This window comes from Rosa chinensis, chromosome 6 (genome assembly GCF_002994745.2).
Source record: "Rosa chinensis cultivar Old Blush chromosome 6, RchiOBHm-V2, whole genome shotgun sequence".
Classification (NCBI taxonomy): Eukaryota; Viridiplantae; Streptophyta; class Magnoliopsida; order Rosales; family Rosaceae; genus Rosa; species Rosa chinensis.
Window position 1 is genome coordinate 4,696,577 of NC_037093.1, and position 62,183 is coordinate 4,758,759.

Consider the following 62,183-nt stretch of genomic DNA (forward strand, 5'->3'; position numbering starts at 1 on the left):
CTTTCTCTAGCCATATGACGATGCTCTTGATGGCTATGTTGAAGCCTATCAATTTCTCTTTTCACAAGCTCATTGCCATGTCTTTCAGCAGTGGCCATAGCTTCAACAAGCTGTTGAAAACTTATGATCCGTCTAGCATTTGCATGAGTCCGAAATAAATTAGAGGACCCATAGCATGGACGGGGAAGGTATTGAGGGTTTTCTCAATCAATTGGTCTTCTGTGATTGTTTTTCCATAGAGACGCATCGTTGTTTTGATGCGGTGGGCTTCCAAATAAAATTGCATGACAGTGTCAAATTCAAAGAAGCGAAGATCATTCCATTATGCTTCTAAATTCGGAAGTATGGAGTCACGAACATTGCCATATCGTTCGCAAAGCGCTTGCCAAAGCTTTATGGCGCTATCCTCATTTATGAACTTAAACTGTAGGTCACTATCAATGTGATGTTTCATGAAGGCAAGTGCCTTGGAATTATCTTTCTCAGTTTGAGGGTCTGGAGCTGTTTCTATAGGACAAAGCTCTTGGATTGTATGCAATAAATCTTGGGCAGTAAGATGGGTCTCAATGTCAATGGCCCAGTCTAAATATCCTTTGCCTGCAAAATCCAATGGAACAAAATCGAGTTTGTTCGTGTTTGACATCCTAAAAGATGAAACAAGAACAAGTTAGTTTCGGAGTCAATGCTTCCACAAAAACTAATAATAAGATTTCGGAGCTAAGCTACCAAGAAATCGATTTCCAAGAATTTTTGGATTAGACCGAAACAATGATGTTTATATGGTCATAAATAGATGCTTACGGACGCTCTTAGTCCGAAGTCTTACGAACGCTCTTAGTTTGTTAATAGCGAGAATCCCCACGATTCCACTTTTCAAGAATCAAACCCACGTTATAAGAAAGGTGGGATGTAGAAGAAGGGATGTTGCAAGTTCCCGAAGAAAAAGAAGAGGAAATTAAAGTACAGAAAGCGGGAACTTTAATTATAAAAACTTACTTGGTTAAATTTGAAGCAGATTCTCTTCTGAATAGCTTTCACTTCGATTGGTGTATAGGTCTCAAAATAACTCCGATAAAGCTGAAATTTGGAGATCAGATGGAAGAGACAAAGACAAACAACTTTGATGAAGAAAAGATTTTGATCTGAGGTTCCGAACTAGATATTTCGGGGCTTGCAAGCAGACAGACTTGCACAGAAAAGGAGAAGGATGTAGTTGGTGTGCGTTGGTGCTGCAGGGGCATCAAACGTGCAGTGGTGCTGCAGGGGCAGCAAGGATGCAGGGGTGCGTAGGTGCTGCAGGGGTAGGCGCGCAGGTGAGGCTAGCATGGGCTTGGAGCTGCGGTGATGAAGAAGATTTTCGGGTTTTTGATTTTTTGTTAGAACTCGTGCTGATTACATGTTTAAGTAAAAGAGAATTCGAGAGAGATTGAAGAGAGAATTGTAATCGTATTATTGAGAATAGGAGCCCTATATATAGGGATTACAAAGTATATATTCTAATGTTACAAGGAAAACTAATCCAAGTAGGATTAGGAATTCTAGAACCTTCTCTCCTATTACTACTCCTAGTTTGATTATGCACACACAAAACTGATTTTCCTTCAACAGTACTATCTTTTTTAATTAATAAATTATTTTAATTGCCAAAAAAAAAAAAAAACGTGGAGTCGTTGTGGTTAGCTCTAAGGAGAATGGGAAGTGCAGTAGTGCCTTGGCTGAACAAGTTAATGGTGCTCTGCATTTGTTCAATGACTTCTCATCAATTATTTCCATGTCAAAGATACAAAGCCCTGGAAATTCAGAGAAACCATCTAATTAAGCTGAAAAGCAAGAAGGGTTTCTGATGACAAAACGACATGGAAATTGCATTAGAGAGCTAGACTGCCGCACCCAAATTTTTCTTACTAGATTTTGTTCAGACCTTCCATTATTCTGACAAAAAATATAACTTGATACATCATTCATAAGCAAATTCACCCTAATAATGACGGTGAAAATCTCAATATTAGACTTTAGACTTGTACGGAAAGGTACAACTCTTAACCCAAATTCATTTTTACCAGAAGTCCAGAACCTTAAAGCTGCTTCAATGCATTGATGAATTATAGGTCCAGGAGAAGTATCTGCGCATGCTTTGATTCACGTTTTAACTGGAGTAGCTCTTTTACTAGTTTCGGAAAACTATCCGCATAAACAGGCTAGTCTGTTCAAATCAATTTTTTTTATAAAAAAAGCTCAATATATTGTTGTGTGGATGTGTGTGACCCGTGAACATCAAAACAAACTCCATCTGTTTGTTTACATCAAAACAAACCCCATCTGTTTGTTTGATATATATATATATATATATATATATATATATATATATATATATATATATACAGCCCGGCTACACTAAGGATGTCCTTAGTTTTTCTTAGGTACGAATTTCCGGTTTTCACCCACTTTCCGATCACATTTTCACATCTTAACCGTTCAGTTTTTAGGTCCTAATGTATAGATCACCTCTGCAAAATTTCAGCCAAATTGGTGATCATTAAGGCATCCAAAACTGCAAATTACAACAATATAAACGAACGGTTCCGGTTCGACAGATTCGGTTCGTTCGTGTAAATTGCAGTTTTGGACGCCTTAACGATTACCAAATTGGTTGAAATTTTGCAGAGGTGATCCATACATTAGGACCTAAAAACTGAACGGTTAAGATGTGAAAATGTGATCGGAAAGTGGGTGAAAACAGTAAATCCGTTCCATAAGAAAAACTAAGGACATCCTTAGTGTAGCCGGACTGTATATATATATATATATATATATATATATATATGGAGTCAATTTAAACCAAGATGGCTGAAGGCTAAAGAAGGAAGCACATCTTCTCATTCACACAGGCGTCAAGGTGTTAGTAGTTGTTCCTAATCATGATAAGGTCTAATTCAAATTTGTAAAGGAGCCAGCTATCATCTCCATCGTCTTCTGAAGTCAAATGCTAGGCTTATCTCTAGGGTGGAGAAACATATGAAAGACGAACTGCAAACATAAAGGAGTTGGCATGGTCAAAACGGTTGGATTTGATTTTGAATAACAAATGATTTCAAAATTCAAACCATAGCCATCTCATCTCTATCTCATCATATTTGTTTGCTCTATAAATAGAGCCTTAAACTAAACGAGGTAGGGGGGAAAAAAAGGGCAGCAGGAAAGACTAGAAAGCATAACAGAAAACAGGTGAAACTCTGCAGCTTTAAAGAGTAGAAGCCGTCAATATTGAGGCACTCAAGAGAGAGGAGAGTGGAAAAGGGAGAGTGTGCACGAGACTGGAGTTCTACTGCATTCCATCCTTAAAGCTTTCCAAGAGAAGCCACGGACGGAGAACCACGTTTCAGTAGAAAAAGCTCCATAAGTCACAAGTATACAATGATTATCTCCTAAAATTACTGAATTTCTGCTTTCATGGTGCAGACATTGTCAAGTGCTAAGATCCATGAAGCATGGCCAAAAATCTCTCTGGAGTGTCATTGTTGCTTCCATCCTCATAATCTCCTGCTAGTGACCAAGGTGATTACCACATCAGCAATCACGGAGAAGTCGAGTTGCTGCCCACACCTCCCTGACACAAATCAAAACCACAACGCCATTCTTGCCTCACTTTGCTTCTTGATGCCTATATGGCGGTGCGTCCTGCGTATAGGTGGCGAAAGCAAAGTGATCTTGATGGTACTGCTTTCCTGGTGAAGGACCGCTACGTCAACAAATGATGGTGCTCTCCTAGTGAATGATTGATGGTGGTGATTTTCTAAGCCTTGTTGAGTACCAACAAGGATTTTGCAGCAGCAAACAGTGTCAACAGAGCTTTAACAAAGACAAGCTCCATCAAACCTCTTGCCTGCACTCGCACCCGCACCATATACAGAGGCTCTGTCAAATGAACACAAACTGATGACGGGAAAAAGAAGACACAATTGATTACAAATACAATTGTTTCTGGTGCAAATTACTACTGCTGCTGACGAAGCCCGCACCTCTCCTTTCAGATGTGCCGCGCCCTGTTCATGAGTCGTTGATTACTACTGGAGCTTTGCCAAGGCCCTTGACGTACCTGCACACCACCGCAACAAAGCAGCTTTTCCTAGATTCCTTATGCATAGGAGTTCCAATTACATGTGCTGGTATCTAAACATTCACGGTAGCCGACAAGAAAAAGAAAACATTTTCTTAAAGCTTGATGAGGTGCCGACATAGAAAAGCAAAAGAAGAAGAGCTTGGCAGTAGGAAATTGGTCAACACACCTAGTCAAAAGTTTAATATGCATAAGTGTCGAAGTATGGGGCTACTGCAACTTTGTATGGGAACTAAAGACCAAAATATTTAAGATACATATATATTCAAGCCTTGTCAAAAGTTGCTGCAAAACTGCTTTGAAAATAAGAGAGGCCTTGAAGAATCAAAAGTTTAATTGTTTAATTAAGCTTTGTCTATTCTCTCACACACTTTGATTGTAAGGCGGTGGGACAAGGATTATGAAGACCAAATAAAGGCCATGATCATGCCTTCCTTTAAGAGGGATTAGCAGTGGGAACCATTCGGCACACATCAAAACAAAAAGTACAATTAAGCATACTTGTCAAACATGCAAATATGCAGCAAGTTTTTGTATGGGCTTCAAATTGGGTGCAGATATAAAGTCATGGGTGTCCAAAGCAGTTGCAAGCTTTTATGCTCAATGGAATCACCCATCTACAAACTTCAAAGCACTGAAAAGCCTACTCCAAATCTCTAAGGCCTGACCACAAAGCTCGGCATGACAAGGTGTCCAAATCAAATCAATGGACGTAACCAAATTTGGCGTCCAAAAGAGATGCATTTGGCAGGTTCAAAAAGAATGTATACACATCCGTTAAACAAAAAGTCGGTACAAAACTGAAAATTCAAATTCTATGAACTACAATGGTACGTTTGATCCCTTCACAGGGTATGTAGGCAGTCTAGCGACCCACTAGATGCAACCACAACTCCAAACAGAGTCCCTGACTCCACCAGTCAAAATCGGCCAGTCCCAAATGAATCAATAACTCCAGTCAAATTCTCTTAACACCTGAAAAAAATCAAATTCATTCCCAAGTCACACAAATAAAGTCCAAACCAAATTCAAGGGCTTTAAATCCTTTCCCAAACACAAAGTCAAAATAAATGGGTCATCTACCTATTTAAATCTCAAATGCCGGAACTACATGTGGTTTGATTCCGCAAAGGGTATGTAGGCAATCTATCTAGATGCAACTGCGTTCTAAACACAAAATCGAATCTCTGGTCCACTTAAACCAAATTCGTCCCAAACACTACTCTCATTCCAAAATAAGAGCCCTCAAATGAGTCATTCACTCATCGGAACTCTTGAACTATGAGTGGTTTGATCCCTCTCCAAGGGTACGTAGGCAACCCATTCAAATATCCAGGTGCAGCCGCAAAAACAAACAAACACACATCCCATCAATTGGTTTCTTCATAAATGGAATCAAATGGTGTTTCCTTGTAACAAGGGATTGTAATTAAGAGACACATTTTGTCTTGAATGAGTCGAACCCGTAATAATAAAAACTATATTCACTAAATGAATATGAGTGAAATTATGTTGGGTGACATTTATGCTCACTGTGTGCAATTTTCTCTCAACATAGTCTCAGGAAATCTACGAGGCGTGACATGCAGTCACTCTCTCAAGCATAGGTGAACCTAAAAGTAGAAATCTGATGAAATCTATTTCAGCCTTAACCCCAGAGATCTCAGTTATTTTCACAAGTCGCAGTTGAGAAAATGTGCAATTGTAGCTGTCAACTAAGTTCACTTAATTTCTGTATTGAAATACAGGACACTTTTTCACAAGGACAAAACAATGTTTTGTTTTTGTTTCTTTCAAGCCTCGGCCCCATGCATTCAAAAAACAATAAGTTCGGTAACGTGTTTACTGAAACACCGGGCCTCGGTAAAAGACTTTTTAAGTATTTATTGGGAACCACTGCAAGTGGCCAAGTGGTTTTTGCCTAGTTGGGTGTGCTGCCCAACCTAGGTTCAAACCCCGAAGCTGTCAAAGTGGCGAGGCACTGTGCTACAATGCACAGTTGGAGCATTTCACATGCGCCGAAGGGGTTTATATCTTAGGCCTCGGAAGCCTTTAGGTTCCCCTTGACAAAATCAAAAAAAAAAAAAAAATTTATTGGGGGTCCAGTACAAGTCTTATTGAGTTCGGGTCAACAAACTGATCCGTCCTGATAAGGGTGTAAAAAAATTAATTTTTCCAATCTTATAACCACACACACTAGGCACAATGCACGGTTGCACACTCAATAAACTGAAAATATATAATCTAGTAGGGAAGTAATGATACTATAAACTGAACAAAAGTTTTTTTTATTTGTCATATACTTGATAAGAATAAGTAGCAACCGTTTACAAGGATAAGCTATTAAGCTTGGATGATAACATATTAAAAAGGAATTGATAGTGAAAGATGACCAAGAGAACAACTTGATCCATTGATTGATCATGAATCAATCAGACTACTAGCTGCTCCCACTTTACTCCTCTTGCTTCTCTTGGTCAGTGCTCCGCCATCCAACACGTTGTCTCCATTGCTCGACCTATTTCGCTTATGACTTGGTTTCTTTTGCTCACAGGTTTGTTGCTCTGTAGTTTCAATCTGAGGTATTGGTGGGATGCTTCCTTTGTCTTCGGCTTCACTCTCTTCACCGGCATTGTAAGTTTCTTCAGCTTCTTCCTCTTCTTCATCATCTTCATCTTCCTCAGCGTCTTCCACTTCCTCTGCAACATCTTCCTCTTTCTGATGGAGTAATTCTATGGCGTTCTCAAGATTCTTATTAACCTTTTAGCAAACTCTTATGTCAATAACATGGGAAAAACATTTTGTGGGAACTAAACAGGAGAGGAATTAGGTAGATACTGAAAGCTAGGGTTTAGAGCTTAAAGAAAGAAGAAGAATGAGAGAGAAGAAATGAGAGAATTCTATATATTCTTGTGTTTCTGTTACAACCAACAAAACGAGTACAGTAGCAGCTATATATGTAGATGAATGAGCTAGCACTAGCACAGAAAAGCAACACGTGTAATACAGCTGTAGGTCACTAACTAATTAATCATGCACTTAACAGAATTAACCCTAATTAACCATCTACAAGTAATCATGTACGTTAACACCCCTCCTCAGCTTGATGATGGGAGGCAGACATCAAGCTGGAGCATAGGTAGAGATGTTGAGGTGAACAAAGCCCTTTTGTAAACAGATCAGCTAGTTGTTCATGAGAGGACACAAATTGTAAGCGAATAGAGCCAGCCTTGACTTTGTCCCTGGTGAAATGAACATCAACCTCAATATGCTTGAGCTTGGAATGATATACAGGATTAGTAGCAAGGGCAAGAGCTGAGGTATTGTCACAGTGAAGGGTTGGAATGCTAGCAAGAGGAATGTGTAAATCATGCAGCAAGTGCTGCAGCCATTGAAGCTTAGAGGTTGTGTCAGCCATACTTTGGTACTCAGCTTCAGTAGAAGAATGAGACACAGCTGTTTGCTTCTTACTACACCAAGAGATTGGTGAGCCATTGAGTAGAATAACAAACCCTGTGGTGGATTTCCTATCATTGGGGTCACCTACCCAGTCTGCATCACAATAAGCTTGAAGTGTGTACTGCGGTGAATGCAAAGAACCGCTCCTGAAATAGATGCCATGATTAAGAGTTCCCTTAACATAACGAAGAATCCTTCTAGTAGCCAAGAGATGAGCCTATGTTGGGGAATGAAGGAATTGACAAACAGAATTCACACTGTAGGCAATATCAGGTCTAGTGAAAGTAAGATATTGCAAACAGCCAACCAAGCTTCTGAAATAGGGAATATCATGAGAGGATAAAGGAGAGCTACCATCCTTATACAACTTGATCCCAGACTGACAAGGAGTAAGATGTGTATGACAATCATCCAAACCAGCCTTATGAATTAACTCAGTAGCATACTTATGTTGGGATAAAAAGAGACCATCAGGAGTATATGAGATTTCAAGACCAAGGAAAAAATGTAGCTTCCCCAAGTCTTTCATGTCAAACTCAGTCTGCAATGCTAACTTGAGTTCTGAAATAAGAGCTTCACTATTGCCAGTAAGAATAATATCATCCACATAGAGGAGCAGATAAGCTGTGGAACTACCAGATGTTTTAACAAATAAAGATGGATCAGCATAAGAACACTTAAAGCCTAAACTTGGGAGGAAATTGGTAAACCTTTCATTCCAGGCCCTAGGTGCCTGCTTTAATCCATATAAGGATTTATGTAGTTTGCATACAAGATGAGGTTGAGAAGCATCCTCAAAACCTCCAGGTTGAGTCATATAAACCTCCTCATTAAGAATGCCATGAAGAAAGGCATTTTTGACATCCATTTGGTGCAGAGTCCAACCAGATTGTGCTGCTAAGCTCAAAATCAACCTAACAGTAGTATGCTGCACTACAAGAGAGAAAGTTTCATCATAGTCCACTCCATACTCCTGACTAAAACCTCTGGCAACCAATCGAGCTTTGTGTCTTGCTATTGAACCATCAACATTTTTCTTTATTTTGAAGATCTATTTGCATGAAACAAGATTCTTATCTGGAGGTAATGAAACAAGAGACCAGGTCTGCTGCTTAACAAGGGCATCATACTCCTCCTGCATTGCATTTTTCCAAACTGGACATTACATAGCAAGTTTGTAATTCTGGGGTTCAGACGCAGAAGTATCATCACAAGATGTGTTATTCAGTATGGACAGGAAGCATTTCTTTTTCAATATCCCTCTCTTACTTCTGGTAAGCATAGTATGATTATTTGCTGTGGACTCAGAGAGACCTTGAACTGGATGTAAAATATTGGAACTAGAGAGTTGTGAAAGAGAACTAGGAGGAGCACGATCTAAAACAACTGAAATAGAACCATTCCCTGGCTGAGTATCAATAGTAACTGTACCAGTATCCTATCCAAAATTGATGGTAGTGTTGGACTCAGAATGAAATGCAGGAAGCATATGATGATCAGAGGGAATAGATGAAGAATTGTGCTCATCAGTTTCAATGTGATTAGAGGCAAATAAAGGACTAGGAACCTGAATATCAGTATCCTGAAACAGTGAAGTATTATGAAATTGATTATGTATTATGGGAGAGATTGGTACCTGATGAGTATTGGTATTGACAAGAACAGGTGCTGCAAGGTGCTGAGAGAACTGAGACTGAGTAATTGTTGAATAGGGACTGTGTGTTGAGGATGAAGTAGAAGTATTGTTCATATTGGCAAAGGGAAACTGATCTTCCTCAAAAAACACATATCTGGAGATAATGCACTTTTTACTTGTCAAATTATAGCATATGTAACCTTTGTATCCTGCTGCAAACCCAACGAATACACACTTTGCAGTTTTTGGTTGCAATTTATTGCTGTTGTATGGAGTCATAAGTGGAAAACAAGCACAACCAAATACTCTGACTAGCTCTAGTGATGGAACTTTATAGTAAAGTTTCTCAAATGGTGACTTCATATCCAGTGTTGTTGTAGGCATTCTGTTAATCAAATATACAGAAATAGCACAAGCATGATACCAGAAGATTGCTGGAAGATGAGAATCTTCTAAGAGAGTAACAGCTGTCTCTCTAATGTGCTTATTCTTCCTTTCTGAAATGCCATCCTGTTGTGGTGTGTAGGGACATGAAACCTGATGTGAGATGCCTTGTTTACATAGGAACTCTTTAAATTTATTTCTTGTATATTCTCCTCCTCCATCACTACGAAGACACTTAACATGAGTAGAGAATTGAGTCGCAACAAATGCACACAAAGCTTGAAAATAGCTAATAAGTACTTCAGATTTATTCTTCATTGGAAAAATCCAAGTATATCTAGTGCAATCATCTATGAACAATACAAAGAATTTGAAACCATCTAAAGAGAGATGAGGAGAAGGACCCCACACATCTGAATGAACAATCTCAAATGGAACTTGACTCCTGGATTGAGAGGTTGGAAAAGGCAGCTTATGAAATTTTCCAAGTAAGCAAGCTTCACAAACTGTAGAATTCTCCTTTGACACACTTGAGATGTTACATTTATTCAACATATGAGTAACTATTTCACTTGTTGGATGTCCTAGCCTTTTATGCCACAAGAAATGCTTAGTCATTCTTCCAACATAAGCTGAATTATTCTGAGGACTAGTTGATTTACTACTTGAACTATGAGATTTCTGAAGATGCAGTGGCAGATCAAATGGTATTGGATAGAGCCCTTGATTACTCAGTCCCTCGTATAGCACCTTTCCTAGCACCTTGTCCTGTATTATACACATAAACTCATCAAACCAAACAGAACAATTATTCTGTTTGCACAATTGATAGATAGAAAGTAAATGAGCAGCAAGTTCAGGTATAAGAAGAACATTGTTGAGTTTCAGTCTTCCCAGTTTTGTGTTACCAATGTGAGTGATATTTAAGAATTTACCATCACCAACTTGCACTGAATCTGTGGCAGTATATGGAGTAAGACTGTTGAGCAGCTGCACTTCACTAATCATGTGATTGGTGGCACCAGAATCAGCCAACCAATATTGAGGTGTGTTGCTGGAGGAAGCAAACATTGCCACTCCCTGCTGTTGAGTGTTCTGCGGAGTATTCTGAAACTGCTGGGATGCCTGATTATTCTGAAAAAGTTGAGCTAGCTGGGACTGCATGTTTGGAGTAGCTTGAAGTTGTGATGTTGACTGTTGGTGCTGGCTAGGAAAACCAAAGATGTAATAACATCTATCTGCAGTATGATTCGGTTTGCCACAATATTGACAACCAGTAGTGCTTAAGTTGCCTTGTAAATTCTGAAAGCTAGGCAATGTCCTACATGTTTTGGCTCCATGACCTGTTTTTCCACAAAGCTGACATGTGAAGTTAGAGCCTCCTCCATTTTGTCTGAAGTTGTTGAATCCTGCATTTCCTCCATTGAACTGATTATTGAATGGTATACCATTTCCTCTACTCATGCCATTTCCTCCATTGAAGTTGTTGTTTCCTCTGTAGCCTCCAGTGTTATTATTGAGTCTAGCAATGTGGTTTCCAAACTGTCCATTTGGTCTTGCAACATAGAAACCAGTCATGGATGGACTTGGATCAGTTATAGTGAATGGATTCAGTTGAGTAACATTTCCATATGGCATTGCAGGAATGGAGGCATAAGGAGCTTGTGAAGACAGGTGGATGTTATTGTTGGCTGGTGTAGTGAGTAATGGACCAAAGCCAGGAGGAAATCCAGGAGGAACTTGAGATTGTGCACTTGAAGAAGCACTTGAGGTAGAAGAACCAAGTGTGTTGCTAGGGACAGAACCAGAAGAAATGGTATTTTTGGCCATCATGGCAGTAAGGATTGAGGTTGATGAGGCTTGAGTCTCACTCTCAATATCAATCTCTGCAGCTTTAAGTAAAGTCTTGAGCTCACCAACAGAACAAGCAACAAACTGAGCCCTAATTACAGTCTTAATGGCAGCATACTCAGAAGGTAGTCCTCTCAACACTGTAACAACAATATCTTCATCATCAACAAACACTCCAACAGTTTCAAGTGCATCTCTAGCAGCCTTAATCTTGTCCATGTAAGTTTCAATATCATCATTTCCTTTCTTTAGATTCTGCAAATTAGACTTGAGTTGCAGAATATTTTGTCTATTAGGTGCTGCAAACTTGAGTTTCAGCCTATTCCACATGTCTTATGCAGACTTGCTTCCAACAGCGCATGACATGGCCACAGGACTAAGAGTTTGACCAATCATATTAACAATGCTTTGATCTTGTATTTTCCAGTTAGTATACTCAGCTGATACCACATTTCCAGAGCCATCAGATGCAGACACAAACTGAGTGGGGCATGGATTGGAGCCATCAACATATCCATATAGATTTTGACCTTTAAGGAAGGATTCTATACGAAACAGCCATGTAGGGTAGTTGGACTCATCAAGTAAGATATTTGGAAGATACACAGTAGTCTGAGTAGTAACAGTAGAGGCTTGAGTTGTAGAAGCAGTCATCTTGGTAAGAGAAGAAGTAGAGACTAAAATCGAGTGTATATTTGTGCAATACTAGTATATCTCAGGTTTTGAAACCTCACAAAGTATCAAAGAATCAACAATCTTCACAAATCTTCACAATTCTTTTAGAAAAGTCTAGGGTTTTGAAACCGCATAGGATTATATCAAATTATAACAACTTTAGCACCTTCAATTTCACAATTATGACTTCAATTTCACAATTATCGTTTGCAGATGAGTTCATACTAACAATATTTCAAGGACTAGAGTATCGAACCTCAGGAAGTATGAAATTTCTCACAACTATTCAATCAAGTAGCTAGGAACTTGCATAGATTCACAATCAAACTCTGAATATACAAAAATCGAAGCTTCACAGTCAAGAAATCACTCTGAAAATTTGTAGATCTAGATTTTCCTTCTTCAAGAACTCGAAGACTTATCTGAAATGTGCAGAAGACGAAACCGAGCACAGACGTAAGCAAGATTAGTAGACTTGAGAAACAGAAACAAGCATGAGCAAACCCAAGGTCGTGACCTGCGCGACTGATACCATGAAAGCTAGGGTTTAGAGCTTGAAGAAAGAAGAAGAATGAGAGAGAAGAAATGAGAGAATTATATATATTCTTGTGTTTCTGTTACAACCAACAAAACGAGTACAGTAGCAGCTATATATGTAGATGAATGAGCTAGCACTAGCACAGAAAAGCAACACGTGTAATACAACTATAGGTCACTAACTAATTAATCATGCACTTAACAGAATTAACACTAATTAACCCTAATTAACCATCTACAAGTAATCATGTACGTTAACAGATACAAGTCATCATCGCTTAAACCATAGTAAGGTAACAATTTATTAAAAAAATAATAATAATGGTAACACTCGGTAGACAAGTTATGCTCGCATAACAAACTAGCCTCAACAGTATGTCAGTATGTACATTTTGTCACCAGATTGAGGCTAAACTTAGATGTATCACAATGAAATCGATAATTTGGAAAATTTCATTTGAGTAATCTTAAACCTGAATCTAACCCAAAATATATGCTCATAGACAACACTTAAAGGCAGTAGAATTTGGCCAAAAATTGTGGATTTAAAGCAGCCTGCCATACATACCTGTGGATTTTGAAGAAAGTCAGCTATGTCATGTGGACACTTTGGGCATTTCATGACGTTCTTTTGTGCTCGCAATGTTCTTCCGCCTTGGCACGTCCTCTGTTTTATTAAACTTATACCAGCAAAGGTATCTTGCAGACAAGCTTTGCAGAAGTTATGACCACATGGTGTAGTAACTGGTTCAGTCATAATCTTCTGACATTTATCACACCTAAACCCTGCATATATATCACAGTTTATTCAGCATACACGCATCAATAGGCATGAAAATGGTAAATTAAAGGAAATTAAAAAAACGAAGAAGAATGAAACAAAGTATTATAGTTATTACATAAGTGGTAACAATAAAACTGCAGGACTTAAAACATAATTCAACAGAAAGCTAGGTATACCTTTGAGAACTTTTTCTTTCGCATTCTGTTCCTGCCGTCTAACTCTCCTAATTTTCTTCCCATCTGGTTCTCCCCTATCCACCAGTTGTCTGCTAAGTGGTCGAGGCTTTTTCCACATCCAGCACGCTTTTTCTGCCTGCAATGAAGAAACGACATGTTCAGTGAAATTCTTAACCCAATTCAAATGTAAATAGCTATATCAGAATAAAATAGCAATGAACAGTCTTACATCATAGTCCCAAGAAGGAGAACCCTTTGTATTTGTTATATCAATGGCACTGTTCAACTCTGCAATATCTGGCAGAGGCCTTGGACGGTCCCCATGATCATCACTGCAGATAAATTTTCCAAGAATTAAAAGTGCAGAGAGAGAGAGAGAGTGAGTGTTTCATCATAACATACCTCGTCCAAGGCGCAGGTTCGTTGTCACATCTTACAAAAAGATATCTGCAAACCTTAACCCTAAAAGAACAAAGCTCTGTCACTAAATATATTAAAAATCAAATCTAAGTCATAATTATATATAAATCTTTCTATTGCAATGATGAGTGACTCTTTACCTGTGTTCCATCTTTCCGCCAACATTTTTCAATCCTGTAAACCCCATCATATCGCAGTCCCACCTCCGTAGGCGCATACGAAGAGCGTGTCTCCTTGTGCGATCTGTCCAAAAGAATAACTGAGAGAGGAGAAAATGTTTGCTAAAATTTTTTAATGAATCAACCAGAAAACTTATGCACATTAGTGTCATAGTTCTTGAAAATTTTGTCTGGGAATGCGGACATTTTTTTTACAGCCATCAACTAAATATTTCAGATCAGTAGTTGAGTAAAAAAATGAAATTCCTCTTTTATTACCACTTTCAAGGAGAAACATGATAACTCAAGGCCAAGCAGCTTCTTGTCTCAGTTTAGCTGGTAGGTAACAAATTTTGCCACCACTAATGGCAGAATGACTAGAGTCAATCCTTAAGGGAGTATCTGAAATGATCAAAATAGCGAGGTCCAAATACAATTCCTACAAGTTTTTGGGTAAGAATTTATTTATTTTAATAATTTTTTTACTTATTCAGAAAAGCAGATCTGCCAGTTTTCATCCACAACTGGTCACTAGAAAGAGCTAGCGCGACCAACCGCCTTTTGGACTAAACAACAGAGGGTTTTGGCGACCGGCTGGTAGCACAAGAGAGAAGACAAGTCACATTTAATGCAGATAGCTAGTGTTAGTAGGTTTGCGACCAGTAGCAGCCTTGCTGGCAACCGGACACTTCGACTTGGCGGGATGAGGGCAAAACCAAAATATCAGTAACGGAAGTGATGCAAAACAACAATCACTTCCTATCCGTTTGTTTTAGGTCTTGTTTTGTTCACGAAATGAAATCACTTCCTTGGCCTTTTCCTATAGGGATGGAAAATTTTTCCATTAAAGTTTCTATTTCCCGTGTTTGGTAAAATTAGAAAATAACCAGAAAATCCATAATTATTGCAAAAAAGTAATTATATGTAGGGAAATAATAAATCTCAATAGAGGATTCACTTTCTTCCACTTTTTCCCTTCCTCTAAGAAACCTTGTGTTTACCAAACATAAAAAATGAGTATTTCAAAAAAAAAAAAAAAAAAAAAACATAAAAAATGAATACTTTCATTTCCTAATGCCTTTATCCACGAACTAAACGAGGTCTTATTTGTTTTAGGGTTTTTTACTTCAACAGTGTCTGAACTATTCGAGGACTTTTGAAATGATACCTGAACTCTCAAAGTGATCAAAGTGATACCTGGAGTCTATTTTTCTTATCAATGTCGTACCTCTGTCTATTTTCCGTCACAGTACCGTTAATTCGAGCACGTGTGATACATGTGAGGCTCTAAATGATGGTAAAAAGACTAATTTGCCCTAATTATAGGGCTATATCCGACATTTTACTTATCTTTAATAAAATTTATCTATTTACCTTTTTTGTCTTTTTCTTTTTTTTTGCCACCCACGTCCTTTCGTCTTCTTCCTCTACGCTCTCACCTCTGGTCTTCTTCCTCCAAAATTCTTTCCATAGATAGATCACAGACAGAACCAGATCAAATCACGGCCCAGTGAGGAATTGGAATGTTGGCGGTGCACCAATTTTCCCAGATATTTTCAAATTTTCGATTGGTGGATATACCAATTCACCTCCACCATTTTTTTATTCTTGTAAATTTCACAGCAATTTTTGGGAAATTTTGGTTCCTCTGATCACTTTTCGTACTGGGCTCCCTCAAAGGACATCACTGTTCAACCCCAAGTCCTTTCAAAACCCCAACACCGAAATTGACAATCTGATGGTATTACAACTAACCAGATTAGACCTTTGTTCAATCAATGCAAAACCCAAATCAACACCCAATCCAATTAATCAGATTTCATACCTCTCTTCTTTCTCTTTTCGTTATAATTCTCTCTTTTTAATCAAGCTGCATTATCTCAATTGAACAATTGGAGAGGAAGAAGAAAATGTTTGTAATTATGGAATTGTGGAGTGTCGTCATTGAACAGTGGATCTCATGCTATCGGTGCTCTCGACCACGAGAGTGATGGGTTTTGATATTTGCAGAATTGCAGGATACCAAGGCTAAGATCATTGGAAGATGAGCGATGGAAGATGAAAACCCAATGTTTTCTGGGTGGAAGAATTAAACATAATCTATTTACGAACTCATCTTTAACATGAACTCACTCACCGATCGTACTCCGATTTCTCATTCTCCGAGTTCAAAAACTCATCCACTCTGCTCCTTCCCTCCGGCGCCACCGACCCATTAATCTTGTAAATCACCTTATCATACTTTGCACAAAATCATCATCAAAATCAACACCAAAACAATCTAACTGAGGGTAACAAAAGACCAAAGCTTTTAACCCAAAACGCCATCGTACCAAGCGGAGAAGTAGCATCGAGCTCGTCGCAGCCGTTCTTGCTCGGAAGGAGCAGAAAGTTTCACTTTTCTCCTTGTCTTTGCCATGCGGCTGCATCTCATGAAACAGAGCCAGCTCTTCGTCTCTGTTGTTGGCATTTCCCGAAGCTTCTTTCTATTTCAGTCTAATCCAGTCCAAGCAAGCAATCAAAACAGAGGTAGGAGAAGAGGGCTCTTCTTAATTATTCGGTGAGCCAAAATTTCAGAAGGCCGGTAAGCTAATTTCACACCGGAACCACCTCGATCCTCACTGCTTTTCTTCTGCTCTTCCCCACCACCGTGAACGGACTTGACCCTCGAACTCGCGGCGGCGATGGCGACCTCGGGTTTGGGTTGGCGACGGCCCTCGGACTCAGCCCCCATCGCAGCTTCGACTTCTGTCTTTCAGTTTTTTTTTTTTAAGTGTATTAAGACAATTTTGCCCTTGAAAATCAAGTCACATGCGCGGCATGTGCTTCATTTTAACGGCATTGTGACAGAAAATGGACAGAGGTACGACGTTGATAAGAAAAATAGAGTCCAGGTATCATTTTGATCACTTTGAGAGTTTAGGTATCATTTCAAAAGTCCTCGAAGAGTTCAGACACTGTTAAAGTAAAAAACTCTTTGTTTTATGAGAGAGTATTCAGATTTTTTTTTTTTGGTGTCATTTTGGATTTTTATTATTATTCTTAATTGTTTTTTTTTTTAGGTCTGAATTATTCTTAATTGCTTAGAATTTGCAAAACTATCTCAAGCCCCTTATTTCTTTGAATCAATAAAAATAAGGTTTTATTTTCTGAACTATCTCTATCAACTCGGCTATTTCTATGAGAATAAACGCGGCATAAGTGCCCTACTTCCTTGAGTATTCTCGTTGAGAGAATCAACAAGCTAGGTTTAAGGTTTTGTCTTTTGGGTAAAATCTTTATGTGGTACCAGAACTATCACGAAATACACTTTTTGGTACCTACAAATTTTTATAGAGTCTAGCGGTTGATTAAACTAAATTAAAATAAGACCTAATTTCAGTTTACCCCCCTGAGGTTAGGGGTCGTCATTATGTTAGTCCCTCGAGTTTCAATTTAATCAGTAACACCCTTGTACTCTCCAAATTCATCAGCCGTGTCCAATTTCTACTATTCCGTCCAATTTGGACCTTTAAGTCTGACTTTTGAGGGCTAAAATGGTCATTTCAAGACAAAAAAAAAAAAAACAAAAACAAAAAAAAAAAATTTTGCATTTTTTTTCTGTTTTTTATTTTTCATTAAAAAAAATTTTCCATTTTTTTTATTTTCTTGTTTTTTTTTCTTTTTCTTCGCTTATTATTATTATTATTATTTATAATTTTGTCTTCAACCTATACACCACAAGTTATAATAGGTTTATAAAAACAAAAAAAAAACTCTAGGTGGTCAAAAAGCCGCTCGCTGGTCTACGATATTTGTGATATATCTCCGATAAAGCAAAGAATTTTAGGATATATCTATAAAATATAATAGGTTTATAAAGTGAAGAATTTTAGGATATATCCCCAATAAAGTGAAGAAATATCTATAAAATATGATTAAAAAAATAAATACATATATTTCTTCACTTTATTGAGGATATATCCTAAAATTCTTCGCTTTATCGGAGATGTTCCACAAATATTGTAGACCAGCGAGCGAAGAATTTTAGGATATATCTCCAATAAAGTGAAGAAATATCTGTATTTATTTTTTTAATCATATTTTACAAATATTTCTTCACTTTATTGGGGATATATCCTATTATTCTTCACTTTATATACATATTATATTTTATAGATATATTTTACAAATATATCCTAAAATTTTTCGCTTTATCGGAGATATATCACAAATATCGTAGACCAGCGAGTGACTTTTTAACCACCTAGAGTATTTTTTTTTTGTTTTTATAAACCTATTATAGGGTTTATTTGTAACCAGCCAGCAAAAAAATTTAGGATATATTTGTAAAATATATCTATAAAATATAATAGGTTTATAAAGTGAAGAATAATAGGATATATCCCCAAAAAGTGAAGAAATATTTGTAAAATATGATTAAAAAAATAAATACAGATATTTCTTGACTTTATTGGGGATATATCCTAAAATTCTTCGCTCGCTGGTCTAAGATATTTGTGGAACATCTCCGATAAAGAGAATAATTTTAGGATATATCCCCAATAAAGTGAAGAAATATATGTATTTATTTTTTTAATCATATTTTATAGATATTTCTTCACTTTATTGGGGATATATCCTAAAATTCTTCACGTTATAAACCTATTATATTTTACAGATATATCCTAAAATTCTTTGCTTTATCGGAGATATATCACAAATATCGTAGATCAGGGAGCGACTTTTTGACCACCTAGAGTTTTTTTTTTTTTTTTTATAAACCTATTATAACTTGTGGTGTATAGGTTGAAGACAAAATTATAAAAATAATAATAATAATAAGCAAAGAAAAAGAAAAAAAATGGAAAAAAAAATTTAATGAAAAAAAACACAGAAAAAAATGCAAAAAAGAATTTTTTTTTTTTTGTCTTGAAATGACCATTTTAGCCCTCAAAAGTCAGACTTAACGGTCCAAATTGGACGGAATAGTAGAAATTGGACACGGCTGATGAATTTGGAGAGTACAAGGGTGTTATTGATTAAATTGAAACTCGATGGACTAACATGATGGCGACCCCTAACCTCAGGGGGGTAAACTGAAATTAGTCCTTAAAATAAATTAAACTGGGTTAGTAAAAAAAACATAGAACTGAATTTAGTGAATATCTAGATTTACCTACTATCTCCATTGATTAATCCTATTAATTGTTCGAGAAAAAAGTTATCTCATTAGTTGACCCAAATTAATATATATGAAATTTTCATAAAAAAGAAACTAAACGAAACCAAGAGTACTTAAATTAATTGCCCCAAGTCGTTTAAAAAAAATAATAATAATTGCCCCAAGTATCCCGAGAACAATGAAGAATATATAAATTGGAGTTTTCTTTTTTTTATGTGTCAAATTTTTTTTTAATTATAGATATTCAATATATTAAATTTTATAATTTCTAAATATGAATGAAAGACTATTTTACCCTTACTATTTTACTCACATGAGTGTCACATGACCGCCACATAGTTATTTTTAACGGAATAATGGACGAAAGTACTATAAGGGCTAACGGAGGGACTGCATAGGTACTACTGGACTCTCTAAAAATTTGTAGGTACCAAAAAGTGCATTTCGTGATAATTCGGGTACTATATGAGGATTTTACCCTTTTCTTCTATCCGGTTATCTCCTTATTCGTAGTCATCTGAATGTAGAGAAACAATGAGAACTAGGGTTTCATATATTGTTCGTGTTTGACGTTTAACCCCCTTTCTGCAGCATCAAACAAGAACAGCATACACAAAAGGAATAAGTATTTTCATTCGATGGAGAGAGAGACAGAGCGCCAATTAAGAAAAGAAAATTCACCTCACTACTCGAACAGGATAACCATTTAGGCAACTTAGCCTGAGTGACTGATTAAGCTTTGTGAACGTCTGATCTTTACTGTGTTGCTTGTTGGTACGCTTGTTTCGACTCAAATCCTTGCCACCACTGTACAGTGCAGCCAAAGAATAAAGATTAGTAAACAAAAATGGTGAACTGAGAGGCCTTAGTTTTGAGACGATGATTCTGATACCTCCCGGTATAAATGAACCATTCACCGTGATCTTCATCGTCTATATACCCTCCTGAGAGAACCACTGATTGGGCGCCATACTTGCACTGCCCAGAAATCCCGGAAACCATAGGGCGATGAATTCCCCATTGTCTACATTCAATCCTATGCCCCCAAGTCTCCCCCACCGCCACACCCTTATTCTTCTCAGGATCATATTCGGCTGTTATGGGCCCAAAATGATCCGGAGCTGATGTCACAAAGATCCTTCCACTTGAGGCATTAGCTTTCCCAGGCTTCTTGGCTCGCTCGGTTGTAAATGCTTTGTCTGGACGGTCCTGGTTTCGAATGCGATGAGCCAACTGAGGTAGGTACTCCCCTGAGCCGCTGCGTTGTGATGCCTTGGCAATACGAATGCTTCCCACATGATTAGAGTTGATTCTCAGAGTGGAGGGGATCGATTGGCGGCAATTTGCACATGTAAGTTTACCCTGCGCCACCCATTTCTCAAAGCATTTGAGGCAGAAGTTGTGCCCGCAAGGTGTCTGAAACAAGAACACAGTGAATTAAATAACGTCAACACAATTATAAATGTACATTAATATTTTAGGGTTCAACTTCTTCACCCTATTCTTGATGCATAAAATTCTCACTCTCGGGTTCACCTTCCCCCTATTGTAATTTGACATTTCTCAGTTTGTACTATAGATCTAGCGCGCATCATTTAAAGATCCATCTCTAAACTTATCATTATGATCTATCAATTTATCACTAATAAAACAATAACAATCACACATTGGATTGATTGATATCTAAGAATTATATATGAATTCTATGCACAATTAGTTCCACTAATAAAAAATAAAAATAAAAAACATATGAAATGAAGAATCAAAACCAGAGTTACTACAATTTGATAGAAAAATTAATTAACACCAGCACTACAGGAAAACTACTCATTTACGACGCTAAATTTACGGCGTGCATTAAATGCATGCTGTAAATGATACTCATTCATGGCGTGAATTGAATGTGCGCCGTGAATCTTGCATTTTTAAATAATGAAACAAAGCGTACAGTGAGCACGCCGTGTTTGCTATTGTACAAATGTTTATTACAACGTGTTTGGAGTATTGCCGTCTTTGTGTAATCAAAACCGCTACGACATTTCGCCAAAAATTAAATCTCCTTCTCAGTCCCTCCCTCACTCTTATCTTTCTCTCTCCGTCAAAAGATTCGAGAAATCTCAAACCATTACCAGCTCCTCGCCAAAATCAAGTCACTCTCCGTCTCCGAGATCACACCCCCTCAGCTCTCCAGCCTCTCAATTGTCAAATCCGCCTCCACCTCCATCTCCTCCTTCGCCTCCACCTCCGCCTTCGCCTTCGACAGTGAGCCATCGGAGGCGGAGCTCCAGAAGTTCGGCGTCTACGATATCAGAGACTTTGTCAAGGGATTCACTTCTGAATTTTTTGATTCGGTTCTTCAAATGCGCACCATTTCGATGGAATAGTTAACTCTCTAATCCTTGATGCTCTGCACTTCGCTCCTCACAGCTCATCGGTCAGTAATCTAGGGTTTTCACTTTGAATTTTTCGTTTTGAATTTTTGAATTTGATCCCAACAATCGTTCAATTCAATCCATATGTATATGTTATTTGCTCGATTTGGATTTGTATATCAGTTTGATCTAATTCTTGTTAATTGGAGTAGATGGCATAGATGGCGTAGGATTTGATTAAATTTTCTGTTCTAGCTTTGTCTGTGATGGCGTAGATAGCCCCTATGTTCGCAAATTCAATCAAGGTACAAGAGTTTCTGTACTTCATTTATACGTATATATGTATATCAGTATATGTTTATACAAACAAATTAGCTGATCCTCAGTTTAGTATCTGTGTATATATAGTAACAGTTAGACTATTGAAATTGGATTATAGTGTGGTTCTTGAAGGACGAAGATAGATGTTAGACTATTTCATTTTTGTTAAGACTATTGAAATTACATAAGTACTTACATCAGCATTCGTTCAATTTGAGCACTATCACTGTACCAACTACCAAATCCTCCTATGCTTGTTGTGGTTCCAAAAAAATAATAATGTGAATATGATTGTGCCCATTGTTTTCAGAGGTCCAAACGGTGCTGCTGCTGGTGTTGGTGTCCAGCACTCTCAAGTAATTGCTCCTCGGGCCCTTTTCATTTAGCTACTCAACTACTTTTGTTAATTGGCATTTTCATATGTACCGTCTAGTTTATTCGTGGTCTATGCTTTCATCACAGCAATTTGAGGCACTACTTTCCTGTGAATGGGGAATGAATATTGACAATTGATGATATGCTTTTTTATCTATTGTTATGCAGCATGGTATGCTGCCGTCCTGGGTTGAAAGTTTTGACCCCTTATTCATTTGAAGATGCTCATGGACTGCTAAAAGCTGCCATTAGGGACCCTGATCGTGTTGTTTTTCTTGAAAATGAGTTGCTGTAAGTAACACACTGCAAGGGTTTTTGTTATTTTGTTATTTATGTTTGTGTGTTTGCTCCCAATTTTATGATTAGAAGTAAATTTCAAACGAAAATTGCTTCAGAAGTGACTAAATCGAAGTTCTAATGGAGTGATGATATTTATGTGCAATGATTGCTCAAGGAATCAATGCCGGAGATGTTGAAGCTTCAGGACGCAGGGATCTACATCTGGCAACTTCACCAAGAAGGTAAAGCAAACTTCACCTCCGAATTTTTGGAAGTGTAAATGTTCAAGTTGGATTTCCTTACATTGATTCTTGTTTGGTAGAACTTGACTGGAATTAAATGTTTCAAAGTCGATAAGATTTATAAAGCTGCTGAGAAGATAGTGATTAGTGCTCAAACTTGTCATAATCTGAAATCCATTGTCTTCATCAGGTACTTATTTTTAGTTTCATAATTTGCTCTATACTCTACAAAGCAATTCATTGGTGTGTGTGTGTCAATACAGCTTCTGGCACAATGACAAGTCTGCATTACAATTTTATTTTTTGCACAAGTATTGTGGCTAATGCAAGAGGCTCAAGCACCTGTTCGGTATTCCCACTGGTTCAATTTCTTCTTAATATCTAGATGTAGTTGAAATCCATGTACTTCTGAACTTACAAAAAAAAATTTTGAGATATACTCGGTATGCAGGAAAGGTTCACACAATAGTCTCTGTAGTGGTTTGATTGCAAAGAAGCAATATATTCGTTATAATAATGTCATAGATTCTCTTTTGTTTTAGTTTATTGTTCTTAATTTGGTTGTAAATTTGTATTTCCATTTGCACTATTTGTTACAATACTGATAACTGGAAGTTGATGTACAAGTAATCAAAGAGGTTTGTTGAGGCTAGAGTAAATGAAGCTAAGGTAATCTGCAATTGATGTGTGGATGGAATTCGCTGCTAAAATAGGTCTCTGCAAATTCTCAGTTCCCTTGTATTATATTATATCATTAATAGTCATTCACCCATCCGCAAACTTGTGTCACTTTTCTTTAAATTCACATTCACCAATGAGGATAAAGCACTCTTTTCTTTCTTGCAGGTGGTGTTGAATCCTTTGGGAAATTGAGAAGTTGAGATCTGAATTGCTGAAGCACTCCCTTATTATAGGCAGTTAAGTGACAGGTGTTGTACATCTGGATACAATTACTTCAGTGATACTAGAACTTAGACATCTAAGCTTGTCTCACCATCTCTAGTTGTTGTGTTCTTAAGTTTGATACTAGTTTCATAAATTCGTCGCAGGGTTTACTATTAGAAAATAAGCCTGAGGAAGCTGCTGCCATCAATCACATATTAAATCAGGTTCATTTGGTGATTTCATATTTTTTTTGTATGATTCCCGCCTAGAATGTTATTTCCAGTGTGATAAAGAAAAAGAAAAAAAATCATATCAAAGTTTTAATAGCTAGAGTCTTACTAGAGCTGTTAACTCATTAGAAACCCAAAAAATCTCTCCATTGAATATATATATGAATGAAGCAACCGTGTTTCATCTTTTCATTTATTAATCTGTATAGATGATTACATTGGAAATATAGGAAGGTATACTATTTCACCTTTCATATGTAGTTACTGTACTAAAGAAAATGAAAAGTAGTTTTCTATGCTAGTTCATTAGTCCGTTTGAGAATTTAAGCTTACATGGTTTCTGTTTGGTGTCTAGGCATTAGGTGTCCGTTTGAGAAGTTTTGACACTTACCAATAGCACTTGTTAGTTCTGTAAATTCTAGGAATTTATCTTCATTCAAGTATGTATATGTTGATAACTTAGCAGACTTATGACCATCTATTTATTAATGTCTTATTCAATATTGTCCAGTTCCAACTTCAATGGGGACACAAGAGGCATCCGTAAGTGTTGAAATTTATCATGAAGATCCAAAGTGAAGTTGGTCTCTTAAGAAACAAGATGTCTTTCAAGTGGAATGTGCTGTGAATGTTTGAGGCAATCCACCCCTATGTACTTTAGGTTCATTTTTTTTATTGGTTTTGCTATAAGCTTCATTTGTGATTGCTTCCACAACATTTGTTTGTATACTACTCAACTTTTTTTATAAGTGAAGGTTCTTTGCAACAAGCAAAGAATTAAGACAGATTTGTTATTCTTCTTATTTATAAAACTTTTGGGTGATATTGGAACAATAAAGAATTGATTTTTTTTTATTGAAAAAATTGAGTTTACAGCGTGCAAAGTATGCCTTAAACTAAATTTTACGGCGTGCTTTTTGGTCATTTACGGCGTGCAAAGCAAATTTTATTGCGTGCTTTTGGGTCATATGCACGCCGTAAAAAAAATTAATTTTTTTTTTTTTACGACGCGGTCTATAAGGACGCATTTTTGCACTGATTTGCACGCCGTAAATTCTCATTTACGGCGTTTTTGGCACGTCGTAAATGACTCATTTTCCTGTAGTGCAGAGTCGAACCAAGTCTGGTGGACTAACCGTAACAGGCCTCTCCGGAAGTTCGAAGCAAATTGAACAGGTTAAGCTCTTAATGAGAATATCGAGGGCATCATTACGACTGCCGTTGGTCCTCTTCACACAGTTGTTGCTTTTGCCATCGGACGTTGCTAAAACGTTTTTGGACATCAGCTCCTGCCGTTTCTTCGCCTTCTCAGCCTCACTCAACGACTCATCGGTCTCCAGAGCTCGGATGGCCGCCACCAAATCGCCGGAGCTTCCTGCTCCTCTGGCACCGACCGAAGCTGTCGGAGAAGTGCAGTCAGGACACTGCCACACCAGAGCGTCGGCTGAGGTTTCGGGACTGACGGAGAGGCAAGTCAGGTGCCAGGGTGAGGCGCACGTGGTGCAAGACAACAAGTCCTCCGGTGACGGCTTTTGGTTGCACACCATGCAGAGGCCGTCGGAGTTGCAGGGAAGGCCGGTGATGAGGTCAGACATTTTCGGGATCGTGAGAGAAAGAGACAGAGAGGCGTGAGAGATTTCGTGACTGGTATAGACTTGTGTCGGTCGAGCACGAAGAATGAGGCTAACTGATTCTGACTTTGTGAGTGAGTGGCGGTTTTATTTATAGGAAAGGCGGGGCTTGGAAAAGTTGAACTCTTTTGGATTTTCTTTCTAAAAATTTTCGATTTTCCGGCTCTATTCGTGGTCTGCAATAAATCGAAAAATATCCGGGTACACATTGAATCTGACTCTCCAAAATTCATATTTAGTACCTAAAATGATAGGGTCCATTACCAAAACAAGAATGGGAGATAAGGGTATTGTATTAATGGTATTTACTTTCTTCTGTATTACGTCAGATTTTACGATTGACTCTACAGTTTAATGGTGTTTGTTCAACTTTCAAATATATATATATATATATATATATATATATATATATTCTCTTTTTTCTTTTGTTGTATTGAATGCGTTGAACAACATTTTGTTAATATCTTTTTCTTTGCGCCGCAAAATCATAATGCAGGCCGTAATTTTGTTTGATTCTTCTCTCGTGCAACATATAGATCTTGTACTACAATTAGATGTGCCGTAATTTGTTTGTTTCCTAGTCTGAAACCAAGGCGCCTAATTACGTTCATTTAGTTGCGCCACAATTATTTAAAGTTTTGTCATTTTCCATTACATGCATAGTCAACGTGATACAAACTCATGACTAAAAAAAATGAGACTGATTACACGCATTTATATACGTGTAATTATATCTAAAACACTAGAATTAAACTAATCCTCAAACTAATTATTATGTAATTAATCTATTTTTATTTATTTCGTAGAAAATAAGCGGAGTTACGGAAATCGTGAGAAAATGAGGCGAAATTGGAGCTAATGGGAATTATCGACAAAATGATGAAAAAGTCAACATTTGTCAACCATGATCAACTTGAGCGAGGAGATATCACCCTAAAATAATTTAGACAGAGGTGCCTCAAGATCGGAGCAAAAGAGAGAGAAAAGAAAATATACAGAATAATAGTGAGAGGGATTAATTAAACAATGTTCAATTAATTAAACAAATGTTTAATTAATTAGACAATTGTTTAATTATAGAAGGAGGCACGTGGGCTGAGCAAACAGAATGAAGAGAATCAACTCCACCAATGAGCATGTGACACGCAGCAACACAAGGTTAATTAACTAATTAACCAATTGGTTAATTAAGGTTGCAGCCAACACAGCACGTGATCAAATTCTCCTACATTATTCAATCAATCTGATTTTGACACGTTGCAGTCCATAAGTCTAAAAACCCTATTCTTCTCTCTTCCTTCGTGATAGCCGAGAGCATTTTATATACATACACAATTCCGCCGCACGGGGATATCCATCAGACCCATCCTCCACCAGATTCATTTCCTTCAATTTTCCTTCTCATCTTTTCTTCCCACTTCACCAAGATTCACACTTCACCTCACCTCATCAAATTTCTTCCTCACCAAGATTTTCTTTCCTCCTCACCAAGATTTCCTCACCTCACCAAGATTTTCTTTCCTCCTCACCAAGAAATTCTCCTCACCAAGATCTACCTCACTAAGATTCAATCTTCTCATCAATTCCACAAATTTCAAAGGGGGAGCCCAAGCATCGAGAAATTCATCACCATTAAATTTGGGTAAAAGTGGGGAGCCATAAATCAAGGCTAGCCATCATTGCTTTATAGCAATTTGTGGCTTGTTCTTGTTACTCCTACTTCTCTTCACTTTGTTCCTCTTTAAATTTTGTATATTGATGTTTGTTTAATGATGGGTAGTGAGTAGATTTGTTGTTGGGAGCTAGGGTTGTGTGCCCTAGTCCAAATCTTGTGTAAAAAATGTTTATTTTAATGTGATGATGCAATTTTCATATGATGGATGCTTATATCTATTTTTGTTGGGCTAAAATGCATGTCTAGGAGCCTAGTCAACTCTAGGGTGTGTATTTTGAGCATGTCTAGGATGGAGTTAGAGGCTTGACCCCCTCTAATTCCTAAGCTAGAAACCTTCAATTTCGTATTCGAGGGGTGATAAGCATGGTGATTTACACCCGTTGCGTGAATGCGCGGGCGGGTCGCTTAGTAGTCTAATTCTTCGATTTTTAGGCCTCTTGATGTGAATTAGAGACCCTTGAACCGGCTCTAATTCATGCCAAGTGAGTTCCTACGACCCTTGAACCGGAGTAGGAATACCATGAAAGGGAATTTCGGTCCTTGAGCCTTGAACCGCCTTGGATACGACTACCGCCAAAGTAGGAAATTTGCATCTACATTAGATTAGTTTCCGACACATGAGATTTGGGTGAAGGAACCTCCCTAGCACCCGACATTCCCATTATATTGTTCACACTTTTCTAGTTTAATTTCCTTGCATTCTTATTAACCGCTTTACATTTTATTACTTTTTGTTAAGTTCAAATCCACTCTTAAACATTAAATCCATCGACTCATTTGTGTATACCCATCTTGAGGCTACAAGTTAGTGGCTTTGAATAGGCTTGGTGTGAGCTAAGCCGAGCATTGCCAAGGCTTGGTGCCTTGATTGTTTATAGTCTTATTTTACTTTTTATTTTTCTTGTGTGCTTTTAGTATCCTACCGCCAATTATCTTGGTTAGGTCCAATACCTAATCCCCGAGGTACGATAAACTAAGGTCCAATTACTTCCTTTACTTGACAACGATTCGTACGCTTGCGAAGAGTTTATGAACCAAGTCAGAGACTCACATGGAAATCAACAGTTCAATTTAAATTAGCTAGGTCACGTTCTCGTTATCAATAATCTTGCATCTAATTAGTGAACAAAGAAACATTGGCCACCCTAGTTCTTCTGACCATAGCCCTAGTTTAGGAGATTGATTGGATTACAAAGTTTGACGCATCTTTAATTGTGTGGAGAGTGATTTAAAGAATTGTGAATAAGCCATATATTTACACTGAACGAGGAACCTGGGGTGAAAAGCAAAAGGATTCATTTTATTTTAGCAGAAACTAAATAGAAACTAATATGCATTGGAATTTGCATGGTAATAGAAAAAGGATTCAATTGTATGGATGTAGGTTCCTTATTTAGTTCCAGCGGTCCACACTCAGTCCAGAAAGCTCTATTAAATTTCCTATAGTTTTATCATTCTTTGTTGCACTATACTTCAATAAACTTAATTCCCTACTACAGTAATGTATATAAAATCATTATATGATTACAATAATTAATCAGCCACTCCAGCAGTCCAGTCCCCTTGAGCAACCAAAACAGGTCATAAAACTTAAAAATAAAACTTTGGAAGAGAGTGTACAACAGTATTTCCACTAATAGGCTTGGAAACAAATCAAATTAACAATATATATCTCTCTAGCATGACCACCATAAACCATAGAGTTGATAAAGAATAAGACTTGAAAATAAATGGAAATTAACAGAAATCTGAATTCTTCCTTAGTCTAGGGCTATGCTACTACAATACTACCAGTGTTTGGCTCCAAAACCAGTCGGCGTGCAAACTGTCTCTTTTGCTGCTGTGATTGCGGGGCGTGCCAGCACCATAGGGTGCAGTCGTCGGGGGAGTCCCTTGATCTGACTTTTTCTTCAAGCGCTGTGGACGAGGAGAGCACCAACCTCGCCACAAGGTTCTTCTCTAGCCTTCCGAGAAAGGACTTCTTGCCTTACGGATAAGGACTTTGGATGTGATCTCTTCGCGTCACCGAATCGATACTCAACGTTGTAGGCTGAGCAGATCAATCACTGGGAAGTTTGGAGAAAACACGGGTTTTGCTAAAGCGTGACTTTAGCTTCGCTGGGTTGCGAGGGCGTTACCCTTGCTTCGTTGGTTGTATCGGTGACAATAGCACTAGCAGTCGGCTCGCGGGGAGACTAGGACTGGAAATACGGTCGCCGGGTTGATCTGGTGATGCTGGCAGTAGGCTCTTGGAGAGACTAGGACTGGCGCGCGGTCACCGGGTTTCAATGAGGTTGAAGGTTTGCTTCGGGGAGGCTTTGTAATCGCTGGGATTGATTGATTTGAGAGAGAGGTCTTTGCTGTGTCGTCTTTAACCTCTATATATAGGCTGCTCGTAGATTCACTTTCCAAATATGAATGAAATACTATATTTTAGGCCACAGTTATTGACCTTGAATCAAATCAAAACTCTTAATAGTTTTGATAACTAATCGTAGGCGATAATTAATAATTATCCGCCTCTGTCGCCGCTAGAATATATGACAGGACCCGCCCCGAATTTCACCCTGAAATCCGAGGTGAACCTGTGGGGCCCACCTTAGGGATAACTCTACCAAAAATTCGGCAGAGTCACCTCTAAAATGGACTACCCAAAAACCTGTAAAACACACAAAACACTTCAAGCAAACAAACCTTATACTCCTGGAGTCACCCTGCTCCCAATTACCAACAACTCTACTTTCACATAACACAAAACTTAACAATACTAATCCCAAAGGTTATCAGAGCAATACTACTATACACAGGGATATAAAAAGAAGAGTAAAGGATCAAAGGATCCTACACTGCGGAAATAGTGACAACCATGCCTCAAATGTCATGTACGCCCGACCTCCACTAATTCGCCTGCAAACTGGGCATTAGAAACCGAAAGTCCCAGGGGAAAGTAAACGAAAAACGTTAGCGTGAGTGGACAAAAATAAACAATTTAAAAGAAAAAGGATTTCATACTTTCCCACATTTATTTAATAAAAAACCGATGCATGCAACAATTAGGAAAACACATTTAGCTTTAAATCCAAGAATTCCAAAACGAAAAATCGACTAGCCTCACTAGTCACCACATTCGAAAACTATATCATAAAACCGAAATCTCGTTTCTCAAGAAGATAAGATCAGCCCCACTGGCTACAGTGAAAATCGGACTAGCCCCGCTAGTCAAGCAACGATAAAATATGGGAAAGAAGTTTCACCATACGAAAGAAGGGAGCCTCCCAGGCTCGGGTCGGAGTGTCCCACACTCTGGAGCATCCCATGCTCTGCTCTTACTCACCCACGAACACATAGTAAGCAGGGAGGAGTACTAATAGGCTAGCTAGCAATAAATATGACGACCCAGGTATGGTGGATTAAAATCATACAAAAATCGAAAATTAGTAAGGTTTCCCCATAAGTCCCGCGAATAAAGAAAACACGGGTACGATTCCCAACTGTACCAGGAAATTCTCGTAGAAAGTCACATAAATCGATAACATGTCCCACACACTAAAAGAATAATTAGATCATCATCAAGGCATTCCCAATGCCAAAACCGAAGGTCGATATATAAATATGAAAACTAACTCCATCGAAATCTCATTTCGAAAATCTCTTATAAAATCTCAAATCGACGAATAGAAACATAATATAAGTAGTGTAATTCCGGAAATCACCTCGGAAATAATTCGTCGAAAATCATGCTTTCAAATAAAAGTCATATATCGAAGATACTTATCGAAGGCTCAAAATCCATTTCCGAAATTAAATCATAAATCCAAATCCGAGCATAATAAGTTCATATCCGAAACTCATGAAAAATCAATGTCAAATTATAATCCAAGACAAAATATCATGCTCGATAAATAAAATGATAATTAAATTAATCAATAATTTCAAGATAAATGCATGCATCATTATTTAAAACAAAAGTCCACTCACAGTACTATTGGGTGACCACGCAAACGAGTTCCTTCATTTAACCGTAGCTCGCGGCATTGCCCTGTACACAATTATATTTCCGTAAACGACAATCCGATAAAATAATTACGAACCTAAACGAAACCTGAAAATCCCTATCTCCATTACTTCTCAAATTCAACCCAAATCTCTCCCACAACACCAATTCCTCAATTAACATATTCCACAACGAAAACGAGGGAAATCCGACGGCCGGATTTCTAACAATTCAATCACAAAACTTCAAACTTCGGAAATTCACAAATAATTCCAAACTCCTCCATAATTCACCAAACTTCACATACAAGATCTACAACATATATACAATTTAATGGGCTAAAAACCGAAATTAAAACACTGCCCTACACGCCTCCACGCGCCACCAACAGTGGCAGCGCATGGGCCCCACGCACCCCTGGCAACCACCTCCGATGGCCACCAAAATTTGGCAGCACCATCTACTCAACAAACCCAACCTCTTTCTCAACTACAACAAGTTCCAATTTTACCTGGAAGAGCTCCAATTTGGCCGGGGAAAAAATTCCAGAAAATTCAAGAACCCTAGGATTTGAAATTTCTTCGATTCGACCTCCACACTGAAAATCGTGGCTCAAGGCTAGGGGGGAAATGATCCTTGGCAAAAACCGCACCTTCGACGCTGGTTTGGTGGCCGGAGACAGCCAGAATCGGAAGATATCGCCGAAAATAACAAACTGCTACAGTAATCTTCTTGGCTTGAATTCGAGCTTCTCTGGCCAAATCACGACGACCCACGACCACAGGCGTATAGGAGAGGAAGAGAGGAGTCGACCGTCACCCTGGGCTCGCCGATTGGTGGCCGGACGGCGGCAAAACGAAGGGGAGAAGGAGAGAGACCGACGCGGGAGAAAGAGGGAGAGGAAGAGAGAGAAAGTCGGGGGTAGGTTTCCAGAAATGGAAATCTACCACAGTAAGTAACTTTCTATATATATAGAAAGTTACCGTGAACAGTAACTTCCACATTTTAAGGCATAACTTTCGCATATGAATTCTGATTTTTACGTACCACATATCCACGCACTCGGTTTAACGTTCTCTACAATTTTGATGAAAAACATTTTTTCAAATTTTGACCCAAACAAAAAGTCAACTTTTAGGGCCACTAAAAGTGCTAAAATGACAATAAAGTTGAAAGTAAATGTCGTTTACCATCCTAATGATTAGTAAATCAGTAAATTCTGGTTCGGGACGTTACAATATAGGCAAAGATTAATTGCCTCTTGGAGTCCTGGATGTAATCTTCCTCTTAGCAACGTAATTGCCTCAAGGACTAATTCTTGGATATTGCCTTCGCGAGCACTACGTAGCTGGCGGCATGCAAACATGTATCCATTGTTTGTTGCAATTAAGGATAATTGCATCCTTCCATATACTGACTATTTGCATGGGAAAGTATTGATTGGCTGGTGGCCCACCTTAATTGCATAGTAGTCCTTGATTGCATGGAAACATGATCGCTTGCCTCTTACTGGCAGCAAATAGTTGCTGGGCCATCCTTCCTTAATTGTCTCAACATGCATGAACCATCATATATATATATATATATATATATACTCACACAATTAAGGTTGATAGCTTCCTCCAACTGCTCCACGTCCATTATGACTATGTGGGACCCCTTAATTGCATGGGCTCTTGATTACTCTCTTTGCACAATCTTGGTAATCAACCAAATAAACCACCATTAATTACCAAATATATGATAATTAATAGTAAATCAAGAAATATCACGATTCGCTCCGAGATTGCTTAGCCTCCAAGTAGGCTTTATGTAGCCTCTGAATAATATTTTCCGAACTTGTCGAAAATATATGCTTGGGCCACCGATATTGGCCCGGTTTTCTTCGAGTCCTCCTTGTTGGGAAAAAATGTTATTTTGGGCTCAAACATTGCCCCTTAGACCTCGAAGTCAAAGTTCCCCGTCTTGACTGAAGAGGTCTTGAGTCAACACTAGACGTCGCATTAAAGCCACTTGCATTGGCTTAACTGAAAATTGATAATTTGAAATTACTTGACTGATCCCATATAAACCTCTAGATAGGCCTTTTATTTTTAGGCCACTGGAATTGGCCTTAAAGAGCTTAAAACACTGCATAAGTCTTGAGCAAGAATATTGGCAGAATAAATTCACCACTTGACAAAATAAAATCTTGGTAAAAAACTTAAAAGCCCCAGGTGTGGGCCTTAACAATGATATCTTCTCCAAAACTTATTTGAAGAGAAATCTCAGTAAGGAGGAAATCCCCTCGAGGAAGATCCCAATAAGGAGAAATCTCCTCGAGGAAGATAGAAATCTTCTCAAGGAAGATCTAAGTGAGGAGCAAATGTCCTTGAGGAGAAATCTCAGTAAGCTTGATTTAAATGTGCTTCGCGAACACTCATTCCTCGCGAAGGTTTCTCTGATATTTGCCTTCAGCTCGCGAACAAATGCAAGACCTCACGAAGATTTGTGAGACCTCGCTAAGATATGGGAGACCTCACGAAGATATGGAAGACCTTGCAAAGATTTGTAAGACCTCGCAAAGATTTGGAAGACCTCGCGAAGATTTGTAAGACCTCGCGAAGATATGTAAGACCTCGCGAAGATTTAGAAGACCTCGCGAAGATTTGTAAGACCTCGCGAAGATTTGTTGACTATCAGCTTGAGAAAATCTCCTTAAGGAGGATCCTAGTAAGGAGCAAATCCCCTCGAGAAAGATCTTGGTGAGGACGAAATCTGAGTGAGCTTGATGAAAGTTCTTCGGGAAATACTGTTCCATTGCTGATACCATATTAGGCATATTAAATGCCTCTTGTATATGTGCCCAGGCCAAAACCAATGGCCTCTAAGTATATCAAAAAGCTCAAGCCACTGTTAGGCAAGAACACAATTTTTGCATCCTCCGCGATGCACCAACTTGAAACTCTTTTTGGATTTTTCTTTTTCTATTTTTTTTATAACTAACTAAAAAAAAAATGCAAATTGAAAATTAAAAGCAAAGAAAGAAGCTAGCAGCAGTGCGTTTGGCTAACCTCTAGAAGGCCACGGGGGAGGCCACCTATGCTTCACTCCAAGCTCCGATGCATCAAAATTTATAGCATGAAGACCTCTCTTGTGAGAGCTTGCAGGAAAGCAATAAAGATACTTCGCGTCGAAAACTTTGAAGAAAATTGGCTCACAGGAGGAGTAATATTTCCCCCCAAGTATCTTTGTTGGTTGACGAAGCATGATCTTCAATTGCAATTTTGGAGATGACGGTGTCCCAAGATCGGCTTTGTCGCCAACTACCATGTCACAGAACATGGTGTCTCTAGAATAAGCCACAAATTGGTTTTTGTATTTGACCACTTGTTGGTCAAAATTCTCATGATCAAGAGCTTCAAAGAACTTGAACTCCTGCATATAACTTTTGGAACCAATAATTAAATTATAATTCTCATCATACTCATCATAGATTGGCTCCATGTTGAGATCATATTTAGAATCACCAAAGAGTGGTGAATTGATCTCTTCTTCAAAAATAGGCATATCAAGTATTTATTTGCCTCTATAATTTTTCCAGGCATCAAATTGAGACGCCTCTATGGACTGTTTAGTATCATAAACAAATTTCTCTTGCAGGAAATCTGAATAATTGTAAACAAGAGTTAACTTGCATTGATGATATTCAAACTTACAGTCGCGAAGGACAAATTAGCCACTAGAATAATTATTCTGGCTATTCTTGCAAGGTGGGTTGCAAATGTATCTCCCGCATATATCAAGGCCACTGCTTGGCCTTGAAACACTGATGAAGAATTTCAGCTTGAATTTATCAATAAAGCCACAGATTGGCTTCCCAAGACCACAACTTAATTGATAATTAAGTTGGCCATGATTGTGGCCACCTTCACCATGATGTCCAGTAGCATGGCCAAAGCTTGATTGATAATAGTAAGGTGGGCCATGCCTTAATTGATAATTAAGTGGACCATGCTCTTGTCCCTTTGCACAGTCATGTTGACTTCCAGTAGCAAAATCACAATTAAATTGATCATGCATTTGCTGTTGGTTATCAAGGGGGTGAGCCTGGGCAATATCATGCCCCCCACGCATCTGATCAGTAGCCACGTATTTGGCTTGATTAGTGGAGAAATTAGATATTTGTTCAGAGACAATTGTATTGTCAGAAGAACAATCTCGTGGATCATCTTCTCCATGCACAGCCTCTGTATAAGGCTTTGATTCACCAGTGAGGCATTTAGGTTTATCGCCACCTGTAGGCAATTCAACCTTAGAAACAACCTCCTCGTGTGTAGATTCTTGACTTTCCAATTCGCCTTGCTGTGAACAGACTTGAGTGGCCAAGCTGGAACCTTCTTTGTGCAAGGTCGCGAACTCTGATGAGGTCTGCTTGTTTTGGTTCGCGATGGCCTCCATGACTTGCTTTTGTCGCTTGGTATCCTCAGTCCGTTGGGCGATACGCTCGTCCAATTCGCGTATGAGTTGATTTGTCTTTGTGGTTTCCCTGTCAAAGTCAGCAGCTATCTTCTTACGATGGTTCTCGATATTCTCCATGATGATCACGAACCTTACCTCGGAGGTCGCTCCCTCTGGAATAGGCTTCGGAACGAAAGCCTCTCTTGTAATAGTGTCGCCAATGGTGGCAACATTTGCCATCTTTTCACTTTAGGAATTTCCTTTGGTAAAGATTTTCCCCTGGCATCCCAATGATGGTGAACACAAAAGACTCTTGTGTGGTCCCACTAGGTGTGCCAAAATGTTTGGCTCCAAAACCAGTCGGCGTGCAAACTGTCTCTTTTACTGCTGTGATTACGGCATGTGCCAGCACCTGGGGTGCAGTCGTCGGGGGAGTCCCTTGACCTGACTTCTTCTTCAAGCGCTGTGGACGAGGAGAGCACCAACCTCGCCACAAGGTTCTTCTCTAGCCTTCCGAGAAAGGACTTCTTGCCTTACGGATAAGGACTTTGGATGTGATCTCTTCGCGTCACCGAATCGATACTCAACGTTGTAAGCTGAGCAGATCAATCACTGGGAAGTTTGGAGAAAACACGGGTTTTGCTAAAGCGTGACTTTAGCTTCGCTGGGTTGCGAGGGCGTTACCCTTGCTTCGCTGGTTGTATCGGTGACAATAGCACTAGCAGTCGGCTCGCGGGGAGACTAGGACTGGAAATACGGTCGCCGGGTTGATCTGGTGATGCTGGCAGTAGGCTCTTGGAGAGACTAGGACTGGCGCGCGGTCACCGGGTTTCAATGAGGTTGAAGGTTTGCTCCGGGGAGGCTTTGTAATCGCTGGGATTGATTGATTTGAGAGAGAGGTCTTTGCTGTGTCGTCTTTAACCTCTATATATAGGCTGCTCGTAGATTCACTTTCCAAATATGAATGAAATACTATATTTTAGGCCACAGTTATTGGCCTTGAATCAAATCAAAACTCTTAATAGTTTTGATAACTAATCGTAGGCGATAATTAATAATTATCCGCCTCTGTCGCCGCTAGAATATAGGCAAAGATTAATTGCCGCTTGGAGTCCTGGATGTAATCTTCCTCTTAGCAACGTAATTGCCTCAAGAACTGATTCTTGGATATTGCCTTCGCAAGCACTACGTAGCTCGCGGCATGTAATCATGTATCCATTGTTTGTTGCAATTAAGGATAATTGCATCCTTCCATATACTGACTATTTGCATGGGAAAGTATTGATTGGCTGGTGGCCCACCTTAATTGCATAATAGTCCTTGATTGCATGGGAACATGATTGCTTGCCTCTTACGGGCAGCGAATAGTTGCTGGGTCATCCTTCCTTAATTGTCTCACCATGCATGAACCACCACATATATATATATATATATATATATATATATATATATATACAGATCTTATCCAGAGCGAGGCATCGCTTTGAAATTTCAGAGCGAGGTTAGGGTTTAGGGTCACTTTTCGGTCGCATATCCACATCTCAACCGTTCAGTTTCTAGGTACTAATGTATAGATCATCTCTGCAAAATTTCAACGAAATTGATGGTCTTTAAGGCATTGATAACTGCCTTAAAGCTAGTACGGTTCAGGTTGGACAGATTCAGTTCGTCCATTGGTTTAAGCGAGTTAGATACCTTAAAGACCATCAATTTCGTTGAAATTTTGCAGAGATGATCTATACATTAGTACCTAAAAACTGAACGGTTGAGATGTGGATATGCGACCGAAAAGTGACCCTAAACCCTAACCTCGCTCTGAAATTTCAAAGCGATGCCTCGCTCTGGATAAGATCTGTATATATATATATATATATATATATATATATATATATATACTCACACAATTAAGGTTGATAGCTTCCTCCAACTGCTCCACGTCAATTATGACTATGTGGGACCCCTTAATTGCATGGGCTCTTAATTACTCTCTTTGCACAATCTTGGTAATCAACCAAATAAACCACCATTAATTACCAAATATATGATAATTAATAGTAAATCATAGAATATCACGATTCGCTCTGAGAAAGTAGGTTTTATGTAGCCTCTGAATAATATTTTCCGAACTTGTCGAAAATATATGCTTGGGCCACCAATATTGGCCCGGTTTTCTTCGAGTCCTCTTTGTCGGGAATAAATGTTATTTTGGGCTCAAACAACCAGTGCCATAACCAAGACAGAGATCTTTACGGTAAGAGTATATAATCCTCTTCGCATCATACTTAAGTTCTATTATCTCTATCCTTCTCATTATCTGATTCACATACAGGAAAACCAGACATTTTGCTAGCTAATGAAAACGGGCCTCAACAATGACAATTCCAGATAGTACAACCAATATGACACAGCATCGGAAAACCAAACGCACATGCATCATAAAGACTTGCACTTAATATACTCACCAAAATGCAACCAAGTCTATAAGCTGCAGATGATAAACATCATTTGTTACTTTGTTTGGGTAATTTTTGATCAATCATGGGTCCAAGAAGATTATCTCAGCTTGCATTGAGGCACGCCTAAACTGGACCACCTTTTTTAACATTTCCAAAGAACCATCTCCAGAAGCGGGCTGAAGAGTCATCCGCTCAAGCACAGGTGAACTTAACAGCAGAAATTTGATCAAATCTAGTTCAGCTTTGGCACCAGAGATGCAAGTTATTTCTATACCTCGAAGTTGGGTGAACTGATAATTCGAGTTGTCGTCTAAATTTTCTAACCAAGAGTTCACTTCACCCACAACATCCCCATCGTCACGGTGGACCTAAAATAATGTCAATGATATCATTATCTTAAACATTTTATAACATATCTCTCAGAACTACAACTTTTCTGAAAGTAGAGATTTTAAATTTCAAGAATACAATTCATCAAGAAAGTTATAGACTCACAAAAATCTCTAGCTCCTGTAGAGCTGGGGAGCTACTTATGAGGCATAGAGCAGTTGTAATCTCCTCTAGATCAGTGAAACTTACACTCGTAGAAAGAACTTTCAGATATATTAATGGTTCTGGCAGCTTTCCTGGCATGGCACCAGCAGCCAAATACTGCAGCAAAATGGCGAAAGTAAAAAAGCAAACTCATTAGCATATTATTCCCATCATCTTTCATATGATCATCAGATGAAAGTATGAAACATGTTTCAAAAAAAAAAAATGAAAACAAATGAAAGTATGAAACAGCATAACCCTATACCTTTAAAGAGTAACTTGTGATTTCAAGACATCGAATGTGACATAGGTGAACGACAAACTTAAGCAAATTGCTTGAACTGCCAACAACCCGCTTTTGCTTGACATTGAATTCCAAAGCAATGTAAACGTATTCAAGATTCAGAGTATTCCGAAGATTAACATCCTCAAAATCACCCTCAATGACAAGGAACTTGAGAGTTGGTGCATCAATGTTGAGATGTGTGAAACCATTGCAGTTTTTCAAAATCAATCCCTCAAGCATAGGACAATGAACTATGACATCTTCAAACACATTTTGGGTCAATGTAACACGCTCAATGTTAAGACGCTTCAAACTCTTGAAGTCATTGAAAGTTGATGGAAGTTTTAGAATACAATTACGCAAGCGCAAACAGATTATGTCTTCACAAGAAAACAAACATGAAGGCAAGCTGTAGTGCTGACCATTCCCGAGTTCAAGTATCAAATGTTTGATGGAGTTTCTTGATAGATGAAGAACCCATCTATCAATATCAGCAGTGGTTAGAAGATCTCGATGAGAAAGCTTGAACTTGCGTATGGGGCCAATGTGCAGTAAGAGTACTTGATCAACAATGTTTGCAAAGGTGAGAGGATTTTGAGTTGAAACACACCGCTCATCAAACTTAAGATTTTGAAGCATGGCCGATTTGTACCTCCACTTCGTTGATAAAATACTTGTCCTCACTGCCTCCTTGATCGACAGATGTTCCAAAATAATATCTATAACATCACTTGGTAAGTTGCTAATTTTGTCCAACTCCGCCTCTACTTTTGAAGGAGGCTTGGATGCTTTCCTTTGCTCCTGAAACTTTCAATTAATTAGAAAAAAAAAATATCATTGATCAAATATATTGACCAGTAGTGTCCAGACAATTTTAACTATGCCATTGTCTATTTGAGAATGTAATTAAGCAACAAAGATCATATCCTTACATTCAGAACATATTGCCAAATTAATATAGTCTATCACCTAGAAAAGAAGTAGCTTTCCATTCTGTTTTCATAACTAGTCCATATATATGGAAGGATTTGGTTTTAGGCTTTACAGTAATCCTCTAATGCATAGGTTCTACCAAAGGGATAGTGGCTGAGACTCTGATTCTTTTATCACATTGGATTAAGCCAAGATAGGTCTTAAATCAAAGTACATAAGCTGATAAAACTTCTGTCTCGAAAGGAATGTTGAGAACTATGATATCTGTGTTTACTTTTTTAGGAGAATGTTGAGCTTTGCTGGAAGCTGATCGATAAGAAGAAAGAGTTTTTATAATAATGGTCATATGTATAAGAAGCTATTAAGCAACATATTTCTATTCTGGTTTTGTTTGACTTGCACTCTGCCTAAGAGTCTTGTATGCAGGAAAATGAACTAATATCCAGTTTATAGGGCTTAATTGGCATGCAACAAACTAAATAAGCACAAATCTCCAATAAAATTGGTTTTTCAGATAAGACGAGTTTACATATAGGATCATTTAACAGGTAGAGTTGCCATGTAGTCGATCGAAGGCATAAATCCAAATTCGAGTACTACAAATAGAAGATTATTTTATTTTTAATTTTTGTTATACTGAAAAGGATCGATCAAACCTGAGGTAGCATAATCCAAACCCAATTCGCATTCATCACCCACAACTTGGGCTAACCAAAAGGGCTTAATGATCTACTAAAAAGAAGATAGTTAACCAGGTGTGCAGAATCCCTGATTCTCTATTTAATTGCGAACAGTTTAAAAATTGGAAAGTGCTACGACTTCGAAATGCAAATGAATCAATAATCTCGTAAAGTGATCAAGTCCTTGAAAGGCAAAGATCGAGAATTCCTCTAATGCCCTTCACTGTGACTCCATAACAATGAGAAAAACACAACAAGTATGGAGAACTTGCACATGCTTAGTTAAATAAAAAATTATCGATCGAACTGTATGAAAATTATGCAGATTGCACGAAATCAAAACCAAGGAAACCCATCAGTTACCTCAGACATTTTATCCAGAAATTTGGAGATGTTAAGCCCTATGATCACTGCTCAACCACGAAGCTAAAATACCAAGAAGCTCATCACCTATTCACCACATACCGGATGTTGATGTAACGTACAAGAAGAACCAGTTAGGGTTTATAGGCAAGAGAGTTACAGATGGAGAGAAGTCGAGGAGGCTTTGAAGTTTGGTGAAGGTTATATTTTAGGAATTAGAAATTTATTTAGCCCAAGGAGAAATGAAATAAGCTCGACTCATCATGGGCCAACGGTTATGCGTCACAATACACGTGGATGACGGTTGGGGATTCGTTCCCGCCCAACTGTTACAAAACATCTCTGTTTCCTGCATTAACCCTTCGCAGACTTGCGGTGTTAAGTAACTTTTTTTTTTCTTTACAACTAGTATTTCCTATTTCGTAGTCAAATTTAGGAACTCCCACTTACAAAGAGGAGGTTGATGCAGCTAGATCAAATGGTATTGGACTGCAGTCTTAAGTTTAGTGAATTGCACATTGCAACTGATTTTTAACAAATTTTAAAAAGTAAGAACTAAAAATTAGTTTGGCCACAAAACCTTAAAATAAAAATTAACAATAAGAATAGTAGAGTGATTACTGTGTAGTCCGCGAGTACCATGTATCCATCACCCTGAAAACAATAGCGCAGTCAAGTTCATACAAAGGGCAAAAGAAAAATTTCTCAAAATGACCGATTACCATCAAAATACACCTTATTAACAAATAAAGTTGTACCAAACCACGCACACCACCTCTCTACAACCCAATAATATAGAAATGGGTGAAGCAACAGAGGCAATGTATAGATGGATAATTTTACTTTTGGTTTCTATATGTTGGTTATATAAAGTTTTATGATCCGTGAACAGAGAAATATAATCCACAGGTTTCACATTTTTGTAAATTTGCACCATATGGTTTTTTTTTTTTTTTTGAAGCAAACCGACAAGTCTTTATCAAATAAAAATATTACAATCGATAGATATAGAAACTACATTGAATTGAGAAACATAAAAAACTGTATGAAGAACAACGCAAAGGGATGCAATTAAGCATTTGAGGAAATTGGACAAAACCTAAACAACGGACGATATGGTGCACCATCGGACCATCCATCAACGCAAAGATCTGCGTCGAGTACCTTGCCTAATTAACAAAAAGTAAAACCAAATGAAAGCGAAAGAACTCCAAAAGGGCACAAAGCCCAAATACAAAAAGCAACAGCAAAAGAAGCCCAACAGTGCCACAGGCCCAACACCAGATCCAGCCCAGACACCAAGCCCAAACCAAGAACCAGGACCAGATCGGGGTTGGACTCCGGCTGCACCCCGTCGGCGCGCACCGTCTGCAACCCAGAAGAGGAGGACAGGCGATCGAAGCACTCCGACGCACGGCGTCGCCGCCCCACCCAGAACACTACTCCAACCCCTCGCCGATCGATCTAGGCCCCAAAACAAAGTCGCCGGCGTCCGAATATGCCGGCTGCACTGACGAATTCCTGTGGCAGAGAAGGACGGAAATCCGCCTCCGCCGACCTCCCATGGACGTGCACTAGGACCCAAGGCACGACCTCCGACCACGGCTAGCCGCCACCAAGCCGATTCAGAACAAGCGACTGGCCGACTGCCTGAGCCAGCCAGCTAGGAACATTTGATGTCCTTTGGTCTGATGTGTGACACAATTCTTATGCACTGAACTAACATCATTTGCCCTTCAACTCCAATATCTATCCCACAATAAAATTGAAAAATATTGGTTTAAACACGAGACGTGCATTAATTTGGTTTAATTTGAACGTTAGATAGTTGAAAAGGATCAAAATTCTGCAACCATGAACCGTCATAAAATAGATAAAAGGAGTACTGATAGTACTTTGGTTCACATCAAGGTTTAATACATAGTTACATACCAAACGGCAGAGTCCAATCCCAATTGTGCCAGCAAAAGATAAAAAACTCCGACAACAAACCAAAACCGTGAGATTCATTTCTCGACCGATTTTCAGGTCAAGCCAGACTACCTCCGATGCTGGAAAGTTGGAATAATTAACATTCTACCCATATGCTACATTGTTCAGACTTCAGACAAACAGAGATTAAAGACTGCACAAATACACATTATCTTCAACCAAGTTTTGTTAGTGGTTGCTGTAGAGACTCATTGATGAATGGCTGCTGTCGAGACTCATTGATGAATCAGGGATCCAAGTATATAATCTCTGCACTTGAGGTCCGCCTTAACTGGAGCAACTTCTTTAAAACTTCTGAAGAACCATCGGCGGATAAAGCCCTAATAGTCATCGTCTCAAGCGCGGGTGAATTTACAAGCAAAAATTTGATGAAATCTAGTTCAGCTTTGCTACCAGAAAATTCGGTTATTTGAACAAATTGCAGTTTGGGGAATGAGCAATTTATGTCGTCATCTAGGTTATCCAACCAAGACTTTGCTTCTTCTTTAACAGAATGAAGACGGTTGAGGCGCTGAAGAAGGCTGAGGCGGACCTGAAGAGGGTTAAAAGCTTCAGAATATCGGATATGTGACAAAACAATTTCCGAAACAACAAATTCTTATAGTAGAAGTGATTTGAAGTTTCAAATTAACATAAAAAAATACTGCATGCATCAACAGAGTAAACCTCACCATAACATGTAGTACTTTCAGAGCAGGGGAGCTTCTCAGAAGATATATAGTAGTTAAAATTTCCGCAAGAACATTAAAGCTTAGGAGGAGAGAAAGAAAATTTAGATGTAGACATGGTTTGGGGAGCCTTCCAGGCAAGTCACCAACAGCTAAATACTGGAGCAGAAGATGCAGAAATTAAATAGAAGACTCAATGAATATGGTACAATTCTTATAGCTATATAAATGACTATTAATGGAACAGGAAAGCACAGAGTTACCTGTACAGCCGCACCATCAATTGTGAGCCTCTGAATATGAGGCAGGTCAACGAAAAATTTTGCCAAATTGGAAGAACTGACATGATCTTGTCTGTGATAAATGCGCCAAGGATTAAAGCGAACAACAGCAAGATTTAAGGTATTCTGAAGACTAACATCTTCCAAGCGACCAGAGAAAGAAAGGAATCGAAGATTTGGGGCATCAATCTTGAGATGGGTAAAGCCAATACATTTTATAATTGTCAAACTCTCCAGCAGAGGACAGCAAAGAATCAGATTTTCCAACACATCTTGGGCCAAGGCAACACGCTGAAATCTAACCATCTTCAAAGTTCTGAAGCCTTTGAATGTGGTTGGAGGTTTCAGCAAGCACTGAGATAACTTCAGCTCAATCATATCTTGATAAGAAAAGAAACGTAATGGCATCTCGTATTGAGGCCCATCAGGAATACGAAGTTCGAAAACTTTAATAGAGTTTCTTGATAGATGAAGAACCCATCGATCAATATCTATTGTAGGTATAAGATGTGGGTGAGAAAGCACAAACTTCTCTACTGGGACAATGTGACTTAAGAGTACATGATAAACAATGTTCACGAAGGTTGCACAGTTTTCAGTCGAGAAACACTTCTCATCAAATATAAGTCCTGAAAGCATAGCCCATCTGTTCCTCCACCTGCTCGAAAGAACACTTGTCCTCACTGCCTCCTTAAGAGTCAAACATGACAGAATTTTAACTATAACATCACTTGGTAAGTTGCTGATTCTGTCCAACTCCATCTCTATCTCCACTTTCGAACGGGACTTGGGTGGTTCTGTTTGCTCCTGACATGTTGAAGCATTTTAAAGAATACTGAATCACTGATCTGATAATAGAAAATTTTCTAGCATTTCCTATTTACCAGATGCAAACTCCCTATTTTCCGCTGCCAACTGGCAGAAGATAGAATCTTGAGCTACAAAATTCGAAAACGTAACTAACTTCCAGTGAAATAAAGGCAGAGAGGAATCCCTAATTCCCTATATCCACCGGAAGAACAACACAATTCATAAAAGCACACAAAGCTACGCACATACTTCAAAACTTACCATATCACTTCAATTTTGTCCAGAAATGTGGAGACACTAAGCCGGAGAAGTTCCCGTTGCCAAGACCACTGCTCCAAAAGCTTTTCCTCGCAGTGACCCAAACTAAAACTATGAATTTGGGTTGCATGCGAGAGAGACAAAGCAACAGAGAATTATAAGGTTTTGCGAACAGCTTATAGTGTCGTTGGTGGGAGAGTCTGTTAAGGAAAGGGGAATTGCAAAATAATTAAAACAATCTCATGCCCAGGAATGGGTTTGTTTCACATATTTAAAGTAGGAGTCATTCCTTTACACCAAAAAAGTAGGAGTGATTACCTCACAAGGAAGTAAAGGAATGGGTTTTTTACACATACTTAAAAGTAGGAGACTAGAAGTGATTCCTAAAGTAGGAGGGATTCCTTTACGAGGAAGGAATGGGTTCACATGTTTAAAGTAGGTGTAATTCATTTACAAGGACGGATACAGTTCGTCTTCATTCTAGCTGGTGGTCCTTGCAGAGATGAGGAGTGAAGCTTGGGCATTGGGCTGAGCGGGTAATTGGTCTGATTAGGGAAGTTAGTTGCAAGTTTGCAACAATTTGGGTCGGTATCTGACAACTTGAATTAACAACCCAAACAGGCACACCAAGGCCCACAGACCAGGACACAGGATGGGCAAAGCCCAAAAGAGACACCAAGCCTTCTAAACTGGAACTTTCCACAAATGTAAAAGAGGAAACAAATCAAAATGGAAAAGAGACGAAACAAACAAAGGTTAAACAAAATGAATATGACTATATTACTTTCATGCGATTTCATTTTATTACTTTACTCTTCTTTTTCAAACATTAACTCTCCTTTCTTTGTATTTTGAAATAAAATTTGTTGTATTCTGTAAAACTTCACTAAATTTTAAATACTTTTAAATGGCAAGTGATAATATTGTTTATATGAACATTAATTTTTTTTTTTTTTAGAGAAGTGTCAACTCATTACATTTATCAAAAAAATTATACATAATGGCTCATTCTTGTGGGGCTATCAAAAGAATCATTACCTAAGTAATTCAACAGTTTTAAAGTTTAGTAGATCGCTAATTTTGTCCAACTTCATATCAACTCTTACTCGGTAAAAACTAAAAAGAGTCTCACATCAGTGGAGAACCAACTGGGGTAGAGTTAATGTTTGAAAATTAATTTTACCGATTAACAATAAGAATAACGCAAGACTATAGCAGAGTCTAGTTCATACAAGGGGCAAAATAAAAAAATTTATAAAAAAAAAAAAAGCAACGTGACCGATTACCATCAAAATAAGGGCACATTATACATATATAAAAGTAAAATGAGAATGGTACTGTTGAATGAATAGTACTACAGTGACCTGCCCATTTTGCCCCTGGATTCTCTTTGGCTTTTTACCTGATTGCCCCGACAGGTGTACATCTTCATTGGCGTCCGAGGCTTTCCGCGTGGCTCTGCTTCCTTGCTCCACGAAGAGAGAACAATCCAAAGAGAACGAAAATGTTCACCTGGTCAGTTATTGACCAAGAAAATAATGCTCAACCACCCTTTGATGTAAATCCAATGGCAGAGAGAATTATTTTTAAGTTGAGGTGTTTTGTTTTTCACCCTTGAATGTAAATCTAAGGGTTATTGAACATAAATTCTTTGGTCAGCAACTGACCAGGCGAACACCACTGCCAAAGAGAAATCAAGAACGATCGAGACCTCGAGGGAGTCCAGGTGTGTTTCTTTACTTTGCCCGAAGAGAGAGAGAGAGAGAGAGAGAGAGAGAGAGAGAGAGAGAGAGAGAGAGAGAGAGAGAGAGAGAGAGAGAAAGAGGTGATATTCATCTCAGCACAAGGTTAGTTGTCCTTCATCACGAGAGTGATCAGAGAGGTGCACAAAGAAAGAAGTTCCCAAATTTCCAATTGTTGAACCTTGATTTTGTTGATTCAATTTTAAATTGTCCTCTCATTCTGATGCGGGATATGTATTGGATTTAAAAGTATTGATTTGGGGGTTTATACACATATTACTTTGTTGTGTTTGCCTTGATATTTAGAACAACTAGAGGAACAATTACTGAACATCATCTTCAAATTTTGCAGGTATGACAAATCTGCTCTAGCTTTTCTTCAAGAAAGGTCTGCCCATAAAGATTTACTTTGTTCTTTTCTTAAAGTCTTAGTCTTTTTCATGTTGGTCATTGCGGTTTTGACTCCTATACCTCAATTTGGAACCACTGCTTACTTAACTGGATATTTTACAATCAAGCTAGCCCTCAAACACTATTAGATTAATGAGCAACTACTATATGGTACGTTCCTTTGAGTATTTAATAATCATGTTTTAGGCTTTTAGAGAAACATTTGCAGGACCTTAATTTATGGTAACTTTTGCTTCAATGTATGAACTAGCAGCAAAGCAATTGAAATATCAATTGCATACTCAACATCATGATGCAGTTACTTATTCCTTTTTTCATTAGTGAGCATATACGAAACATAATGCAGATAGATCGATCAATAAGATCAAAGCTATGTTGTTAGAGAAAAAACTTTTCATTCTTTTCTAACAAATACATGAAAACATTTAAACCTGCTAACGATCAATTCTTTTGTACCCTCCCTTAAGTTGTTAATGTTGGTGCCATTTGTTTCGAAATCAAAAAACCCAATCAAAAAATCATCTTGGTGCATTTATTTCAATTTGATTTGAGTAGTATGTTTAAGTCCATGAAACAAAAAACAACACCAAAGTAATAAGTGATGGTAACCTGATCACAAGCAGGGGACTTGACACTGTTGCCAAATTGCATTGGTAGCCAACTGCATAATTTCTGCAATGTCTTTATGAATACCTTAGCTTCTTCAATATATTGGTCCCTGCTTCCCTACCATGTAGAAATTCATGATATATTTCCCCATTTGTTTTTCAGTGTGTCAAACTTGATAGGCTTGCACATTATCTAGATTCTGATATTGCTTCACCCTCCATGGCATGTTAACAAGCAATGCGAGGATTTGCTTCCATCAAAGTTTGTTCAGGTATGCCCAATCAACTCTCTTTACTTGGTTGATCCATGCAAGTGATGCAACACGTGCACACACATATTCAAGTATTGTTGGATGTGTCTGACCTGGATGGCCTAGGTGCATTCCAGTAGGAGTAACTGATGTAACTATGGCCTTTGTATTGTATTGTATAGTTAGCTTTTGCTGCTTATTTGTTTTCAGAAACTGGTGGAAGAATCACACTGAACTGTTTGGAGATTTAAATCTTCCCAGAACTTCGTGGTAGTACTAAGCAGTAAATGTCGACTAAGCTGCACAGGAAAGGCCCAAAGCCAACGTGGATTCAGCTTTGGATAGAGTATGTGTGGGTGAAGTCTCACCTCCTTTTGTTAGATTGAAACCTGCTGTTTTTTTTTTATTGATAGGAATTCTTTGCCAATGATTTATAATCAGTTTATGGAGAATGATAATACATTGTTAAATGAAAAATGATGATACATTGATTAAAGTTGAGTTATTAGCTGTATTGGGAGTACGTGAAGTCTTCATTGTGGACACTTTTTGTAGTTATTAACTTTGAAATCTAGCCACGTTACCACTGTTTTTTAACATGTAAAACAAATAAACAATATATAATATACAATCTAAATTCAGGACCATTAAATCGAATGATATTGATCATATTTCCGCAGCATCGTGCGGATACACTAACTAGTTGACTAATAAAGTTGTACTGGAACAGGCATACTGTTAAGAGAAAATTGCACACAGTAAGCGTAAATGTCACCCAACATAATTTCACTCGTATTCATTTAGTGAATAGAGTTTTTATTATTTTGGGTTCGACCCATTCAAGACAGAATGTGTCTCTTAATTACAATCCCTTGTTACAGGGAAACACCCTTTGATTCCAATTATGAAGAAACCAATTGATGAGATGTGTGTTTGTTTGTTTTTGCGGCTGCACCCGGACATTTGAATGGGTTGCCTACGTACCCTTGGAGAGGGATCAAGCCACTCGTAGTTCAAGAGTTCCAATGAGTGAATGACTCATTGGAGGCCTTTGATTTTAGAATGAGAGTAGTGTTTGGGACGAATTTGGTTTAAGTGGACCAGAGATTCGATTTTGTGTTTAGGACGCGGTTGTATCTAGATTAGTTTGTTTCTAGATTGCCTACATACCCTTTGCGGGATCAAACCACATGTAGTTCCGGCATTTGAGATTTAAATGGGTAGATGACCCATTTATTTTGGATTTGTGATTGGGAGATTTGAAAGGTCTAGAGCCTTTGAATTTTGTGTCATCTGGGAATGATTTGATTTTCTGATGCTGGGAGAATTTGACTGGAGTCAGTGATTCATTTGGGACTGGTCGAATTTAACTGGTGGAGTCAGGGATTATGTTTGGAGTTGCGGTTGCATCTAGTGGGTCGCTAGATTTCCTACATACCCTGTGAAGGGATCAAACCACTGTAGTTCATTAGAATTTGTATTTCTGGTTTTGGTTTTGTACCAATTTTTACTCAACGGGTATGTATTTCAAACTCGTCGAGAGAACACATTTTTTGGTGGACACCCGAATTTAATGGAGCGTCCGTTGATTTGATCTGGGGACCCAATGTACTGAGGTTTGCAGCGGGCCTTGAAATTTGGAATGGGCTTTGGGCTGCAAATTAATCGGGCCCGAACTTCTGAGGTGAATTGATTTAGACACCCGTTGTGTTGAGCTTCTAAGGTTGGGCTCTGTGACTTGAGATGGGCTTCGCACTGCCAGGAAGTTTGAATGGGCCCAAATTTCTGTAGTGAGAGGGCTCAAGTAAACCAAAGGTGATATGGACACCCACGAATCTTATATCTGCACCCAGCTTATGTATTCGAGAACGTCATCTCCATTCGATAAGCATCAAATCTCTTTGGCGTGGACATCAGCTTAGACAGAGGTTGAGTTGGAGATGGAGATTTAACTCCCGAAGATGCAGTTGGATAATTGTGCTTTTAATTATATATATTGTATATTGATCAGCTTTCCACCGCCAAAGACATCATTGTCATCACTTTGGCCTTGACTCTTCATGCATCAAAGCTCAAAGTTCTATTGCTTTTTTTTAACACCACCGCTTGTCTTCTTTTATTTTCTGCCAAGATATGATTACTAGGTGCAGAGTTCATTTCATGCCACACAAATGAAACTTGTAGCCTTTGAATATTGTTTCCTTTTCTTCTTGACAAAGAAACACGTAGCTAGACTTTGACCCTCTGCATTCAAAGAAGCTTGCTGCTCATTTGCTTAATTGGATGTCTTGAAAGCTTTTGTCTTTAGTCCAAAGTTACAGCAGCATCACGGTTTTGACAATTATGCTTAATTGCATATGAGATTTTTTGTCTTGATGTGTATTAAACCACTGCCCCATGATCAAAGTTTCATTAAACTCGTTGTTTCGTGGTCCTTGTTGCCTGGCTTTTATTCAAAGCAAGCATGTGGCAAATATTTCCTGCTCAGCTTCATTATATATATGTTGTGTCCCTTCAAGCATCTGGGAGCAAATTTGCAGCAACACACTGATAATTATCGTTTCAAGGAGTGTAAAGCTTCGTCTCTGTCATTTTCAAGAATGTCATCTTCTTCTTTTAGACGGGGAACAATAATCAAGTGTTCATATCAATTATTCTTTCTGTCAGTCTTTTCGAATCTTTGACAGAGCCATTGTTTATATACATGCTGCAGGTGCAAGTGAATGCAGGATCTTTGACAGCGAAAGCCATTTCCTTGCTGGGATTTGGTGGAGGAAGTGAGTCCGGATTCACATAGAAGTGAAGAGACTTCTGCTTCACGGCTTGGTCCCAATTTTCTGATTCCTTTCCTTCTCGCCTTCAGGTTGTTGGAAGCACTCCAAGAGAACATCAAGGGTGAGCTTTTCTCTCCAGACACCAATTATGATAATTTGTGGTTTGTCTTGCTTGGTCAATTCTTTGTGTGGCTTGTTTGCAGGTGGTGCAAGGCCATTTGTTGTGTTGCGGTGGAAAGGAAGGCAGGAGGTAGAAGGCTTTTGGTGGTGACCGTTGTTGGTTTGCAGAACAGATGACATGACATTCCACCGATTGGTCATACACTCGTGGATACACATGTATCGTATACGAGATTGCGACCGTTTGGGGATCTCCATAGCTCCATGGTGGTGACAGATGGCATGACATTCCACCGATTGGTCATACACTCGTGGATACACATGTATCATATACGAGATTACGACCGTTCGGGGATCTCCATAGCTCCAGTGACAAGAGATGCTGCACAGAAAAAACGAAGTAGCATTGGTGGATCAGAGAGGCCCCAACCTTTTCGTCGTTGGCTTGTCGGCTCCTCCTTAAAATTGTTGAACACTTCTCTTCTCTGCAGCAGGGCTTCGTCTCTTTCTTGATGTATTTCCTGTGTGTCTTCTCTCCAGCCTTTCCTGCTTCTGCTCCCCTCTAGCCCCCCATTTTATAGGGACTTGGGATCAGCTAGAGATAAGCTTCGAGCATATCCAAAATTTGGATTCGAATGGATTCCATAAACTTTGAATTTCAAATATGCTATCCTGAGCTCCGTTGAGGTTGTTAGTTTCTTTCATTTCAACGTGGCTAATTTGTGAGCTGCCATAATTGCATTTGAATCTCCAAACGGTGCGGTCAATCCCATTTTGTGGATAAGTCAATCTGATTTTTGCATGACCAGACTTGCTTTTGAAACACCATCCTCTTTCTTTCCAACGTGGGGTTGATTCCATGCTTATCCCTTAGCGATTATTTCCTTGGAATGTCTAACAAAACTAGAGTCCATTTATGATGAACCCACTAGGAGTTAAAACTCTTCAGATAAGAAGAGTTGAACACTTTTGTTTTAAAAGCTTCGTGCTTCCACTCAACACGTGAGCTACAAACTGCTGATCATCCTCCCTTTTTTTAAAAAAAAAATTTTGAATTTTGTTTGCAATAAACTCCATCAACTGCAAGTACCATTTGAATTCCCAAGATAGCGTGATAATATCATCACAAGAAATGTGGAGTAAATCCAGCTCTCCCAAACTTGGACGTCACTATCATGCTTTGTGTTTGCCCTTTTTTTTTTCAACACATACCACCTCATATGGTTTTGTTTTATTGGTTTACGCACGAAAGGTGCATTTGGTAATTGCGATCATTTGAACGTTAAATAGTTGAAAAGGATCAAAATTTTGCAACCATGAACCTTCATAAAGAAGATGAAGTACTGACAATGGCGGAGCTAGGATTTTAAAATGGGGTGGGCTAAAAAAAAATTTTTAATAAAAATTTACTAATGCTTTAAATTCTTCTTTTTTTTTATTTTTAATTTTTTACAAGTAACATATTTTATTCCTTCCTTAAATTAAACCCCATCATAAATCAGATACATATCAAATAATCAAATAGCTAACTGAATTTTTAGTTATCAAACGGACAAAAATCCTAGCAGAGCGCTGCGGTGCTCTAGCCTTGCACACGCTGCCGTTTATGTCCAAACGCTGTCGTCTGTCGACGTGTTTCTTCTAAAGCCTTGCGCACTCTTGCGCCCAGACGCGGTTGCCTGCTTTCTTGGTCGGTGTCCTCGTTGGTGATAGGTTTCATTTTGATTTCCCTACCTCTACACGGATCAGGGCTTCTCTTTCGCTGGTGTGGTGTGGATCTGTGTTACCGAAAATCTTTAATTATTAAATGAGTTTTTTACCAATAACTACAAAATGACATTACTATTTACCAATAGCAGACTCCAAAACCAATAGCCCATGCGGCCAATAATTGAAACAGGCTGTCAGCCCATTTTATAGAAAAAACACTCAAATATTAAGAAAATTACGAAACATGCCACTGAGACTCACATAACCCATTTCTCCCAAAATCAGAACGGTTCCAAAATCGAAAACATCCCAAAATCCAAATCCTCCCTAAATCGATCTAGGGCTCCGACGAAGGTAGGGGACGAAGCAACTGGCGAATCGATGCGGCGAAGCAACTGGCGAAGGGAGGTTACGAATCCTGCGAAAGGAGGCTGCCAATCCGGTGAAGGGAGGCTGCCAATCCGGTGAAGCAAGGCTGTGAAGCAACCTACGAAGCGAGGCTGTGAAGCGAGCGAAGTGAGGCGGCGAATCCGGCGAAGCAACCGGCGAATCTAGGCTGCGAAGCCGGCGAAGTGAGGAGGCGAAGGGAGGTTGCGAAGGTTAGCATAATGCATTAGATATTGTCTGTAATGATGAATCTTATAAAAAGATGTACAAACATGATTGGGCCACTAATTTTTAATTGCTGCAGGTTATCAATTTGACTATGTATTTGGTTGGACAATACTGAAGTATCCACAAATTGGCTCCAGTTCCAGAACACGAGTGAGTACTTAATTTGTTGGGGTTTTCTCTAAAGGGAAATAATATCCTTTTTGTTTGTGTGTATATCTGTATCGATAATTATCGTTATTTCATTTGAATGTCTTTCTAGCAGGCAAGTTCAAAACCAGCTTTGAACCCTGGACCTTCTGCAGAAAGAACAGAAAGGCCTTCAGGTTTGTAAGCTTAAGTTTTCAAGCAAGGCTTGAAATGCATTAGTCTTTACTTATGTAAATAGGAGTTTACAATATCTTCAATAGTTGGTCTTGGATCTGTGGTTTAGTCTTTGATTGAATTAATTTTTAATTATATGAATATTTCAGTGGGCCAAGATTTTCGAGATAGATTCTCAGGTACGGTTGAAGTATTTTCTAGAAGGAATGGTTCTGGGCATGGTTCACATGATGATAACTCCAGACATAGATCAACTGATGATGCGCCATCATCCAAAGATGTGGTGAGTGGTGCCAACATCTTATACCCTTTATGTTTGAGAAATTTTGAGGGTCAGTACCTTTAGCCTCATGTTGTCACAGGTTTTGGCATGGGTAAGCTATAATAACCTTGTGTTGTTTATTTGTTTTGCAATTTGGTGGAGCTGTACTGATCCTAATTTATTTGTTATTTCTGCAGGGCTCAGCAACATTTTGTTTGTAGGTCAGTAGCTATAGTATGATTGTTAGTTTTGTATTGAGGGTCAGTAGCTCTAGTTTGTGTTTATGTTAGTTTCTTATGGTTCTTTGTTCTTGCAAGTTCATGGATTAGTTGCAAATTTTGCTGCTTGTATCTTCTATTTCCTTTCATTTTTTTCTTTTCCAATTTTTATCTTGGAAAGAAATAGAAGAAACTATAGAGATTAGGCTCTAAGTTTAGTGACAGTTTTTATGTGTTTGAATGCTATGATTTTTGAAGAGAAAGGATTAGAGTTGTAATCGCCAAAGCATTTTTGGGCACACTTTGTCATCCCTTATGCTCTGTATTGCCAATTGACTTGCAGGATGAAGCTAATGAAAGCAATGCTGAAGTAAGCAAATGCAAGAAGGCCAGGCTAGTATACTACTAGGGATCAGTACACTACTGAGGGTCAGTATACTACTGGAGCTAGTATACTACTGGGGGTCAACATACTACTGAGGGTCAGTACTCCAGGAAATCTTGCTGGAGAAACTTCTTCACTATGAGAAGAGGTGAAATTCAATGCAACTTATATGTGCAAGCAGCAAAGTCAGAAATAAATGATATATTGTTCAAGTTTTATATTGTAATATTTATTATTAAATAAATGAGTTGTTTCTAAGAAAAACAAAGATGGAATATAGAAATATTATTTATTCACAATGTTACTAACATTCAGCAGTGTTAATTCACATTATCAAACTCACAAGGGCAGATTCGTAAATTACTTACCAATAGAAATAATTCAAAAAGTGAAGGAATCTGACCGCATGGGCCATGAACAGTATCGCATGGGTCATGAACAGTACCGCATGGGAATTTGAAAAAACAGGTCTGCTAATGGTAATTTATAGACTAAAAGTGTAGGTAGTGGTAATTTGCTATTATTAAATTTGTATCATAATTCTCAACCAACTTTTTTTTGACCTAATTTACCCAAAAAAAAAGCAAGTTTTTTATGCGAGTATGCCTCTTAAAGCAAAATAGAAAAAAAAAAAAAAAAACAATAAAATACTTCAAGCAACGAGATAACATATATATGGCCAAAAAAAAATTAACATATGGGCTAAGTTTATAAATTTGGGGTGGTGGGCTACTTTTTAATATTTAACTTTTTAAACTAAAATTAAGCGACAAATTATTTTTTTTTCAAAATTTGGGGTGGGCTATAGCCCACCGGAACCCGTGTGTAGCTACGCCTTAGAGTACTGATAGTACTGTGGTTCACATCAAGGTTTATATTTTGTCCAAAACGGCAAAGTCCAATCCCATTTGGGCTAGCAAAAGAGGAGAATTCCGACAAAAGTCCAGTTTACCGCTTTTTTAAATAGAAACTGTATCCACAAAACTAATGTCACCAACTGAAAATATACTGAGATCAAACTAAAACCGTGAGATTCATTCCTCGACCGATTTTCAAGTCAAGCCAGACTACCGACCGGAGCCATTTTGTTCAGAGAGTAGGAAAGTTGGAATAACATTCTACCCATATGCTACATTATCTTCAACGAAGTCCAGTTAGTGGTTGCTGCCGACTCATTGATGAATCAGGGATCCAAGTATATGATCTCTGCACTTGAGGTACGCCTTAACTGGAGCAACTTCTTTAAAACTTCTGAAGTACCATCGGCAGAAAAAGCCCTAATAGTCATCGTCTCAAGCACGGGTGAATTTAGAAGCAAAAATTTGATGAAATCTTGTTCAGCTTTGCAACCAGAAAAGTCGGTTAATTGAACAAGTCGCAGTTTGGGGAATGACCAATTCATGTCATCATCTAGGTTATCCAACCAAGAGTTTGCCTCTTCATCAACAGCAATGACCTGTTCTTCATGGTGAACCTGAATAAGGTTAATAGCTTCAGAATATCGGCCATGTGACACGAAACAACAAATTCTTATAGTAGAATTGATTTGAAATTTCAAACTAACATAACCAAATACTGCATACATCAACAGAGTAAACCTCACCGTAACATGTAGTACTTCCAGAACAGGGGAGCTTCTCAGAAGATACAGAGAAGTTAAAATTTCCGCAAGATCATTAAAGTATACGAGGAGAGAAAGAAAATTTAGTTCTGGACATGGTTTGGGGAGCCTTCCAGGCAAGTCACCAACAGCCAAATACTGGAGCAGAAGATGCAGAACTTAGAGCACTCAATAAATATGGTACAATTCTTATAGCTATATAGATGACTTTAATCGAAGTATGAAAAAGCACAGAGTTACCTGTACAGCAAAACCATCAATTTTGAGCCACTGAATATGAGGCAGGTCAATGAAAAATTTTGCCAAATTGGAAGAACTGACAAGATCTTGTCCGTCATAAAGTTCCGTCAAATAAAATTGAACAACAGCAAGATTTAAGGTATTCTGAAGACTAACATCTTTCAAGCCACCAACAAAAGAAAGGAATCGAAGATTTGGTGCATCAATCTTGAGATGTGTAAAGCCATCACAGTTTATCACTTCCAAACTCTCCAGCAGAGGAATAATCAGATTTTCCAACACATCTTGGGCCAAGGTAACATACTGAAAAATAACTCTCTTCAAAGTTCTGAAGCCTTTGAATGTGGTTGGAGATTTCAGCAAGCAGTTAAATAACTTCAGCTCAATCATATCTTGATAAGAAAAGAAACATATGGGCATCTTGTATTTAGGCCAATAAGGAATATGAAGTTCGAAAACTTTAAGAGAGTTTCTTGATAGATGAAGAACCCATCGATCAATATCTTTAGTAGGTATAAGATGTGTGTGAGAAAGCACAAACTTCTCTATTGGGACAATGTGACTTAAGAGTACATGATAAACAATGTTCACAAAGCTTGCACAGTTTTCAGTTGAGAAACACTTCTCATCAAATACAAGACCTGAAAGCATAGCCCATTTGTCCCTCCACCTGCTCGAAAAAACACTTGTCCTCACTGCATCCTTAAGAGTCAAACATGACAGAATTTTAACTATAACATCACTTGGTAAGTTGCTGATTCTGTCCAACTCCATCTCTATCTCCACTTTCGAACGGGACTTGGGTGGTTCTTTTTGCTCCTGACATGTTGAAGCATTTTAAAGAAATACTAAATCACTGATCTGATAATAGAAAATTTTCTAGCATTTCCTATTTACCAGATGCAAACTCCCTATTTTCCGCTACCAACTGGCAAAAGATACAATCTTGAGCTAACAATTCGAAAAAGTAACTAAATTCCAGTGAAATAAAGGCAGAGAGGATTCCCTAATTCCCTAAATCCACGGTAAGAACAACACAACTTATAAAGCACACGAAACTTCGCACAGTATTCACTACTTGAATGGATTAAGTCAAATGCAAATTACACAAATCTAAATCCAAGTAGTTACCATATCACCTCAATTTTGTCCAGAAATGTGGAGACCTTACGCCGGAGAAGTTCCCTTTGCCGAGACCACTGCGAGTGCCAGTGCCGGGGTGCGTCAAAAGCTTTTTCTCACAATGACCCAAACCAAAAATAAGTATTGGAAACCCAATTTGGGTTGCATGCGAGAATTACTAGGCTTGGAAATTTGATCAGTTCTGCGAACAGCCCAAAGCTTCATAGTGTTTTTGCCTTTATTGATAACTCGTATTTATAAGCCCAACACAACAAACTACCAAAGCCCATAGACCGGGACAGAAGATGGGCAAAGCCCAAAAGGGAAACCAAGCCTTCTAAACTATGAAACTAACCAAAATGGAAAAGAGAAAGTCAGAAAACAAAACAAAATGGAGAAGAGACAACACAAACCAAAGATAAAACAAAATGAATATGACTTTTTTTTTTTTCTGGTATAATGAATGAATATGACTATTACTTCATGCGTTTTCATTTTATTATTTTTTGTATTTTCAAATAAAATTTGTTGCTAATCTGGAAGGCTTCATTAAATTTTAAATACTTTAAGCGGTAGGTGCTGATATTGTTTCTATAAACATTACTTTTAGTAGGTTGCTGATCTTGTCTAACTTCATATCCACTTATAATCGGTAAACAAAAGCTCACATCACCCAAAAATCAATCGAGGAAAAATCAGTTGTGGTAATAGTCTAAGTCTCTAATGCAGCGGAAGTTGTGTGTCAACTGAGTAATAGTCTCTCATAATTCAACTAAATCCCACAAGTTTCGGGCATCTCCATGTCCTTTAGTCAAAAGTCATAACCATTTATTTGACACCTCTAGTGTTATTATTATTAATTCAGATTTTGCATCTTCAACCCCCTTTTTTTTTTTTTTTGAATGAAAAGACATTTATTAAAGCCCCTTAATGGGGTTGATTACAGTCAAATGCAAGCACATCCAGAATGCAATCTGGTGCACTATCAAACCAATAAGAACTAAGTTCATTCTCATATGCTATATTAGCTAAACGGTGTGCGACATAATTGCACGTTCTGGGGGCATATTCAATTGACACTCTTGGCATGTGATTGAGGAGCTATCGTATATCATCCAATAAACCCCTGTCAGGCAATCTGGTATAATGCACATCAGTGACGTCCAAAGTGGCTTGGAGACAATCTGTTTCCACAATGGCCTCTTCAACGTGCATTTGTTGTAGGAATAACAGACCCTGCTTTATAGCATTTAGCTCAACCTGCTTTGGAAATGAAACATATGTAATCGGGGATGCCAGCGCAGCGCGAAACAAGCCAGTATCATCACGTAGCACAGCCTCCACTCCACCCACGGTATTGGTAGGCAAAAAACTACCATCGACATTCAGTTTCTACTTTCCATCTGCAGCTGGGACCCATCTTTGGTTTGAACGAGGGTTTTTCAGCTTTGCATCTGTTTGTCTAGCCTTTTGAAACTCCTCCAACCATGTGAGGGCTCCCAACACCAAATCATTTGCTGACTGACAAGTCCCATTCCATAATTGGTTGTTTCTATTCTTCCAAATTGCCCATAAGATGATGACCAATTTTTCAAAAATATCAGCTGGAAGGTGCAGGGCCCTTTCCAACATCCATTCCTTGAACTGGATATTTGGAAGAAGACTTTCACTCACATTAAACGGTGGAGCCGAGAGAATGGAGTTGGCAATGGGGCACTTACAGAATATGTGACTGCAGTCCTCATAGCGATGTGAACACAATACACAACTTAAATCTCCCGTGTATCCCTTGGTAGTCAGTTTTGCACGAGTTGGTAGTAAATCATTGCATGCACGCCACAGGCATATTTGAACCTTTCCTGGCACTTGTGCTCGCCATAATCGTTTCCACAGCTCCGCATAAGGATCGCCCCTAGAAGGAGAGGCCAAACAATTTTCAAGCACCACGGCTCTGGCAATCCAGTATGTCGTACGAACAGAGTAAAAACCCCTACGCTCAGGATGCCAACAAATTTTATCTTCTATCCCCTGACTACTAAGGGGAATGCATAGGATCCCATCAGCTACCGGAGAAGTAAAAACAGATCTGACCAAAGACACATTCCATTGCTTTGTGGAGCTATCAATCAGGTCTGAGACGTTGGTAAGAGCACATCCTGCCAATTTTTGCACTAGATACTGGGGACAATCCGGAATCCACTTATCATGCCACATATTAATATGATTTCCATTGCCCACTCTCCACTGAACCCCTGCTTTTAGTATGGGTCGACCATTTAAAATACTCCTCCAGGAGAACGAGGAAGCCTCTCCTACTTCCGCCTCCCAAAACGAGCAATTGGGATGGTATATGGCCTTGTACAACCGTGCAATTAAAGAGTGAGGGTTAGACACAAGTCGGCAGCCTTGTTTGGCAAGCATGGCTAAATTATAGGCATATATGTTTTTGAATCCCATTCCGCCCTCCTATTTTGTAAGACACAGCCGTTCCCAACTCCTCCAATGTATCTTATTTTCTCATCGGTATCACCCCAGAAAAAAGAAGCACATAACTGGTGGATGTCATCACATAGACCCTTAGGCAACAAGTAGCAATTCATGGCATACAATGGCATCGTTTGAGCAATGGCCTTGATCAAAATTTCTTTACCTGCCGAGCTAAGTATCTTGGCCTTCCAACTCACCAGTTTTTTCGTGAGCTTCTCTTTGATGTATTCAAAGATTGCCGTCTTTGACTTTCCAATTCTCATGGGCAAACCCAGATATCTGTCATGCTCCTTGACACACTTGACCTCCAAAATTGAAGCCATCTCCAACTGTCGGGTAGGGTGCACATTATTACTAAACACGACACTGCTTTTTTGAAAATTCACTCTCTGGCCTGATGCTTTTTCATAAATATCAAGTATGCTTCGAATTTGAAAACACTCCTCATTGGTAGCAGTACCAAATAATATACTATTATCAGCAAAGAAGAGATGATGAAGAGTAGGGGCCTGAGGGCACATAGTAAGACCATGAATAACATTCTGCTCAACTGCTGCAGAAATTAGTGACGAAAGGCCTTCACTACATAAAATAAAGAGGTAAGGTGATAAGGGATCACCTTGTCTAATTCCCCTGGTAGGAACAATCGCAGAGGTTGGCTCACCTTGTACCAAGATAGAGTATCGGACTGAAGTGACACAAGTCATAATGATGTTTATCCATTGTGATGCAAACCCCAGCTTAGAAAGGATTGCTTTGATAAAATCCCATTCAAGCCTATCATAGGCCTTACTAATATCAAGTTTCAGAGAAAAAAAACCCGTCTCTTGTTGCCTCAATTTATGCATAAAATGTGCTGCTTCTGTGGCCACTAAGGTGTTGTCCGAGATGAGCCGCCCAGGGACATATGCACTTTGCAATGGAGAAATAATATCCGGTAGCACCAATTTCAGTTGGTTGGCTACCACTTTGGAGCTTATCCTGCAAATAACATTACATAGTGTAATTGGTCGAAAGTGGGAGGCCTCCTTTGGGTCCTTCTGTTTTGGTATAAGACATAAGTGAGTAAAGTTTGGTTCAAGCCAAATCTCCCCCCTTTCAAGTAGATCCCGAACTGCATGACAAATATCATTACTGACAACATTCCAGAATTTCTGAAAAAAGAATGGGGACATACCATCAGGTCCAAGGCTCTTTGAAGGGTGCATTTGGAACAACGCCCTTCTAATTTCCTCATAAAAAACCGGTTTTAGCAATTCGGCATTCATATCCTCCGTTACCTTTACCGGAGTAGCTTCAACAACCTTCGCAATGGCCTCAAAATCCACTCCCTCAGTTGAGAACACCTGTTTGAAGTACTGTAACAAAAGTCTTTGTATTTCCGTAGGGGCAGTTTGCCATTCTCCAAACTCATTAGATAAACCTTTTATAGTATTCTTGGCTTTCCTGTTACTAGCTCTTCTGTGAAAAAATGCAGAATTACGGTCTCTATCCTTGAGCCACATAACTTTCGATCTTTGCCTCCAATACTTCTCTTGTTGTGAGAGAAGTTGACTATATTGAACATGCAACACCCTCTGTTCTTCATATAGTGCCGGAGAGTAGGGCTGTTGCATGAGATCTTTCAACTTTTCTTGCAAAACAAGCATGTCAGCTTTCTGTTTATTGAAATCAGTTTGATGCCAATTCATAAGTCTTCGTCCAGCATATTTCATTTTGTGCCCTAGCTGTCTCAATGCGTTTCCCGTAGTAGGAGTAGCCCACGCTTGTGTGATGATGTTGGTACATTCATCATGCCCAAACCACGCTTCCTCAAACCGAAATCGTCTTTCATAGTTGACCCTTGTCAACCTTTCCTCTCTAACCTCAACGAGTAAGGGACTGTGATCCGAATCAGACGGAGGAAGCGTCACCACCCGACTATAAGGAAACCTCCTTCTCCATTGAGTGGATTGGAAACCTCGGTCCAGCCGCTCCTTAGTGTACTTGTTCGACCAGGTGACTCTCCCACCTACGAAGCCCATGTCAATGAAACCACAAGTAGACCTGGTTCGACGAAATTTCTCCATTGCAGCTTGTGCCCTAGGAGGCCCCCCAGACTTGTCAGCAGTACTCATAATTTCATTAAAGTCTCCTGCCATCAACCATGGCAGTGAGCAAGGTTGTGCAGCGAGGGTTTTGATCAGAGACCAGGTTCGATCTCTACTATCCCGAGCAGCGACACCATAAA

The 62,183-nt window shown here is 38.7% G+C and overlaps 4 protein-coding genes and 1 long non-coding RNA gene across 14 annotated transcripts; 1 reads left to right on the top strand and 4 right to left on the bottom strand.

Moving 5' to 3' along the window:
* Nucleotides 1–6,365: 6,365 nt before the first annotated feature.
* On the bottom strand, nt 6,366–25,742 carry LOC112168837 (E3 ubiquitin-protein ligase ORTHRUS 2). Its single transcript, XM_024305766.2, has 9 exons — nt 25,202–25,742; nt 20,254–20,777; nt 20,043–20,168; nt 14,179–14,282; nt 14,022–14,082; nt 13,849–13,951; nt 13,620–13,755; nt 13,228–13,445; nt 6,366–6,877 (listed from the first exon to the last, which is right to left on the bottom strand). The coding sequence occupies exons 1-9, from the start codon at nt 25,658–25,660 to the stop codon at nt 6,539–6,541; spliced, it is 2,070 nt and encodes a 689-aa protein (XP_024161534.1). The 5' UTR covers nt 25,661–25,742; the 3' UTR covers nt 6,366–6,538.
* Nucleotides 21,360–25,044, top strand: LOC112168839. Of its 7 annotated transcripts, none has more exons than XR_005802408.1 (8): nt 21,360–21,795; nt 21,946–22,038; nt 22,365–22,410; nt 22,598–22,720; nt 22,884–23,663; nt 23,797–23,879; nt 24,000–24,059; nt 24,577–25,044. It is a non-coding gene; the product is annotated as an uncharacterized LOC112168839 (long non-coding RNA). The 7 variants fall into 7 exon arrangements; XR_005802406.1 differs by having other exon boundaries at nt 23,797–23,867; XR_005802404.1 differs by having other exon boundaries at nt 22,884–23,140; nt 23,214–23,867.
* A 12,499-nt stretch (nt 25,743–38,241) lies between the features above and the next one.
* Nucleotides 38,242–41,263, bottom strand: LOC112170622 (F-box/FBD/LRR-repeat protein At1g13570). Of its 2 annotated transcripts, none has more exons than XM_024307965.2 (4): nt 41,058–41,263; nt 39,061–39,882; nt 38,757–38,912; nt 38,242–38,629 (listed from the first exon to the last, which is right to left on the bottom strand). In XM_024307965.2, the coding sequence occupies exons 1-4, from the start codon at nt 41,064–41,066 to the stop codon at nt 38,342–38,344; spliced, it is 1,275 nt and encodes a 424-aa protein (XP_024163733.1). In that variant the 5' UTR covers nt 41,067–41,263; the 3' UTR covers nt 38,242–38,341. The 2 variants fall into 2 exon arrangements, with proteins under 2 accessions (XP_024163733.1, XP_040365252.1); XM_040509318.1 differs by having other exon boundaries at nt 39,061–39,888.
* Nucleotides 41,264–43,110: 1,847 nt separating this feature from the next.
* LOC112173570 (F-box/FBD/LRR-repeat protein At1g13570) lies at nt 43,111–45,298 on the bottom strand. 2 transcript variants are annotated; one of them, XM_024311223.2, is made up of 4 exons: nt 45,070–45,298; nt 43,981–44,805; nt 43,721–43,876; nt 43,111–43,581 (listed from the first exon to the last, which is right to left on the bottom strand). In XM_024311223.2, the coding sequence occupies exons 1-4, from the start codon at nt 45,070–45,072 to the stop codon at nt 43,276–43,278; spliced, it is 1,290 nt and encodes a 429-aa protein (XP_024166991.1). In that variant the 5' UTR covers nt 45,073–45,298; the 3' UTR covers nt 43,111–43,275. The 2 variants fall into 2 exon arrangements, with proteins under 2 accessions (XP_024166991.1, XP_040365642.1); XM_040509708.1 differs by having other exon boundaries at nt 43,355–43,663; nt 43,696–43,876.
* Nucleotides 45,299–55,308: 10,010 nt separating this feature from the next.
* Nucleotides 55,309–57,605, bottom strand: LOC112173100 (F-box/FBD/LRR-repeat protein At1g13570). 2 transcript variants are annotated; one of them, XM_040509709.1, is made up of 4 exons: nt 57,476–57,605; nt 56,345–57,163; nt 56,087–56,242; nt 55,309–55,957 (listed from the first exon to the last, which is right to left on the bottom strand). In XM_040509709.1, the coding sequence occupies exons 1-4, from the start codon at nt 57,476–57,478 to the stop codon at nt 55,667–55,669; spliced, it is 1,269 nt and encodes a 422-aa protein (XP_040365643.1). In that variant the 5' UTR covers nt 57,479–57,605; the 3' UTR covers nt 55,309–55,666. The 2 variants fall into 2 exon arrangements, with proteins under 2 accessions (XP_040365643.1, XP_024166418.1); XM_024310650.2 differs by having other exon boundaries at nt 55,311–55,957; nt 57,484–57,603.
* Nucleotides 57,606–62,183: the final 4,578 nt, after the last annotated feature.

Bases quoted from the DNA above. Each gene is read 5' to 3' on its own strand.
- LOC112173100 (XM_040509709.1), bottom strand. The intron at 56,243-56,344 runs GTAACTCTGTGC...CTTCTGCTCCAG, and splicing joins TTGATGGTTTTGCTGTACAG to TATTTGGCTGTTGGTGACTT. The intron at 55,958-56,086 runs GTGAGGTTTACT...AACCTTATTCAG, and splicing joins TGGAAGTACTACATGTTACG to GTTCACCATGAAGAACAGGT.
- LOC112170622 (XM_040509318.1), bottom strand. The intron at 38,913-39,060 runs GTATAGGGTTAT...ATTTTGCTGCAG, and splicing joins TCACAAGTTACTCTTTAAAG to TATTTGGCTGCTGGTGCCAT. The intron at 38,630-38,756 runs GTGAGTCTATAA...ACATTATTTTAG, and splicing joins TACAGGAGCTAGAGATTTTT to GTCCACCGTGACGATGGGGA.
- LOC112168837 (XM_024305766.2), bottom strand. From the start codon at position 25,660: ATGTCTGACCTCATCACCGGCCTTCCCTGCAACTCCGACGGCCTCTGC. The intron at 20,169-20,253 runs GTATCAGAATCA...TGCACTGTACAG, and splicing joins TGGTTCATTTATACCGGGAG to TGGTGGCAAGGATTTGAGTC. The intron at 14,083-14,178 runs TAAAGAGTCACT...TTTGTTCTTTTA, and splicing joins GCGGAAAGATGGAACACAGG to GGGTTAAGGTTTGCAGATAT.
- LOC112173570 (XM_024311223.2), bottom strand. The intron at 43,877-43,980 runs GTAACTCTGTGC...CTTCTGCTCCAG, and splicing joins TTGATGGTGCGGCTGTACAG to TATTTAGCTGTTGGTGACTT. The intron at 43,582-43,720 runs GTGAGGTTTACT...AACCCTCTTCAG, and splicing joins TGAAAGTACTACATGTTATG to GTCCGCCTCAGCCTTCTTCA.